The 72089-nt window shown below is 41.3% G+C and overlaps 1 protein-coding gene across 4 annotated transcripts; it reads right to left on the bottom strand.

Moving 5' to 3' along the window:
* Nucleotides 1-32225: 32225 nt before the first annotated feature.
* Nucleotides 32226-61118, bottom strand: EMB1220 (pre-mRNA processing ribonucleoprotein binding region-containing protein). Of its 4 annotated transcripts, none has more exons than XR_015190196.1 (8): nucleotides 60961-61117; nucleotides 60687-60818; nucleotides 33621-34513; nucleotides 33465-33535; nucleotides 33273-33375; nucleotides 33118-33193; nucleotides 32815-32997; nucleotides 32226-32745 (listed from the first exon to the last, which is right to left on the bottom strand). XR_015190196.1 is itself a non-coding variant. In XM_086528635.1 (8 exons), the coding sequence occupies exons 1-7, from the start codon at nucleotides 61045-61047 to the stop codon at nucleotides 32890-32892; spliced, it is 1470 nt and encodes a 489-aa protein (XP_086384761.1). In that variant the 5' UTR covers nucleotides 61048-61118; the 3' UTR covers nucleotides 32226-32745; nucleotides 32871-32889. The 4 variants fall into 4 exon arrangements, 2 of the variants coding, with proteins under 2 accessions (XP_086384761.1, XP_086384762.1); XR_015190195.1 differs by having other exon boundaries at nucleotides 32226-32728; XM_086528635.1 differs by having other exon boundaries at nucleotides 32871-32997; nucleotides 60961-61118.
* Nucleotides 61119-72089: the final 10971 nt, after the last annotated feature.

Genomic DNA, 72089 nt, shown 5'->3' with positions numbered 1-72089 from the left:
TTCCCTTTTGTTCGTGTGTATAGACCTGTATTAGATGAGCACTTTGAGCGGTCTATCACGTTGAGGTTGAAGGGCCTTTGTCTAAGAACTGGCCACCTTTCAAAATTTTGAGTCTACAATCCTCAATAGTAGAAGCTGGAAGGTTAGCCATATATGCCCAAGTTTTCCTAAAAATAGGTTCCAAAAAAGCTTTGTTAGGAAGAATCCAAAGCTGATGATCCACACCAAAGGATACAATTTCAATCTGTCTAACAGGGAGGAAAGGAAAAACCTTGGATACCTTGAGAACCATTCCTAAAAGGTTAGTCACTTAGGGAGCAAAGATTGTTTTGGAATTCCTTGATAGCCTCAAGTGCTGCGCTATCTCTGCAAAATACTCCACCGGTTTGAGGAATAGAAGGGGCAGTAGGGGTACTAATAAAAGATGGATTGAGCCGCCACACAATTTTTTCAAAAAGTTAGATAGATCTGCTCTAGAAGAAGCAAAAAGGAAAGTTCTTGCTGATACTGTAAAAACAGAATAGGCAATTGGGCTATGTACTAAGAAATCATATTCACCCCATCTTTGGGGTCCTTGTCCAAGGTAGCTAGAATATTTACCCAATCATTAAAGGACAGTATGTGTAAGATAGACAACTTTTTGTCAGAAGATAGAGCCGAATCATATATTAATTGAGAAGCATCCAGACTGCCAATACATATGAGGACAAGAGAGGTAGTCACAGAAAGGGGTTCAGAAGATAGTTCCAAGCCTTACAAGAGAGCAAGGGTCCATAATAGACAAAATTAGTTAGTAATTCATGGATTACTTGTGGTAGTATGCAATACAATGTTTGGCTCGTCTAGCCAAAAAAGGTCTATTTCTAACAGCTAGGGAATTTTTAGGAGTCTGGTCCATTAGGTAAAATCTAATTTGTTTTAAAATCCTTGTATGTTTCTCCGAGTCGTGGTTTACCCTCATGGGAGCTATCAACTTAAAATGTTTGTGATCTTGAAAGAAAGTATATATAAGATTAGTCCATTAGATTGGGCCTACAAACCGGCAAGATCAGAGACCATGAAAGTTGTGAGCAAGAAACCACAATCTTAGCCTATGTAGGACCACCTAACACCAACCAATCAATCAAGGAATTAAAGGCAGTGGGTCAAGCATAGAACAAAGATTCAAGATAGTCTCCAAAGCCAGCAACCCAATTTTTCAAAAAAAGAAAAAACCTTATGTATAGCACATGTGTAGCTGTTTTCACTTATATAAAAAGACATAAATGAACTTTTACATTCAAAAGAAAGCTAGCTTCTGAGAAAAGGTAAAAATTACTACAAAAACATCTCAGTCTTAAAATTATCTTTGTACATGGCATATGAGAATGCAGCCTCATTCTAGTATACAATGATAGTGATCCAATAAAGAATTACTTCCCAAGTTGTAACATTTAATGGCCTAAAAACTTGTATGTAGCGAAAATTAGCATGAACATAGCGGGCATTTCATTAGAATAGATTCCTAATGAGAATTACAAGAGTGCTTGGGTGGAGAGAGCAACAAAAATCATAAAATTAATTATCCCTGGTCTCTATTAGCCCCTATTTGGAAATTGATTCAAGAAGCCACCATAGTATGGTGTATAACCGCAGATATGGTGCGTGGCCTTTGGGAGTTGACATACTCTGCCATTTCTTCAGTTAAGCCCGCACAAAATTGTTGCTTTTGCTCTCCAAAATCCGTCTTTTTGAAGATAGTGGCTTTGAGATGTAGGTCCCAAAACTTGTCTACATATTTGTGAATGGATTCGTAGGGAGAGAGCTTCAAGCTTCACCATTCGGTGAGTACTTTCTTTGGCATCGGTGGCCAAAAACTGCTTCATAATGGAAGCTCTTAAAGCTTTCCATGTTCGTGGAGCTTCACCGTTGGCTCGTAGGCTAGACCACCATTGTCTGGCGGACTTTTGAAAGTGCATAGCTACATGGCGTAGCTTAGAGGACTCCGTGAAGCCCTCATCTCCAAACGCCGCATCGAATTGCTGGATAAAGGACAAGACTTTGTCCATAGCACCAAAGGTGCCATCATAGGTAAGGAAAGAGATGCTCTTCCCTCCCTCTTTGAACTTCTTCAGCTTGGATGACCTCTTCCATGCGGCATAGGATTTCCTATGGCCTCTTCTTTTTTATGGTTCAAAGGTTGCACCATCACTTTCTTCAGAAGGTGAAGAATTTGAAGAAGGTGGAGAAGAGGGTGACCTCTTTCTCGCCTTTTTCTTGTCTTGATCTTCGTTGTCTTCACCATCACTTTCATAAGAGGAAGAGGATGAAGAAGATGGAGAAGAGGGTGACCTCTTTCTTGCCTTTTTCTTCTCTTGCTTTTTATCATCCCTCTTTGAATTATGGCGTGGAGAAGAGTGTGATGGTCTTCTCCGCTTTGGTGGTGATGGAGAGCGTTTAGCCCACCGTCTTCATGGAGCCATCTCCGCCGAGGTGGTGGGAGACTCACTTCTTTCTCGTTCCTTCGGTGGAGGCTCTTGAGTTCTCCCTATTCTACTTACTCACAGGCAATTAATACTACCAACCATTTATAGCTAGCTTGAGGACCTCCCTTCTTGAGCAAGAAAAGAGAAACCTTGTGCTCTGATACCAATGTAACATTTAATGGCCTAAAAACTTGTGTGTAGCGAAAATTAGCATGAACATAGCGGGCATTTCATTAGAATAGATTCCTAATGAGAATTACAAGAGTGCTTGGGTGGAGAGAGCAACAAAAAGCATAAAATTAATTATCCCTGGTCTCAGACCCAAGACCTCGCACACCTTCGAAGATGGTGAGAGCTAGCAGGGTATGAGAGTAGATTGAGAGGAAGAAGGAGTATCTTACTAGAAAGATGTACATCTCCTCACATAATCACTCATATTAGCATAGCTTAGCTTAGTAATTAGCTCAACAAGAGGAGGTGAGCATGCATTGAAGCTTGGCTCTTGGTTGGATTTGCATCCACATGCCAAGAGTATGTCGATGTAGGCTTCTATCTCACAAGCTTGGAGTAGGTGATGAGCTCTCCATTAAAGCTTGGGAGGAGATAGTCTTCTTTACTTCACACATGAGATTGTGTGAGTGTGTGTGTGTGTGTGTGATAATGCCTTGCAAAAATCAGCCCCTTCTCTCTCTTGGGCGAGCCCTCTTGCTATTTGCTCTTGCTTTTCCCCCATTGGACCTCCCCAAGTCAAGCCAATGGCTATTAAGCAGCATAAGTGATAGCCTTCTGACATGTGTCCCCCTTTCCCCTTTTGTGAGAGCTTAATCAATTAAACTTAATTGATTTAAATGAATTAAATCCCCATTGGACCTTTCCCCATTCTGACCAATAGGAATTAAGTAGCCCATTGGGCTGCTCAATTCCTATTGGACCCCTTCACGGGCTGTCCAATAATCATCCAGGAGACTTAATTTTCATTGGTTCTTTTTATTAAGTGTTTTAAAATTAATTAAACTAGATTTAATCTAGCCTAATTCTCATTGGTCCACCTCCAAGGCCATCCAATAGGAATTGGGTACACCTTGTGGGCATCTGGCCTAGGGAGCTGACATGTGTCCCTCATTCCCTTTGTGTAAAGGGAGCTTGTGTGTGTGTGTGTGTGTGTGTGTGTGTGTGTGTGTGTGTGTGTGTGTGTGTGGCTTTCTCTCTCATCCCCTACATGCTAGGCTCGCCCCCTCCTATGTAGGGATGTACAAAGACTTTTTTGGTCACACACAAAGCATCCAATTCCCTTAAGGTTGACCTTTGGACACAACCTTTGAATTTTGGAACCTTAGCATTTTGGAAGTCTTAATGGGCTGAACCTTAGGGTCTTTTTAGCCCATTGTTGCACATGTCTCTTTTGTAGATGGACCCCCCTTTGGATCCCTATTTTCCCTCCTTTGGATCCCTACTGTGGCCGGTCTGCTAGCTTAACCAATATTCTAGCTTTTTCTCCTCTGGCACTTCCCCATATTAAATGATCAGTTTAACATGAGAAAATCATTTAGGAGAATTAGATATTGATTATTATGACATTACCTCTCTCTTGAAATCATAGTCATCCTCGACTATGGTGTAGAGAAGATAAAGCATATTCATGAGTCCTTTTCTTAGCGGGTAGAGGATCCCTATGTTACCCTACGACATCATTCCACAATGGATGACTAGTCCATTTGGTGCTTGAGAGCCTGAGGCTGCCGCAAGCATGTCTGCACATTAGTCCTATCAGTCTTCCATAGTAGAGTGACAAGCTCTAGTTGGTGTTTGGGAGACGTCGTCTCTGCAAACTTGATCTAAGCATGCATACTACTTCATTTTTGTGCACAATAAAGAAAAAGAGAGTCTTATAAGACAAAAAAAACTTTGTTCATTTTTAACATTTTGTACATTTGCTTACTCTTGGGAAGCATTGTAAGCATTGACAAGGTTTAGGTTATCTTTTAATTGTATGCCTTGCATCCATCTATCATCTTCAAAAGGATAATTCTTAAACTTAATAAGATATCGTCGGATAGTCTTACCCCGCCTCTTAATACCTTGTCTTCATGTCGGAGAATGGACTCGGGTTGCAGCACCTCCTCTTGGTCCTCGATCTCTGGTGGGTCTTCAATAGTTGGTTCTTGAGGTGGCTCTCCTTTGTAAGGCTTTAGTAGGCTCACATGGAAAGAATTGTGTATGAGCTAATGATTGGGCAACTTGAGTTGATAGGCCATCTCATTGATTGGCCTAAAAATCTGGAAGGGACCATAGTACCTTTTTTGCTAGTTTAGCATAGTACTTTTGGTGGCCCGTAGGATTCTTGCCCGTCGTGTGCCTTAATCGAGCCTTGGGAAACTTTAATAAGACCCAATCATTTTCTTTAAAGGCTTGGGCTCTTTTGTGCTTGTCAGCAGTAGCCTTTTGCCTTTGCTGTGAGATAGAGATAGCATCCTTAATCTTTTGAAAAGATTCTTGTAGGTCTCGGCTATACTCATCTGCAGCGAAGATCTTCCCATGTACCTTAAGTAGCAAGGGACTTTTCGATCTCCCCTCAATTACCTCGAAAGGTGCTTTTCCCGTGGAAGTATGTACAGTGTTATTGTAAGCATACTCCACTAAGGGTAAGTACTTCTCCCATTGGGATCTTTGATCTACTTCCGTTACATAGGCTTTTAGTAGATCGAGAATGGTTAGGTTAGCTATTTCACTTTGGCCATCCGTTTGTGGATGATAGGCCGAAGAGAAGTTTAGCCTTGTCCCTAAATTCTCAAAGAGACCCTTCCAGAAATTACTGGTCATTCTAGGATCTCTATCCGACACTATGGACATTGGCAAGCCATTGTACTTGAAAATTTGGGAAATGAAGAGGGTTGCCATTTGATGGGCTTTGATAGTCTTTTTGACAGGTATAAAATGAGCTTGTTTACTGAACCTGTATACTATCGTCCATATTCCCATATTCCCATGGATAGACTTAGGCAATCCAAAGATAAAATCCATGGATATGCTCTCCCATGGTGAATTAGGGATTGGCAAGGGCTGAAGCAATCCAAGTTGCTTCCCTCTATCAAATTTTGTCTTTTGGCATACCACACATTTAGAAACATACTCTTGTATGTTCATTTTCATGGTAGGCCAATAGAAATATGTTTCAATTCCCTTTAAGGTAGACTGAATCCCTCTATGCCCCGCATAAGGTGGAGCATGAGATTCATACATTACTTTCTCATGTAGTGAGTTAGTAACGCATAGTCTATTGCCATAGAGAAGATAACCATCTTGTAAAGTAAATGGTTCTTCTTTCTTCCCTAATGCAAGGGCTGAAATCACATCTCTAAAATCTGGATCAATAGCATACTCATCTATCATTGAAGATAGATCATTGTGAGTTGCTATGAAAACCACATTCACTCTCGGTCGTCTTGAGAGTGCATCAGCTACTTGATTATGCTTGCCAGCAATGTGAGCAATATGAAAATGAAATTGCGAAAAAAAATTTGCCCACCTCATTTGTTTGTCGGAGAGCTTGGTCTGCGTCATGAAGTACTTAAGACTTTGGTGATCCGTTCGTCGCAGAATGAAAGGAGTCCCCAATAAATAGTGCTTCCATGAGTCTAAGGCATGTAGAACTGCAAGGATTTCCTTTTCATATATGCCTAGATCTTGCTCAACAGGGTCGAGCCTTCGACTCTCATAGCCTATGGCGTGCCCTTCTTGGAGCAAAACAGCTCCAAGGCAATCACCACAAGCATCACATTGGACCTCAAATGGTGTTGAGAGATCCGGTAGTGTAAGCACAGGTTGAGAGATAAGCTTTTCGAAAGCATTGTTCTCCTTAGTAGACCATGTATACCTAACGCTTTTCTTTGTTAGGTCATGTAATGGTCTCGCAATTTGTGAGAACTTTTCTATGAAGTGTCTATAGTATGCACACATACCCATAAAGCTTCTTAGTTCATGAAGATTCCTTGGTTTAGGCCATCCTTTTATTACCTCTAACTTTGATGGATCCATTTGGATACCATCTTGAGAGATAATGTGACCTAAATACTGAATCTCTTGCAAGAAAAATTCACTTTTCTTTCGATTAACATAAAGTTTATTCTCTCTTAAAACTTGAAATATTACCTGGAGGTGTTGCTTGTGTTCGTCTAATGAATTAGAGTAGATGATAATATCATCAAAGAACACTCCAATGAAGGTTCGATGAGGCCTGAACAGCTTCTCCATCAAGCGGTTGAATGTGGCTGGTGCATTGGTCAAGCCAAAAGGCATGACAATGTATTCATAAAGACCAAATGTGGTGCGAAATGCAGTCTTTACAATGTCTTGATCAACTATCCTTATTTGATGATAGCCACTTTTTAGGTCAATCCTACTGAAGTAGGTCGATCCTTGTAGCTTATTAAATAGGTCTTCTACCCGTGGAACGGGAAACCTATTCTTGATAGTGATCCTATTTAGTGCTCTATAGTCGACACACATACGATATGTGCCGTCTTTCTTTTGCACTAATAGCACAGGTGAGCAAAATGGAGATGAGCTAGGCGTAACCATGCCCTTCTCAATTAACTCATGCACTTACCGCATAATCTCCTCTTGTTGAGCTTGAGAAACTCTATAAGGACGTTTGTTAGGCGGTGAACTTCCTGAAAGAAGTTCAATTGCATGGTCATCATTACCTCGTTTAGGAGGTAGCTCACAAGGGATGTCATCAATAAAAACATCTTGAAACCCCTTGAGAAAATTGGATAACTCTAATTCCTTTTGGTTGCTTTTATTTTCTTTTGCTAAAGCATTAGGTTCATTTTGAGAATCTTTAACAAAAATCATGTACACGAAAATAGAGCTCTTTATTGACTTGTTGAAAGCTGGTGTATGTACAATGGGGATAGTGTTACCCATTTCCTTAGCATCTATATACATGTCTTTTTCCCTGAACTTAAAGGAGATTCTCCTTTCAGGAAATTTAACATTGGCAGCCAGGCGGTCAAACCATGGTGCCCCTAGGATTACATCCTCATGCTTGAGAGGAGAGATAAAGAAGTCCTCTTTGTCCACATAGCCTTGGACATGAAGCCTCAATTTCCCGATTAAGGGAGTGACTGAAGCTTCTTGCCCCTTGAAGGCACTGTCTGCGGGTAGGACATCTCCCATCTCGTAAGCTTGTATGCCTAGCTTGGTGGCCAACTTTATAGATATAAAATTGTGAGTAGAACCAGGGTCAAAGAGAATAAAAGCATCATGTTCTCTTACCTTTCCCCAAGCATGGCACAGAGGAGATCCTTTGTGGTGAGTTGGGTGAGTCTCCTCCTCTTGGATTTCAACCAAGGAAGCTCTAGGAGGATCTTGGCGGTTGTTCTTTTGGGGACAAGCGCAATACGCATGCCCTTGTTTGCCGCACTTGAAACACCGGTTATCCTTGCGATAACGCTCAAGCTCTTCAGGAGAGAGTTTGTTCTTACCTTTGTAAACTCCCTTCTCTTTAGCTTTGTTGGAGTTGCCCTTAGGAGACTTTTGGACATTGTCCTTCCCCTTAGGCTCATTGGAACCCTTGTTTTCAGTGGGCTTATAATTTCTTTTAGCCCCTATTTGGAAATTGATTCAAGAAGCCACCATAGTATGGTGTATAACCGCAGATATGGTGCGTGGCCTTTGGGAGTTGACATACTCTGCCATTTCTTCAGTTAAGCCCGCACAAAATTGTTGCTTTTGCTCTCCAAAATCCGTCTTTTTGAAGATAGTGGCTTTGAGATGTAGGTCCCAAAACTTGTCTACATATTTGTGAATGGATTCGTAGGGAGAGAGCTTCAAGCTTCACCATTCGGTGAGTACTTTCTTTGGCATCGGTGGCCAAAAACTGCTTCATAATGGAAGCTCTTAAAGCTTTCCATGTTCGTGGAGCTTCACCGTTGGCTCGTAGGCTAGACCACCATTGTCTGGCAGAGTTTTGAAAGTGCATAGCTACATGGCGTAGCTTAGAGGACTTCGTGAAGCCCTCATCTCCAAACGCCGCATCGAATTGCTGGATAAAGGACAAGACTTTGTCCATAGCACCAAAGGTGCCATCATAGGTAAGGAAAGAGATGCTCTTCCCTCCCTCTTTGAACTTCTTCAGCTTGGATGACCTCTTCCATGCGGCATAGGATTTCCTATGGCCTCTTCTTTTTTATGGTTCAAAGGTTGCACCATCACTTTCTTCAGAAGGTGAAGAATTTGAAGAAGGTGGAGAAGAGGGTGACCTCTTTCTCGCCTTTTTCTTGTCTTGATCTTCGTTGTCTTCACCATCACTTTCATAAGAGGAAGAGGATGAAGAAGATGGAGAAGAGGGTGACCTCTTTCTCGCCTTTTTCTTCTCTTGCTTTTTATCATCCCTCTTTGAATTATGGCGTGGAGAAGAGTGTGATGGTCTTCTCCGCTTTGGTGGTGATGGAGAGCGTTTAGCCCACCGTCTTCATGGAGCCATCTCCGCCGAGGTGGTGGGAGACTCACTTCTTTCTCGTTCCTTCGGTGGAGGCTCTTGAGTTCTTCCTATTCTACTTACTCACAGGCAATTAATACTACCAACCATGTATAGCTAGCTTGAGGACCTCACTTCTTGAGCAAGAAAAGAGAAACCTTGTGCTCTGATACCAATGTAACATTTAATGGCCTAAAAACTTGTGTGTAGCGGAAATTAGCATGAACATAGCGGGCATTTCATTAGAATAGATTCCTAATGAGAATTACAAGAGTGCTTGGGTGGAGAGAGCAACAAAAAGCATAAAATTAATTATCCCTGGTCTCAGACCCAAGACCTCGCACACCTTCGAAGATGGTGAGAGCTAGCAGGGTATGAGAGTAGATTGAGAGGAAGAAGGAGTATCTTACGAGAAAGATGTACATCTCCTCACATAATCACTCATATTAGCATAGCTTAGCTTAGTAATTAGCTCAACAAGAGGAGGTGAGCATGCATTGAAGCTTGGCTCTTGGTTGGATTTGCATCCACATGCCAAGAGTATGTCGATGTAGGCTTCTATCTCACAAGCTTGGAGTAGGTGATGAGCTCTCCATTAAAGCTTGGGAGGAGATAGTCTTCTTTACTTCACACATGAGATTGTGTGAGTGTGTGTGTGTGTGTGTGATAATGCCTTGCAAAAATCAGCCCCTTCTCTCTCTTGGGCAAGCCCTCTTGCTATTTGCTCTTGCTTTTCCCCCATTGGACCTCCCCAAGTCAAGCCAATGGCTATTAAGCAGCATAAGTGATAGCCTTCTGACATGTGTCCCCCTTTCCCCTTTTGTGAGAGCTTAATCAATTAAACTTAATTGATTTAAATGAATTAAATCCCCATTGGACCTTTCCCCATTCTGACCAATAGGAATTAAGTAGCCCATTGGGCTGCTCAATTCCTATTGGACCCCTTCACGGGCTATCCAATAATCATCCAGGAGACTTAAATTTAATTGGTTCTTTTTATTAAGTGTTTTAAAATTAATTAAACTAGATTTAATCTAGCCTAATTCTCATTGGTCCACCTCCAAGGCCATCCAATAGGAATTGGGTACACCTTGTGGGCATCTGGCCTAGGGAGCTGACATGTGTCCCTCATTCCCTTTGTGTAAAGGGAGCTTGTGTGTGTGTGTGTGTGTGTGTGTGTGTGTGTGTGTGTGTGTGTGTGGCTTTCTCTCTCATCCCCTACATGCTAGGCTCGCCCCCTCCTATGTAGGGATGTACAAAGACTTTTTTGGTCACACACAAAGTATCCAATTCCCTTAAGGTTGACCTTTGGACACAACCTTTGAATTTTGGAACCTTAGCATTTTGGAAGTCTTAATGGGCTGAACCTTAGGGTCTTTTTAGCCCATTGTTGCACATGGATCTTTTGCAGATGGACCCCCCTTTGGATCCCTATTTTCCCTCCTTTGGATCCCTACTGTGGCCGGTCTGCTAGCTTAACCAATATTCTAGCTTTTTCTCCCCTGGCACTTCCCCATATTAAATGATCAGTTTAACATGAGAAAATCATTTAGGAGAATTAGATATTGATTATTATGACACAAGTGGTAAGAGCAGGTATACTATCTGATAGACAATATCTTTAAGCCAAAAACAATTCCAAGAAAGGATAGACTCCTCACCTACATTCATCCAAACAAGACAATAGATTTGTTAGACTTGGATGTGTTTTACAAGTGTCAATGGACTTTATGAGTTATTATCCATGTCCAACTTACAACCCTTGTCCACGATGTTCATGTCTTTTAGTTCTTTTTTTTTAGTAAAAAATAGTTTATTTATCTCATTTACTATCAATAATTTTATGGTTTTGTTATAGCCCAATGTTTTGAAAGACCTTTACATATTTAATATATATATAATTTTGATCAAAAGGTCATTACCCCTTTTGATCCAAGTGTCCTATTTTAACCCAAAGGTTAGGATTTTAGATATTGTTTTGCCAATTTGTTAGGCCCAAATTCCTAAGTATCATAAAGCATAAAGTAACCTAATTATCATCTTGAGATATGTACCGATACCAAAACAAATTTGCCAATTTTGTCAGGCTCCGATTTCACTAGCTTTACTAACTACCATGAAGCCATAAATTGTCCTCAATACCAACTATAGATATCTTCCATTTTTTTGTAAAACTCTCGGCTTTTATCATGCCAAATCAAAAATCTCATAATCATTTACGAATATTAACCCACCAAAGTTTGTAAGTTTAATGAGAAAAACACTAAAAGAGCCTAAGTTAAGAAGATTAGTAAAGAGAAAAAACCCATATATGTTATCAATTATGTCAACTTCATGCGATATAACCTAATACGCAAGACCTTTTGTAAATGTAACAATCCCAAAAGTGGCACGATGGAGGACAACACCCCTTTACACTACGCATTAGTATGCAAAAATTTACATTTGTCTGATATAAAGCGACTCTAGGCCAAAAAACGTTAGTATCAAGTATAAGGTCTCCCATTTTTCATTGTCCGAGTATTTCCACATTAAAGCACCACTATGCTGGTTGTGCATCGGTTACCAAAACATCCAAAATGAGTTACAGATGTTGTACAAGCTAAAAAAACCAACCTTTTGTTCACGAGAAACTAAACCCCTTTACACTACGCAGTAGTATGCAGATACTTCCATGCATCTGATATAGTGAAAAATAGCCCCGACACTAGGCCAGACAAATGATAGTATCACGTATAAGATCCCCCAATTTGTTTGTTCGAATATTGCCACATCAAGCACCACTTGTATGGGTTTAAAAAAATGATTTACAGGAGCTTGTATAAGCTAAAAAGCAAGAAATTAATTGCCCTAAAATAGCCAAACAATCAACAGTAATCAATAAGATCACCAAACAAATATGTACTACAATCCATCTTCAATTTCCGTGATGCAATTGCAAAAATATGTCAAAAGGAAAAAAACCAGGTACCGTCAGTTGGTAACTACACATTTTAGCAAAAAAGAACTATTAATGTATGTCATCAAGGTATCAAGGTGAGTACCAACCTGAGATGGTAGCTCAGCAACTTCCATAGATGCTTAGTAAAAAAATCCTTCACACCTCTCCTTGAAATATGCATGCAGAGGAAAATAAACCCATAGACTAAGTGAGGGGCCAAAGCACCCTCACTTTATATAGCGCCTCCGGGCATGTTCAAGGTGAAGATGCCCACGATCAAGTACTCAGTAGCTATTGCCTCCCAAGCTGCCTCTATGGCCACTCTTGCTAACATACTGGGAGTTGAGAGAGAGAGAGAGAGAGAGAGAGACCCCGTGTAGGGGCTATCATATGCATTGCAGTGTAGTTAAGTGACACAGAGAGAGCCAGCGGGCGTGAGGTTTAAGGTAATGAAAGCAACTACCTTAAAAAATCCCCCAAGGGGTGGGTTCCCATGTGGTGTTTGGGAGGAGGAGGGTTAACACTAGAATGGTAACCTAACAGAACATAAAAGTGTCCTTTCAGGGTTTTGGGAAAAAATTCCAAAACCATAGTAGATCCACTCATTTTGAAAAATCCTTTCATGAGCTTATAGTTCAATAACTACTACATATGGAAAAAATGAGAAGCTTGTAATTTTTCTCATCCCTTGGTCACTACAAGCCTCCAAAGTTGATGGACCAGTGCATTTTGCCCAAAACTGCAACTTCTTACGGTTGATTGCATATAAATAAGAGTGGAGATTTTTGTAGGACATGATATTAAATGCCCCGTTAACTTCAATGGGTTGGTGACCAAAACATATGGTTGCTTTTACCTCACTAATTTTTTTTTGGGCAAAAAAATTAGGTACAAAAAAGTTGCATTTTTGCCATTCTGCGGACCTATCATCAAAGTTTCTATAGTCACGCTCAATACAGATACTATATACATGTTTTCTTAGTTCCCTTTGGGCCTCTGGATTCAAAAGGAGCCATGGAGCATGTCAAAAGGATAATGGATCTCTTACAATTGGAACCTTGGGGGCAATGATAAAGTGCTAAATACAGCAAACATGAAAAAACTAGGTTTAGCATTATGACCTCTAGAAACCCATAGAAACTACTCAATATCTAGCCAAGTTTGTAGTCAATGATTAGATATGGTCACTACCTACAAAATACACACAATTGGCCTAAGAAACTAGCAATATTGAGAAAGTTATACTTGCTACTCTAACATGTATCGTATTCTTCAGCAATCAAAAAACTCAACCATCATCATATACTATGCTATATAGAATATTAGGTCCCCCAAAACTCAAGGAAGATTAGCTTTATGTTATACATTACACTTACACAATCAAAATTGAATTTGGATATCAAGAAAGCCACCAAAAAAATCATAAAAGTGCTAATTTTGGCCAAAAAACAGGATCATGCAATTCTTGTAAATTGGTTATAACTTTCAATTTTAACACTTAGCTCTCCCTACAAGCATCAAAACATGTTGAGAACTATGAAGGCCTAACCTCTAGCGATCTAAACCTCACAAACATGAAGTTTAGAGTGGTATAGTTGCCAAAAATTGAAAAAAGGCCAAAAACAGGACCCATTTTTTCACACAGTTTAGGTTCAAAAATGTTGTGCAAGAGTAAGGTTAATGATGAGATTGATACTAAAAAAAAAATGCTAAGTTTTTTTCAGCTCATAAGGCAACTTTGTGGATATACAGCACCTAGAAATTCATTTTCATACTCTTCAAATAATTCAAGCAAAATGGTCACTTAACAGGACACAAAAGTGTCCAAGGACATAAAAGTGTCCTGTTACCATTCTAGTATTAACCCCCATTTTTTTATATAAAAAAAACCACATCAACTAATTCCTTTTTCAAAAAAATATTTCCACAAGGGATCTGTGTAAAAACTATATAATCAAAATATTGCATAGGTAAACGTGTGTGTGTGTGTACAAAGAGAGAGAGAGAGAGAGAGGGACTCAATGAGAACTCAAAATGATGACTAGATTACGTGTGTGTGTGTGTGTGTGTGTGTGTGTGTGTGTGTGTGTGTGTGTGTGTGTGTGTGTGTGTGTGTGTGTGTGTGTGTGTGTGTGTGTGTGTGTGTGTGTGTGTGTACAAAGAGAGAGAGAGAGAGAGAGAGAGAGAGAGTGTGTGTGTGTGTACAAAGAGAGAGAGAGAGAGAGAGAGAGAGAGGGACTCAATGAGAACTCAAAATGATGACTAGATTATGCTTGATCTTGAACCTTACAATGAGTGTGTACAATGCCTCTTATATAGGCATACAATAGATGACCTCATGGGTGACTTCATCAGATAATACATCATCCACTCTATCAGCAATCCTAGGTGGAAAGTGGCCACATGCTACTATATGGGTTACACATGCTCAATGCCATGTAGGCATCCTGGTAGACTAGAGAGATTCTCATGAAGAAGAAAAAGCATAGGTCAAACCCCACAAATCCCAACACGTGTTACAATCAACACTGGATAACTAATGACACGTTCTTCTAGCTCCACAATTGTGACAGCATCCATTCCTGCTAGCGGATTGTTGTTGTTATTTCCAAGTGGTTATTGGATTCAGATGGTGGTTGCAACCTATCAAGATGGCAAATTGTTGTTGTTACTTCCAAGTGGTTATTGGAATCAGACGGTAATTGCAACCTATCAAGCTACTTCATGCTCATACATCAAAGGACAGTCATGGATCACATGGTTTGGGTCATCACAGAAGAAGCAACAGTAGCTATATTGAACATCTCCTCGGTCCCTCGGTTGTCTTCTCCTCTCTAGTTTTTGGTGCCTCTTCTAGTACTCTAGCCATTTTTCCCTTGGTTCTTGGTTGTTTGAGTCAGTGTGAAAAGTTCTACAGTAACTATTTTTAGTTTAGATTTTAGGGTTTAGGGTTTAAGTTGAAGCATTTTTGGCTAGATGTGGGATAAAACACCAATGTATAGTGCCTTATACACCATACAAAAATGGGGCTTCTGAAAGGAAAAGCATGTCACTTATAGAGATGGCATGATTTATGGTCAAATTCCAAGATTTTCCACATGCTTTTTGGCTTGAAGCTATCAAGTGTCCTACCTACATACTTAAAAGGTGTCCCACCAAAGCTTTGTAGTATATGACTTCATATGAAGCATGGCATGCCAAAGAAGCCATGTGTGTTGGTCACTCGTAAGTTTTTGGTTACTTGGCTTATGCTCTAGTGTTGTAACAACAATGCAAGAAATTAGATGATAAGGCTATTAAACTCATCTTTGTTGGTTATTAGGATGTAATTCAGCCCTTGTTGTCATGTACTAAGAGATTGGTATAAGCTCAAATGACAATTTGTATACCTTATTTCCTCTTTTCAATAGTCGGAATACAAATGTAAGTCCAAATGAGGAAAATATTTGGATTGCGTAGGCTTCAAGTGATGTCACACATATTGGGCTACTTTTTATGCAAAGCTGCACTTGATGAGGATAGGACTAAAAATGAGGAAGCTAGAGTTATGTCAAAATGAATGGTACATACTTTGCACGATAGTAAATTGGATACACCTTTGTTTAGTCATACTTGTTTGGGTTCTCATCATGCTTCTTGTGCATCAGATTGTTATTCTTTGGCTGTGTATGTGATGAGATTGAACCCCTTGCATCTGATGAAGCACAAAATTTAGAGAATTGGATGGCTATTATGCAAGACAAATATGATGCACTTGTGAAGAACAATGCTTGATCTTTATGTGATTTGCCTCCTGGTAAGAAGTAAATTGGTACAAAGTGGGTTTATAAGCTAAAACAAAATCCACATGATGGTAGTATTTGTTGTTACAAGGCAAGGCTTGTTGTTGCAAAAGGTTATGCTCAGCAATAGGGAATTAGCAATGAAGAAAAAAAAACTACTTTTTGTATAACTACTATTCATTTCATTAGTGCATTGGCACCTTATTTTGGATGGGATGTACATTAGTCAAATGTGTGGATGATGTATATCGTATCATTGCTATGTATGCTTTACTCACTCGTTTGAATGCGACACATATTGCTGAATTTAAGGTTGATTTGAATGCCTTATTTGAGACATGAGATTTGGAACTTTTGCATCATTATTTGGGCATTCAATTTAAGCAGTGTGATGAGGGTATTGCATTACGTCAGGTAAAATATGTGCAAACTCTTATAAAAATATTTGGGCTTGAAGATTGTAATTTAATTTCCGCTCCTATGGAGACAAGCTTGATGTTAAGTATACATGATGCTAGAGATCCTATATATTTTACCTTCTACCAGAAAGATATTGGTTGCCTCATTTATGTATGCATTACAAGGCCAGATAGTCAAATTGCAATCTCACAAGTCAGCTAATCCATGCATAGCCCAAGGTCTAAGCATTGGCAGGCAGTTAAGGGAATCTTTCACTACTTGCATGTGGCACTATACATCTTGGGTTGTTTTATCTCAAAGGGGATCATTGCCGCCAAATGTACATGCTTATTTTTACTCCTATTGGGTTGGTTGCTATGGCACACAAGTGCCTACAAAGTGGTTTTTGTTTCATGCTTGGTAGTTCATGTATATCTTGGTTGAGCAAGTGCCCACAAATGGTTTTTGTTTTATGCTTAGTAGCTCTTCATATCTTGGTTGAACCTACCATGACCACCGCTAGATGTGAGGCCAAGTACAAGGCATTTTTCACAGCTAGGGTTAAGTGTGTGGGGCTCGGATGCCTTATGGCTGATTTGAGGGTCTGACACAAATATAACACTCTCATCTACACTGATAGTCAGAGCGCATTGGCATTTGCAAGAGGAACCCATTCTTTCATGCTTTCAAATAGCACATTGAGATGCATTATCATTATGTCAAGGATATTCTCTCCGCTGGAGAGATCAACTTAGCTTATGTGCCAACAAAGGACAACCTTGCAAATATGTTCACAAAGGCATTGCCTTGTGAGAAGTTTGAAGCTTTTCACAAAGCTTTGGGCTTGCTTCCCTTTGTGAATTGATCATGTCCATAGAGCATGGCACTTCCCTATATGTGCCACCTCTCCTTCACTACATCACTCCCAAGGGGGATTTGTTGCATGTATATAGTAGTGATGTGTGTGAACACACTTAGGACTATCAGGGTAATTTCTCCCTCACTAGAAGTTTTTCTCCCCCCATGCTTTGTATATAAGACTATCACTCTAAGGTTATCTTATCTTGTATTCACACACTTAGTAATATACTATACGTTGTGTGCCTTGAGCTTCTTCTCCATCTCCAAGATGTATATGCATTCCTACATCCCTAATTCCAACAAACATGGCTGCCAACAAAGGAGGGCCGCCCAAATAAGACTTGAACCTTTTGTCCACCCATGGTAGGAATTAACAATGTGAATGGGGAGGGGAAATCAAAAAGAAAAAGCAAGGCAATGGTGAAAACAGCAAGCAGAAAGCACGCATGGTATTTTTGGGCTCATGGTAGCCAAAAGAGGACTTGGATGGTTTTGAGAGAGAGAGGGGGAGAGAGAGAGATAATCACCTAAATGCCATGGCAAAGATTTTTTGCACTTGTTGCGGTAATTTTTCAGCTACTAGAGATTCCACTTGCCAAGTCATTGATAAAATTTCACACGAGATTGAAAGAAAAATCTAATGTGATCCTATAAAAAGCAATGGGGAGAGCTTAAAAGGGGAGCAAATCCATTCCAATAGGGAATACCTCACTAGGAGAAGTCCAAGGGTTTGAGTTTGAGGAGTTTAACTTCAACGGATTCTAAGGGTCAAGAAGCAAATTCAAGTGCAAAGAGCTTAAAGGGCAAGAGCAAGGTGAGTCCAAGGGTTTGAGTTTGAGGAGTTTAAGTTCAACGGATTCCAAGGGTCAAGAAGCAAATTCAAGTGCAAAGAGCTTAAAGGACAAGAGCAAGGATGAGTGCAAGAGGAAGGTGAGTGCAAGTCTAAAGAGAATCAAGTACAAATGAAACCAAGGACTTCCAACTTAGTCATGAATAAAGGAAATTCAAGAGTACTTCCAAGGTAGAGTATATCATGAATGTAGGGGTTTCAACTAGAGGTGAAACTCAAAGTTAGTCATGAATAAAGGAAATTCAAGAGTACTTCCAAGGTAGAGTATATCATGAATGTAGGGGTTTCAACTAGAGGTGAAACTCAAAGTCGCCATTCAATGGAAACCTCAGAGGGAAGATATCTAGTAGGAGAGATACAGAGGCCATTTAGAAAGGCATTCAAGAGATAGAGTAAGGATCAAACAAAGGGTAACATTCAGTGTTCGAACTTTCAAGGAAGATAGTCAAGGTGTAGTGTTTGTGTGAGCACAAGGTTTTGTAATCAAAAAGTCAAGATGAAATTTTTGGCTTTGTAATCAAAGGACCGAGACAAAGAGTTTTGTACTAGCTTTGATTTAAGCACAATGTTGAAGGATCAAACACTAAAAAATTCTTTTTCCAAGTGTATTTAATTTGGCCATTTTCTCTTTGTCTTTGCTCAACAATGTGCTAATGACTTGTATTAAATGTGGACTAGATCACGTGATCAAATCATGCTTGGTGATGGCCAAGTTGGCTCCCAATATAGTGTATTGAGGATTGTTATGAATTTGTAACTTCTAGTTAGTTATTGAATGGTTACAAGAGGAGTGCATACTCATGGATTTGTAAACATTGCCTTCGTAAGTCAAGAGGTTTAAGTCGTTGCACATGAGTTATCAGATGTGTATCTCATTTATGAATTTTGAAGAAGATATGTGGTACTTCAAATATATTTTTTGAGGGTCTAATGGTAGTCTGGGAAACATGACAAAGTATGTTATCCTTGATGAGGAATCTTTGTGCCTCTAGATGTTTTTTTGAAGTTCACAGTTGCTGAAATACAAATTTCTTTCATCGTGTTATGTCAACTTATCTTTGTCTGTGACCAATATCTACGTACTCTAAACATGCACCCTAGATAAAAAATTTACAACACCACTGTATGTGCCTTTGAGATGATGGATTTATTGGTCGTAATCTTGTAGGGAAAAGGTCCATAAAATTTGTCTCCCTTGAGGGTTATCTTCCTTGAGAAGAAGTGTTAAATGTTGATGATCAATCTCAGCAATTAACTCTAAACCATACACATATATATGGGTCTTAAAATTACCCATACTATTGACACTAGCTTATTTTCGTTTGTTGAAAAATTGACCTTGGATCTTGTGAGGCTACAGCTAATGACCTATAGGAACATGCTTTCATTCTTCATCTTTTTGCAACAACAATATTGGTCATATTCCTAAGTTGAGGTGTTGATTCTTAACACAAATGGTTTATAGAAATCTACAAAAAATTCAATTCTTTTTGGGCGTATTTGCATTTTCTCAACTGCACTTTTAGGCTAAACTTTTGTAGTCGTAGGAGAAATTTTTGAAGAGTTACGCTATGATTTTCCCATGTCTTTATGTGAATATGTCATCCACAAAGACTGCCAATGCTCATTCTTCAATGATTTGTAAAAATAAAAAATTTACCATTCTTTGAGAACTGCTAGTTGCATTTGTTAACCCGGATGAAAAAACCACATACTCATATAGGTGGTTTTGAGTTTTGAAAGCTCTCTTTGGCCGATCTTGTTTAGCGATTAAGAATACCAGTATCCTAATGCCCATTACCAAGGTTGGAAGATCTTATTCACCAACTTAGGGGTCTATGTATTTTTCATTTCCTGACATGATATACATCATAATTTGTAATTTTATTAAGTATTCTAAAGTCCACACAAATGTATACTCCATTATCCTTCTTTACCAAATGAGGCTCAAAAGTCCAAGGACTTTGAGAAGGTTGTATTATTCCACTTTGAGTATGTCCAAGCAAGCTTTGCTGATGACTTCATTCTCTTTTACAGTTTGTTGTCAACGAGAGAGCCACCACGAATTTCACTGATGTGATCACAATTAGGTGATTATGTTAATAATGTGAGTAATTACACATGAAAAAAAGGTGATTGTGTTAATTATTAACGTGATTCTCATGGTAACCTCCAAAAACCACTAGAGCAAATAATCCCACTGGGTATTCTTTTGTCATGTCGGGCTTTTCTATTTTCTCGATGGGCCCATCGAGAAAATAAAAAAGCTCGACACGCTCATCTATATACAGTAAAACCTCTACTATCTTTGGCATTTTGACTAGGCAAATCCCTAAGGAGTGTATCCTAGCGTCGAGTACAATTATCTCCTTGTGAATTGACCTAAGATTACAGAGTCACAGGTCCTTTTTTTGGACCGAGAGTGATTTTTAATACGGTAAGCACTTCTAAAAAAATTTAAATTCTTCACCGAAGACAAAGATACGGTGCCAAACAAATTGAATCTTTGAAGAGTCATGCTCATTGCGACAAAGCCAATGGTCCATAAAAGGATTGAAGTTGGTTTTAGAAGATGAGCATATTTATAAAATGAGTTGGTAGTCAAGGATTGGATACCCTGTACTAGTGTACTGGGTATATAAAGATCCTTGAAGTCTTGCATTTCACACCATCATAGGTTTGAATTAATGTACATTGTTTGTCACTGCACAATATGAGAGCTATAATCCTCAATTGGGTGAAAATAGCTTTTATATATTGAATTGAATGCATAAGGGGGCTATAAGCCTTGATTGGGTAAAAATAACCCTCAATTGTGTAATTGTATTGAAGATTTCATAGTCTTGTTTTATGCACTGGTTTAGATAGAGAGTGCTAGAGAGTGCATTGTGTATTGTGAAAGATTGTTAGTATACGAGATGGCAATCATAGATATTATTTCTTTTCTTTGTGTTGTGAAAATAATTATCACCATTCCAATGTAAAAGTTGATTATCCTTTGTTGCATGCAAAAATAGTTGAGTCAATTAAAAAACCCTAAACCTCTATATTTATGAACAATGTGAAGTTTTTAGATGTGTGTTATTGTTTGCAAATCACAGAGGGTGTACAACTAATCCTCATGTTTGTAATTGCATTGATATTCATAGCTTTGTTGTATGCATACTATTGAATAGAGAGTGCATTGCAATGTGTATATTTGCTCACAACATATGTGGTCGGTATGTGAATTGACAAAAATGCATTGACAATCGCAAAATGTGTAAATTTTATTGCTATTTGAAAGAAGATTTTCAATTTTAATATATTGTAGTGTGCTCACTACAAGACACTTGAGAGAGAGACTGGACCAAACTCAGCTTGCCCTCAACGAGTGAGGCAGCTCCTTATATTGAGCACTGGAAAGACTACATGCCAAGAACAGCAGAAGTGTCCTCCCACACTAGGTGGTCGGACACACGACCACACACCACACCTCCCCCCTTAGGGAGAAAAAGATGGACATCTTTTTACAATGTTGGGCTGAGAATGGACTTCACAAGAGAGATCAACTCCGACGCCTCATCTGGGGGGAGTGATCATACAACGACTCAAGGATTAGGGACTAAACTTGGGGACTAGACTCATCGTCATGCCAAAATCGTCAAGGCATGGAACTCATACATCTCGCTTGTGCAAACATTAGGTCGCTATCCCAATGAAATGGACAAGACGAGGAAGGACTGAGGCTTGGGGGCGATATTTTTGCGACATACATCCCTTCCCGAAGGAGCTTGGTGTGATGATAATGGTCATTTAACAAAAACTAAATTGCGACATGAACTAAAGATGAAAAGACTATCACTAAACACGTAATGAAAGCTTGAGCTTCACGATTGTAGCATTGTTTCATGACCAGCAAGACTAGAAGGTTGGGCACCTCTACAACAAAGTTGCAGCCACTCCCATCTCCTTGAGCATACTGGAAAAGGAACCTTTGAAAACCACTATTAAGCCAAAAGAACAAAATATCCTGAGAGAATGGGCTGCATAGAGCTGATTGTAGGTTGTTGCAAGAAACACTCATGACAATCCAAATGCATTAACCAGTCGGCCCCTACTTTGTTGGCATTGTATGTAGATAGAATTGCATGGGAAGCTTCAGTAGCACTTTCCAGAAATTTGTATAGCTAGACAAAATTCGACCTTTGATTGTGTCTTCTTAGCACCCAATGTGAGACCCGATTGCGTAGGGCGCTTTCTGAGTTTCTGTTCAGTCTTTTTCGGCTTCTAGCAACCCTGTATAGAAGGCTCGTCACAACCATCTGAGTGCGGCTCGGTAGTCCTCACAACCCCGTCCACCACAGGATTAGTTGTAGTGTTTTTTGCCTTCTTCTTCTTGTCGCCTTTCTTGGTTGCAGCAGGTTTAGCGGCATTGGGTGCTGCCTTCTTGGGCGACTTCGCAGACTTGGGCCTCTTCGGTGCCGCCTTCTTCAAACCCAACTTCTTGGGGGTTGCCTTCTTCACTTCTGGTGAGAGCTTATAGGACTCCTTGACTTTCAGGTAGCCTCGATGTACTTGCTAATGGTGATCAGGCATGAGCCTGTTCTCTCCTTCAATGCCAGAATAGCTTCGTTGATAGGATGAAGCGACTCCGTCTTGGGCTTCTTGGCAGCAGGAGGCTTGGCCTTCTTAGGACTAGAGCTAAGGAGTACTGGAATCGCAGGTTTATGCGCGGCAACCTTCAAGGGCCTATGAGAGTCTTCTTTGCAAGGTAGCGGATGCAACTGGCGAAATTACATGAGGAAAGTTGTAGGCAGCGATAGCCTCTCTCTCTCTCTCTCTCTCTCTCTCTCTCTCTCTCTCTCTCTCTCTCTCTCTCTCTCTCTCTCTCTCTCTCTCTCTCTCTCTCTCTCTCTCTACCCAGTGTCAAGCAGGATTTCCATCGCTGTCATAGGTATTCCCCAAGAAAATCAAGAAAAGGGTTTCTAACTAACCCTTGCCCGTCTCCTCCACCAATGTAGTGTGCTCACTACAAGACACTTGAGAGAGAGACTGGACCAAACTCAGCTTGCCCTCAACGAGTGAGGCAGCTCCTTATATTGAGCACTAGAAAGGCTACATGCCAAGAACAGCAGAAGTGTCCTCCCACACTAGGTGGTCGGACACACGACCACACACCACAATATATTGAAAAGTAAAAAATTACTTAACTGAATATCTAGTTCTTATACCTTCAGCATTAAATTCAAGCAATGGAGCAAAACGTTCACACAAGTGGTATAAATTCAAGAAAGGAAAAAAATCCCCCGACAAAGAGTGAGAATTTCTCACAACATATGCGATCGATATATGGAGTAGCAATGTAAATTTTGCCTCACCAAAAAATCAAGCGGGGCACCACGTATTACGGACCATGTTTTGGGTAGCCTTAGAAAGAATTGTTACACATAAAAATATCATTAGGCGCCTGTTGCTGCAAAGCGTTTGAGAGAAGAGCTTCTCAAAAAGGGTGGCAAGAGACAGCGGATATATGAACCTATTATGGATGCATATCAAGAGCAACCACAGTAAAATACCAATCATGATAATCTTGTGGTGACACCAGCCAGTCCTACAAAACAACATGCACAAATAGAGGAAATGCCAGACGATAGTTCTTTTAAGCGCCACAATGAGATTGGACTTGGACAACTGCATTAAATATTGAATGCAGATGCTAGAAGAAGCACAAAATTCACTTGAAAAAGCAACTTTTCTCGCTGGGAGTGCACTATTCATGGTTGACAGAAATCATTAGAAACATGCATGAAAGAAAATTGTTGAGTTTGGTCCTAGATTTTCAACCCCTTCATATCACATGATACAAAATGATCTCTTGGACAAATGTTACATCAAAGCCAAAGAGCATGTTTGAAAAATAATTATTGAGAATATATCGCTTTCAAGATGTACAATTGTCAGTGATGGTTAGTCTAATGTTCAAAGAAGACCATTAATCAATGTGATGCTATTTTGTCCAATGGGAGAGGCATTCATAAAATTGGTGACAGTTTCGGTGCTACTAAAAGTGGCAAATACATTGTTGAGTCTTGATTAATGTAATTAAAGAAATCGGTGTTGAATATGTCGTTCAAGTAGTTATGGACAATGCAAAGAATTGTAAAAATGTTGCAAACATAATAAAAAAGTACTTTCAACACATTTATGACAATCATTGCAATACGCACATTTTAAACTTGGTGCAGATTGGTATACTATATAAATTTTCTAGTTGTGTCTATATAAGCTATTTGTAAACAAATAGGTAAACATTAAAGTACAAATTTCAGTAAAACGTCAACTATTGTTTTGAGAAGGTACTATTCATTGGGGTAGTCACTATTGAGATTGTACAAAAGTGATATGTTATAATTTTTATGAGTACTTTGGATAATATTTTATAAGTATCAAAGCATTTCTTGATAAGTTTATTGGATTTCATGTATCATTTTATAAAGCAACAATACTCGATAAAGAATTCAATAGATAGATATTACATGATTAAAATTTTCTTTTGAATTTTGTTGTATAAAATGGGTTATGATTAGATATGATATATTTTGACAAGAATACTCAAGAGGAACAATGACACACATTACAAAAATTTGTATATGAAATACTCTTCACAATCGCGTTATCAATGATCAAGTATTTCATATACTTACTACTTAAACAAACATTATATATACATGCACATTATGGTATTCATTAAGTTGGGATGAATCCCTGAATGCCACATTTATACAAAAACAAATGCTTCTATCAAAGGACGCTCTATAGCCACGTTACCGACCAAGTGATGCTCGAATCTAAAGAGTAATAATAGTTTGCATACAAACATCATATGGCCGCGTTATCGATCAATGCCCATATGTTTCTTTTATAAGGGAAAAGAAAGTTCTCACCATAAGGATACCAATATCGTTGTGTTATCGATGTAGTACCCCAACTGTGAGCCAATACTTACCACAACAAGGACATCACATTCTCTGCATAACCAAGCTGATGCCCCCTGGTAAGCATTGTTCCGTAGAACAGCTTATGTGCACATCCATGTTGTGTAGTAAGGTATCTTATTATTGTCGTACAATACGACATAAGGCATGCTACCACACAACACAAACACTTGACTTGTGTGGTTGATTACGCTGTTACTGCCACGCAGTACGATGGAAAGCATGCTCCCATATAAGCCTCTCACTCTCTTTCTCTCTCTCTCCTCTCAACGTACCTGCAAAGGAGATCGTCTCTCTCTCTCTCTCTCTCTCTCTCTCTCTCTCTCTCTCTCTCTCTCTCTCTCTCTCTCTCTCTCTCTCTCTCTCTCTCTCTCTCTCAAGGACTAACAAATTAACACCCCGCGAGCCTGAGCAAGCCCGCCTCTATATTAAGTTATGGGCCTGTCGGGCTTTTTTGTTTTCCTAGCGGGCCCGTCGATACTTTTATTTTTTTTCGACAGGCCCATCGAGAAAATAAAAATTCCCAACGGGGTTTTTGTGGGTTACCACGTCGTCCTAAACCGGTTTGTTTGTGGTTATGTTAAATATGATTATGTGAATATGGTAATAACTCTTTGTGATCACAAGAAATTTAACATGATAACGTAAATATTAAATCCATGCGAGCCACCTTTGTAGGAGCGTGATGCTCAGTGTGTATTGACGATGTACCTCTCTCATTGTGATAGAAACTTGATTAAAAAAATTCAATCATTCAGAATCAAAGATTGAAGTTGCTTGAGTATGTATTGAATCTAAACTTGATGTGAGTCCTCTTCAACCGCTTGAGAAGTTGTACTCTATAAATTTTTTAAAGATATGATAGGATGAAGTTTGGAAAACTCGAACCAACAATTGGCTAGAGAGATCTAATTGCACATCGTTGAAATTCAAATATGCTACTTGTACCAATCATATCCAAGAGTCATTTGGAAAACTGGATGAGGATGACATAATAAGGATGTTCAATAGAACCCCTCTTTACCGGAGAAACTTACAGATAAAACTCTAGAAATGGAATAAACATGCTTGTGGTCATCAAAAAAGAAAAGACTTTTATTGACTGATAGTCTTTTGTTCACTTCGTTTTATAATTGAGAACTTACAAAAGAAAAAGAGTGTACTTAATCCGTTGGCTTAAGCATTCTCTAGCAAAGAGAAGTGGTCTTCAATTGACACGTTTTGTATGCAATAAAAGTTCTTACATCTTTTGGGTCATCTAACAATTTGTGAAAATATGACCATACTAATTGCAATTGATAAACCTAGATCTACATCATGCATTTCAAGCCAAAGAAAATTTTTGAGCATTTTGTAAGTCATTGTCCATTGGACTAGGATCATTTGAGATAGGTGGTAGTCATAAGGGTTTCTTTGCACCTACTACACAGCCTTCAATTCTTTGAGAAGATAGAGGAAGAGAAGATCAGAAAGTTGATGCAGAGAGATTGCAATCTCGAAGTGTGTAGAATGCTCATTGGAGAGCTATATAGAGAGCAACTTTATGTGTAGCTCAACAGTCTCCCTCAAACAAAAGTCCCTAACTGTGGATGAAAAAACCTTCAAGGGCTCAAGGATACTTTAAATTCAATGATATTTAATATATTTTTGTGTTTCATATACACACACAATTATATTAAAATATCATTGACTTTTACAAAAAATGTCTTTAAGAAGCCACGTCACTCCTATCAATACAATAACGGCTTCAAAAGGCTCTCAAGAGAAACAGCTAACAATAAATAATAAACTTCATTGTCCACCAAATTTACTTTGTCATATTGCAGTTGTGTGTAATCTGCCAATATCTCAAAATCACAGAGCACAATATAGAAATCATTATAATATTTGAAAAATTCACATGCACAATGTCTTTGGAGACGGTTTGTGATACCGCTCTTTTAAAAACATTGAAATCAACAAAACATAACATTGCATAGACAAGCACAGTATGAATTTTCAATGCATGTAATATATACACATACATAATGCCGATACAAAAACAAACATAGCAAACCTCTAATATGTATATAATGTCTTCAATAAAGGACAAAATGTAATCACCATACAATCGTATCATGGCATCATGGAACAACTCTATGAAATCATAAATATCTCAATGGCAAAAGATCAGAATGAACGATCACAAGAAATACTCATACCTTTGAGTTTGTATTCAAAAGACGAAACAAATTTTCATAACATAACTCTTTGATAAATCATCAAAATTATACGTCTTTGACATCTGCAAATAAAAATTATCAACATATAACGACTCAGCTTCGATTATCAAGGATGAATAAACTACTAAAATTGTACTTCTTTAATGTCTATAGCCAAAAGTAAAACAAATCATCAAAATGTAATATTTGACGAATCATTGAAATCATAATCCTTTGACATTTGTAGATTTGACATATAATATGAATCATTAAAGCATAACGCTCCAATACGACAGTCAAAAATAAAATAAATGACTAAAATCGTAACTCTTTGACATCTACAGCCAAATAAATCATCAACACATAAGAATTGGATAAATCATCAAAACCCTAACTCTTCGATACTTATATACAAAGAATGATCCAAACATAACTCTTTGACATCTATTGTCGAATATAAAACAAATTATCAAAATTACAATTCTCTAATATGTGCAATCACATGTGCACCTCAGGATTGTGCAATGCATTATGATGGCTTATGTGCAATTCTACGTACCTCGTTTATCTTGCAGCATTGGTTGTAGTCTTATGTCTTGCATTTTGAAACATTTTTGGCACACATCCACTCACAAAAAGGGACTACGACTTATATCAATGGACAAGTTGTGTACTCCCAAACACCTAATAGGATTGAATATTTTGGATCTAGGAAGGCATGTTCAAGCCTAGAAAGTTATGTTATTGCCAGTCTTGGTGGCACAGCAACAACCTTAGACTCTCATGGTCTCACTTTTACGTGCATGTATTGAGACACATTCCTTTTACATGCACGTATTGAGACACATTCCTTTTTTCATTGGTACCCCACATATTGGGAAGTCATTTTGGGAAAACTCAAGGGGCATATTCTAGGGTGTCCCTTTCCTTCTTCCCTCTCTCATTGTTGACAGGAGGATTGTCTCCTACTTGTTCTGGCATGATCAACCACCCCCTCTAGGTAACTGCATCCGGTTGGAGACTTTGCACTGGATCAAGGCACTCTCTTCAACCTTGGTTCAATGGTTTCCTTGCCAAGCCTACTTTATTTCTCAATAGGGATTATGCCAGATACAACAGGTAGTGGATGACACATGGCAAGTTCTTCCATTTCCTGATGTGGCATCTCGCTTTGGTTTGGGACCACATTACCTATTCAAAAAATCATCAAACCATAACTCTTTAACAACTATAATTGATGAATAAAGTAAATCATAAAAATATAATCCTTACATATTTATAATAGAGCAATAAAAAATATTAACAAAATTGTATCTTATCACAAAACTATAATGCTATGTTATTTACCATCAAGATAATGAATCATTGATTAATCAATACATTGATTAATCAATACATTGATTAATCAATAGAGAATTATAATCCTTGACGTAAAAAATCAAGGAACCGAATCTCTAATATTAAGAAGAACGAATATGATATGATGAATGCAAACCTCTTTCTTAAAATACAGCACCATGTACAAACCTCTCTATATAATATGATACGATGGACAGAAACTTCTTTATAAAAAAAATCATGCATTTCTTAGTAAATCGAGTAAGACAATATCTATTTAAATTTTTATCAAATTATATGTAAAAAGGAAGAGAAAAATGTGAGAAGATCTAACTTTGATCTGATTCTCTCACGTGCATCAAATTGCATGTGATATATATAAAAAGCAAATAACAAAATCAATCAATTCATCTAATTTTTGTATGTCAATCTAATTGAATGTGTCAATCTGAAAAATAAATTAAAAAATCAATCAATTCATCTAATTTTTGTATGTCAATCTAATTGAATGTGTCAATCTGAAAAGTAAATAAAAAAATCAATCAATTCATTTAATTTTTATATGTCAATCTAATTGAATGTGATGTAAATCCAGCATGATTTATTGTTGATTTATTTGTTTTTATTCATATTGAACTACATATGATTTATGAAAGCAAAATTGAAGATTCACAACGAGAAGTCCAACATGTATGAATTTGAAAAAATAAAAGCTCTTAGATATTTTGATTGCTTTGCTTCAAACATATATAAAATACTCACCAATTTGTTGTAGATTACTAATGATCATAACCAAGAGGTTAAGAATGTCCCAAAACCTTCTGAGCGACTCTTCAAATGCAGAAATTGAAGTTATGAACAAAAAATTATGACAATTTTACGTTTCACTGTACTGTAGATTTTTTCGGTACACGAACTGTCCAATTTCTTCTTCTTTTTTTGGAAGCAAAAGGAACTACGCTCAGATACTATGTTGAAAAAATAGAGGAAAAGAATATCAAAGAGATAGTACAGAGAGATTGCAATCCCAAAGTGTATAGAATACTCACACTAGATGCATATGTATGGAGGGGACCTAAGGGCTATATATAGAGGAGCTATATATAGCTCAATACAATTAATTAAGATATTTGGATTGCACCTACAAATGCTTGTGGGCCGTGATCTTTAACTCTCACTCCTCTGCAATTCATGACACATTTGAGGCATTCGCGGACACGCACAAAAAAAAAAAAGGAGCTTCAGGTCTTCGTTTCTTTGCACGTCAATTCTTAACCAAATATGTTTATAATTTATCGCAAATTGAGTTTTTTTTTTTTAACATTATTAATATTGCCAAAGAGAGAATTCTCTACTTTGTCATCCTGTTCAAATTCTTGAACTAACAACGATTTGAAGACTCCTAACTTTGGTCGGTTTGAGGTTTTTATTGAGCATATGAAGTTGTTGCAATTTTTTCTAGTACCATATGTATCTCACTCAACTTGTATGCCTTAGAACAAGAGTGGTAACGGGAAAAGTTTTGAAAATGATCCAATCAAGAAAGCACATCTTTAATTTGGAGGCCTAAGAAAGTGCATTCAATGATTGAGCTTGAGAAGGTAAAATTCCAAGAATGGCTTGGTTATTTGCTAAAACTTGTGCATGTTGTGATTATAGTTATTGGTAACTAGAATTGAAAGCTTGAAATATCATATCTAATGATAAGATCTACACATCAGAAGAGGATATTGGTGTGTCCATATTGTAATAATTGTTGGAATAAGCCATCAAGTCTACGATTTTTGTGTGTAAAATGCATGTAGGGTTATCATGATAAATTACATAGAACTTAGAGAAACAAGACAATTACTTTTAAGAAAAAATACAAAGAATGTGTGTGTGTGTGTGTGTGTGTGTGTGTGTGTGTGTGTGAGAGAGAGAGAGAGAGAGAGAGATATGTAAATGAAGACATTCTAACGATTTGTATTAAACATAAGTAGAGCCAAAGCTCAAGTGATTACATCATGTCTGGTGATGGTTGAGTTGGCTGCTTATATATTGTGTTAAGAATACTATGTAAATTTATAGGATTTCACTTTTCAGCTGGTTGTTGTTACTCCCATATATTGTATATATAATTCCATGGTTGGAAGTGAAGTTTACTCATCAAAAATATTTCCGTGTCTAACATGGATTTTCTTTTAATATAGAATTCACATTTTGTATTGTAGTTTTGAAGTCCATCGTCTCAAGTGTGATACTAGTTTCCATGAGCTGGTACTAAGCTTTATGTAATCTCTCAAGTTGGGAGGGTATAAAGAAATCAAGATGCGACCCTCCCTCACTTTGAAGCCCTGCATAATGGGCCAAATGACTTTCTATAGATAGAGTATGTGCCACCAAGTTTTTTTACATGCGGAGTCACATTCCTTGCACAAACGCATGATAGGTGGGTTGGATAAGGCGTGGGAGTGTGGAGGGGCAAGTCTAGAGAAAGCAGCAAGCGCAACGATGGGGACCCTAATCTTTTTACCCCACGCAAATCTGATCCACAGTGAATTAAATGGGGGCCGTTGATCCCTTTACTCGACCCCGTGGTCTTTATAGATGTATATGCGAGCGAGTCCATCATCATCATAGGCAAATTCAAGGAGAATTTTGCCATTCTTTACAAGGAATTAAACCGAATAGTGACCCCCTTTTTTGCATTGGCTTGATAGAACGCACATTTCCAGAGATATTGGGATTACGCAACTTCCGAACGATTAAGAATGCCGACACTACATTGCATGGAAGAATCTTAAGAGTACCCTATTATGAATATACACTCTTAAGACCAAATGGCTGCTATGATGACCATGAAAAGATGGTGAAATGAAGTTTTATCATGCTTGAGATTATCAAGAAGTAGGTGCCAATGTAACCGATTTTGGAAACCACCTTTTTTCGTAAGTGTAATAAGTTTCATATTTATCATTGCAATCATGAATGGGCTTCATTAAGCTTGAGTAGAGAAAAGGAACTCTGGTGAAATTTGCTGGTAAGTTTGAAAGACTGTAAGTTTGAAAGACTATGCGCGCAAGCGCTCTTTGAACACGTTTGCCACAAACATTTTCTTGCATGCTAACCTTGGAGAATTGCTAAGGCTTAGACCTAAACTACGGAGTGACCTACAAAAGAGCTTGCAGTGACGCAAACAGTGGTAACAAATTTGGAAGTATATGTAACTTAGCACCAATGAAAAAGATATCCAAGAACAAAAATAAGGCATGAAGGGGATAAGCAGCACTCAGCTTCCAAGGACTATAGAACATTGTGCACCTCTCATCGATGAGACTTCTCAAATTTGATACTTAAGGATGTTTCAAGCACCATCATTAACAAAGCTCACAATCGAAACAATTGTCCCCCACTTTGCAAATCCAATTATAATTTAATCAAGGTTCAAGCCACATCTGTGAGGATTACTTCCTTTTTGTAGAATTGCTTCCTTTTTGTATCTGAAAATTACCATCGTGACAATCACAAGAAAATTTGAAAACCCTTGCAATCACCAGTTTTATGCCATACATCTGCCTACTGTTCACTCTATCTGAGAGAGAGAAATGAAATGAAATGAAATGTTATATTAACGTCTTCAAAAGGCCAAAGTGACCTATGAGACCAGAAAGTTACAATGTGGTGGATCTGATACAAGGTCAGAGTGACAAAAAATGACAAAATAAAATACTATGGAATCCTAAACTGCTAGGTGTGAACTAAGCAGCTAGCTGGGATAGCTAAATCACAAGAGATCCAACATCGGTCGCTGGCAGATCTCATGAGAGAGAGAGAGAGAGAGAGAGAGAGAGAGAGAGAGAGAGAGAGAGAGAGAGAGAGAGAGAGAGAGAGCTACAACTTAGTGCTAAAAAGTTCCATTTTGAGAGAGAGAGAGAGAGAGACCGTGTGAGCATAGGCCACTATGAGCAAGTGTCAATGCCCATCTAGAATAGATGGCCAAAAGTTGCTTAGATTGAAAGCAAACTTGTCTTGGTGAAATAGATGTAAAAGAGATTATACTATATGCAAGTACCGTATACTGACAAGTTTGTTTTGACCCTATTACATTGCATATACATGTTTCAACATGTCAAGAAACTAAAGGATTACTCATTCAAACAGAGCATGAGATAATTGCCAAGACTCCATACACATCCTCGATGTAACTCCGTAACACATCCTTATCTACGGAAAAAACATCGCCATCCAAAAACCATCTGATAGTGTCGCCTTTACTATGCAACATGCCCTTCATAAGAAAACAACAGGCGACTGGAAAAAGGCTTCACCTTCCAAAACCGACCTTTTGTAGCTCTGTATCCATAGGATGCTGAAGTATCAAAGGTTTCCGAAAATGCTGAAGAATCTTTACCACAACCATCTTGTTTGCATTGCCCAAGGCTGATCACATCCTGCACAAGGCATCAGCCTGAGCTGTGCATTAGTCCATAAAGGAGACACTCTTAACTTCCTAAAGCAAGTCTGGCTAGTAACTTACATAGCCTCTTTAGCCATAGTGATTTCCAGTAAAGAAACTGTTCACGGGGGGCGTACCCAATGCACACTAGCTCTTTCAAATGCGCTTGATTTTTGAAAAGGTTCCAGTCTCCGAGAAATAAGTACTTTGTGTACCACTACCCAACAAAGCTGCATGGGTTTGAGGGTTCGTCAGCTCGATTCCCTGCCAAAGCCACCAAAATTCAGTTTGGTTATTGAATGGATTGCACCCATGCAAAATACAATCATAAAGCCACAAAGCAATTGAACAATGCTGCTGCATTCTCATGGGTACGATTCAAACCTGCACAGGTGTAAATGCTAAGCTGGATGTCAAGCCCGACGTTGCACCACTGCTTCCATAACTCTTCTCTTTAAACCTGTAGAGAGTAAGTTGTGATAGTTAGCAAGGAAAAAACACATTTACTTGTAATATGAAAATTTTCTTCTGGGTTTTACTTCTTAGCAGCTTTAGCAGCAAGCTTGTTTTGACCCATTGAAACTCGCAGCTTCCCACTTCCAGCCTGCCCAAGCATTCCGTAGCCTTCACCCAAGCCATCCCCTATGCAAACCACAACAGAAGGATTCTTTCAATGTCCTTAAAGATATAAATGGCAATATAGTAAATAAACAAACCCTACATAGACTAACCTAATGAGCTTTCTTCAGCTACTCCAAACCGCATTCGATTCGCCAATTTTCGCATGTCAGTCAATGCATACCTGAGATACACAAGGGTAATTTTATAATAAAGCTTTGCCAGCGATAAAACATTGCAAATACAAAATTAAAAGCCGGGAATACTACCTCTCCTTCATTTTCCTGAGCCTGCGACCACCACGTTTCTTTTTGGGATCAGAATCTGGAACAGGGAGAGGCTTTGGCTGCTTGGGTGGTGGAGGTTCTTGCCACTTCTCGATTTTCTTTCGTATCTCCTCTCTCAGATCTCTTCCCGTCTTTCCTGTGGGATCGCCCTTAGTGGCATCTACTCGTGCGGCTAATGTGGCTTTGCCTGCTACCAGTCTGCAACAACGTGTTTTCAGAGCAGGGGGAGTACTTTGAACCACCTCTGTCTGTAAAACAAAACCGGTATGCACTGACGCTGAGGCTGTTGAGAATCCAGCCAATGTCTTCTTCTTTGCTCCGAGAGTTTGAACGTTACAAGCTGGCATCTTGGATAAAGCTATAAGACCGCCAGCTACACCCATCAATTTGGCTGCTACTGCAGTCCCTACAATTGCAGAAAGATTTGGTGCAATGTAGCCCATTCTACTCTCCACAAAATCCAGCACTTTCTTTTTTGCATCATCAAGGGCTAAAGCCCTGTCACAAGCCTCCAAAGTCTTTTGCAAATTCTCTTCGGACAGGGGTTTCCCAGTAGTTGTTGATGCTGTGACAGAAACAACCATGATCGTAGCCGATGGAAGTAACCCCTCAAGGTCCACAAGAGTAAGGTCCATCTCATTGCCGATTTTCTTAACAACTCTAGCATAATCAATGGGGTGGAGTACGAGAGACTCCAACTCTGGGAATTTCAATCTATACCTGTCCCTGATAAAGTTGTGAATGATAATTATCTCGTTCTCTATATCAGCTGACAACGTGTTGCAGTCCACGATGAGCTCATATTCGGGATCATCCTCCATGACTGAACTTCTTTTGGACGCTTCCAAACCCTTCCCAAGCGCTTCTTCTACTTTCTGAAAACATCATACAACATCAGAAGAGAGACTTACAAGATTACCAAGCGTCATACATGCAAGAACCATCAAACAGTATCAGGACAATCGAGTTAACAAAACAGGATGGAAATGTCAGCAAGCCAAAATGATGAAATTGCATAAAACTAGATGAATCCAGGAATTCAGATGAAAATGAATGTGCTGGTTGAAGACTCATGTGCTAATGAGAATATATAACCACCAGATCCATAATCCATGTTATTTACTACATACCACAATGTTCCACTAAAATCGGCAAACTGGAATGACAAAAACACATATAAACTAAAAACCTAAAGCCTGAGATTTGTCCCTAATGTCAGGGCCGATCTTTGAACCAAAGAAGAAGAACCAAATTGAACGTACTTTTGGAGTCACGAGTGAGATCAAGTGGGGAGGGGAGGGCTCTACATCTGCGGATGATGGAGATGAGTAGACCAGCGACCAGTCATGACTCATTCAGGCTACAGTCTAGAGTCTTGAGTCTAGACTCTACTGCCATGTTTCATTAAATGTTTGTTTACATGTTTTAGTTCCTAGTACCTACTACCTAGGACCCTGTGTGTCCACTGTCGACTATTTACTATCTGCTATTATCTACATAGCCTATGTAATGTCTTCTCCCAGTTTGATATTAGTAGCGTTGAAGCTTGTGTCCCTTGATATATCAAGTTATGTGCATTCATACATTCTGTAATGCACAATTTTTTTGGTAATGAGACAAGAGTCATGACGTGATATTCAGAATACTAACTTGTGTGTACTTTCCATTTGTTTCTAAACTTGTAAATTGTAATGTATATAATTGAAGGTTTTAACAAAACATCAGGGGCACATATTATTCAGCTGAAAAAACTATGGTGAACACATTTTTAATGGTTAAAGATGGAAAAATGGGAGGCCAAATAGACATATTTTCAAGAGGGGCCCTCTTTGAAGCTAAATAAGGGATAACTTGGGCCTTGGCACCTGCAAGTCAAACTTGAAGCTCTACCCTCTCCCACCTCTTCCAAGTTACAAGCACTCTTGCAAGTGAAAATGTGAATCTCCCTCCCCACTTGCTCCTGTGCTCATAGCTCACAGTAATGGGCCATGTGGTTTTTGCACCTTCTTGGTTGTTCACATCTATTCCATAAGTATTTGTAGGTTGCCTCGAGGATAAAGCTTCATAGCCTTTTGCAAGGCTTCATGCAATCCGGCTTCAAATCTTCAATCTTCTTGAATGGGTTATTGTGGAACAGTTTCGTTCCCTAACTGAGAAAGTAGATCCCATTCTTTCTTTACTCCTTCCTCATAATCCGGAGGGAGGAATTGAGCATAGAACTTCTTCTTGAAGGCAGTCCAATCCTGAGGCTTGCGTTTTTCAAGGATAAGAGTCAGCCACCAACTGTTGGCCGTGCCTTTCACGTACATACTGACATGGCGAAGCTTGGACCTTTCCTTAAAGTTCCCTTCAGCAAATGCAACTTCAAACTGGCGGATGAAAGCTAAAGCTTTGTCGTCGTCCCGCCGTCCATTGTAGGTCTCAAATTTTACATCTTTGTCACTTGACTTGAATGACTTTTGCTTGTGGTGCTTCTTCTTATGATGCTCCTTCTTTCTGCCTTTCGACTCCTTGTAGTCAGGAGCTCTATCCTTCGAATGCACTTCCTGCTGCAACGGATCGTCAAGGAACGTGTCCTCTTGAGAGACTATGTCATCCAGATCCTTCATGAAAGAAAACTGAGGAGAATCACGACGATCTTGCTCTTGAACATTTGGATTAAACCGCACATGACGTTCTAGAGGCTTCTTTTGTCTCTCGTGCATGCAGGAGGTTCCAACTAAAATTCTTTCTTTGGTTCTTGCGTCTTTGGGTTCTGTGGGATTTCTCCCGACCCCATCGGCACTCTCTCCTTCCCTTTCTCAAGGGTATGGAGAATCTTTTGAACTTCTGGATGGGAGAGAGCTTTTTGCAACTCTGCCACCTACTGTTGAAGGAGAGTGAACTCTATCTCACGTCCTTCCATTTCTGCAGTCTACTAAGAGTCATCAATCCATTAAGCAAGAGAGAGATGACCTTGCTCTCATACCACTGGCACAAAAATACGGAAGCCTTAACTAACTTTTAAATTGCAATTTATATACTCAAGAGAATTTTTTGGTGAGAGAGAAGGAAAGCTTGACACATCATTGGGGACCAGAAAATGGGATGGTCCCCCCCCATAAAGAGAATATCTTTATTACTATGGGAGATTCTTTACAAGCACACGAACACAACATCGCGCATCCTCTATTCTTCTTTGTTTTGTTCTGACTACTAACTGAGAGAGTGTTTCCACTCTCCTTCTGCTAAGAGGACTTCCCCTCTTCTGCAAGTCTTGTTGGAAGCTCTCATCAGCAGTCTTATCTTCCAAACAGCTTATCGAAGCTCTCACAACGGAGAGTCTATCTTCCATCATTCATGCATCGAACTCGAGAGAAGCAAGCAAAAATGGACGCACATATGCTTGCTGTAATTTTCTGCACACAACCTGAAATTCTTACCTGTGCGTGATCCTACGCCGAAACGGAAACCTTCTTCACGATGGAATCGCACCAAACCTTGCGTAAGCGCAGGATAAGTAGAAAGGAGTGAAATTCTATGAGTGCTCCGCTGAAAACAACCCTAATCAAGGTGATTAGGGACTGAAAACAGAGAATTTACAGCCACCGCACTCTACAAAGAGAGTGCTCGCGACGAATCTTCACCAAAAGGTGGCTATGATTGTGAGAGCCCTTGTTCTAAACAGTGGGAGCACAAGGCTACCACATATGTCGCAAGGGCTGCTCTCAAACTTCAATGGAGAGCTCCATCGCGTAGAGCATGCTCACATTGGGTGTGTGTGTGTGTGTGTGTGTGGGGGGGGGGGGGGGGGGGGGGGGGCACTGCGAACCCCAAAAGAGGGTGAGAATCATATAGCCAGCCAGAGAGGGGGCGCTAGAGGATGAGGGAGGGTGAGAGAGTCACGTGCATGGGTAAGTGTGCCAAGTGGCACACACACTTAATAACTTAAAAACCATTCACCTTTGCATTTTAAAAGTTCCTAGGCTAATGATGAAATGTGCAAATTAACACACAACTGCACACATGAATGCTACTTATGAAAACGTTAGCTGCTCCCCGGCACAATGCCGTACTAGCACTACTCCTGCACCACCTATTCACACTTGTCCGAACATTTGGCTCGGACGCAAATGATTAAAATTAGTTTAACTGACTTATCCCAAGGCCTTATAAAAAATAATCCAAGCCTTCCAAGCCTTAGAATCGTTATTCTAAGGACCCCATCTCATTCCTATGCTCGCAATGGTGCACGTAATTTTTTGAGCCTGAAATTTTGAGGCTACAATTTACCCGTTATTGAAGACCCGATTTCTCAATCGCTAGGGCTTCAAGGTATTTTCTGCTAGGGTCCCTCTAAGGTGCTCTGGCCCGCATCAAGGCGCACCTTAGGCCCTAGAACTGCTAGTTCTATTCAGATGTGCACACAACTAATTAAATAATTATTATCTCGTAAATAAATTAATTATCTACAAAGACTGAGATTGTTATGCTGCACAGGGCCACCCCAGGCAAGGAGAGGTATTGTGCTGAATTTAATTGTAAATCAAAAAATTAATAAGTAGTCCTCCGATTTTCATCGAAAATCAGAAAATTAATTTAAAAAAATTCTGATCTTCAATATCTCCCGCTGCTAATTTGCTGATTTTTATCAAAAATCAGCAACCAAGCATTAATTTTCACCTGCATACGTGCTTTCGAGAAGAAAATTAAGTAATTTCAGCAATTAGTAAATGAAAATTAGACTAAATCAAGGTTATCCGACTCAAACCGATCCATCCGTGTGCATGTGGTCCTTCCTGCAGCCAAGCCGGCTCTGATACCATGAAATGAACACGCGAAGTGGATCTCCCGACTACACAGACCACCTACAAACACACGCAAACACACGCGGACGAACAACCCGACCATAGCCACCATCCGCCAGCTCCCCCATGCTGGGGCCAACGTCCGAGGACGGAGGCGTGCACCTGTAAGAAGGAGCGCCCCATACCACCCGGCCTCACCTCCTCAAGGTGACCTCGTGCCTCACGAGCTAACCACTGGCACTCTGCCAATGGGTTCGATAACTACAAATGAGGCCTTGGCCTCCCTTTTATAATAATGGCTTCCTTTTATTACTTTTCTTCTCTTTTGCTATATTCTGCAATTGAGGATGATTGCTTTGATTTTAGAGGGCGGTATGTGACGAGTTTTAGGGTAAGGTTTTTTGCATCGAGGCCATAGGCGCACTGATCATTGCGTTCGTTTCACCAATCGGGGACTCTCTCTCTCTAGAAATGTGGTCCATGGGAGTCTCTTTGTCAGAGCCAGAATCCTCTACGTGCATTGGTTCTCTCTAGAATATACTGATTTTCTCTCACTAACTGAATTTTTGATTCTCTCTCTAGGATCCACGATTTTCTCTCTAGGATCTGCTGATTTTTCCTCTCTCCAAAAATGGGGTTTCTCTTCTAAAACTGAATTTAAAATAGCATTAAAAAGCGTATTCCTTCTCTCTTTTTAGGGAAAAAGCGAGAAGGGGGGGGAAGAGGGGGCTGTTTTTGGAGAGCTCCTTATAAAAGCAACCCTTTGGGGCATCACTTATATACACACCACTTGCATATTGATGCCGCTTGATTGTTTGAGTACCAACTCTTGGATTTCTTAGCCCTCTGATTCTTGTACGAGAAATACCCAAACGGGGGTGTTGACTATTAGTTCAGGGCCAACAACTGTGTATAGGGGCATCCCAATTCGACATTCCCTCTCTCTCTCTCTCTCTCTCTCTCTCTCTCTCTCAAACCCTAGCTGCAAGCACTTCTCCCTCTTTGTCTCGTCCGCCTCCCTAGGGCGAGGGTTGCCCTATGGGACAGCCCCCTACAGCTCAGCCCCTACCCCCTTCTCCCAGGCCATGCCCAGCCCTCTCAGGTCCCCCGACTACTCCACGACACTCCACTCCTCTGCAACGGCACTCAGTGTCACAAACTGGTGACACGGTTGCCCTGTACACACACACCCTCCCCGCATGGACAGCCCCTGGAAATGACCCCCCGAATTGCTGACGTGGTACGCACCGTACGGACAGCCCGCGTTTTGCGGCGCATTTCACGGGATTCCGTACTGCTAACGTGGCAATTTTTACGGCCCTGCTTTTGGGTAGTTTTGCATGGCCTATTTTTTCTACGCGAGAGAGAGAGAGAGAGAGAGAGAGAGAGAGAGAGAGAGAGAGAGAGAGCTTTTGCTTTATTTTTGGCAAGGCTTTTGATTTTGAAGCTTTTGGGCTTTGCTTTTAGCATCCCTTGTAAACCTTTAATAAGTGGGTAGGCTTCCCACTTCTCAGAGCATCTGGACATAGAGTCTGAGAGTGAGAGCCTCCCACTCGCTTGTACTTTTGCAACAGATTAATACAAAAAGAACTACCGAAAGGGGCACCAGTCTTTGGGGCCAATCTCTAGGCACGGAGCTCCGCCGGGCCAGTGTTGAATCAATTGTGAACTGTCAACTATTTTGAAGTGAATCTTGTCGTGTTGCAGTAGATTCTCGACTTGGAGTGTCCAAGTCTGTTACGGTGGTATCAGAGCACAGCCGATTTCTCTTCTACGGGAAATCCGATCCTTTTTACACAACACTTATGGCTTCAGACAGAGATTAGTCGACTTCCTCTGCATCCAGAGATGCGGGAAGAGATCACAACGAAGATTCACGCGAGGAGTACGGCCAGCCTCGGCCTACTCAGGCGGAGATCGAAGAGATGGAGCGTCGACGATTGACCAACGATGCAACAAAGATGATGCTAAATTTTGCGAAGGACCCGAAATTTGCAAAATTTATGAGTCATACCTTTTTTGACGAGGTGCACTCACAGTGGCAGTAGACCACAGAACCACCCCTCAAACTGGCCCTGAAGAAACCTCCTACTCCAAGGATGTATACAGAGCAAGAATTAGAAGAGGTGGTTGATGCACGGATTGCTCAGCTTTTTGACGCGCAGAACAAAGCAGAAAAGCACGACAAAAAGCAGAAGAAAGGAACTGACTTCCCGGGTTATTTGGGTCGTTTTGCATTGGCAAGAAAGCAGAAGAAGCGTGTTCGATTTGAAGGAGTACCCAGTTCTTCTCTTCTTCTTCTGAGAGTTCTTCTAGCTCCTCTGAGTCCAACGAAGAAGACAAAAAAGGCAAAAAGCGAAGCAAAAAGCAAAGCTTCGGAAAGGGCAAGAAAAAGGCAAAGAAGTCTAAATCTCACCCAGTTGTTGATAGTTCTACCGAGGACTCGTCTTCAAATAGTTCGGACTCTAACGACAGCAGCTTTTATGCAAAGAAGAAGAATTTTTATAAAGCCAACCAGTATGATTTTCTCGAAGATAAAAGCAAGAAAGTCCGAGAGTTTAAGGAAGGTGGACAATCAATTAAATTTAACACATTTTCTGGTTATAGAGATGCTTCTCGAAGGCTTTGTCTTTTACACAGCAGTTTGACATAGCTTTCTCAAGAGGGCATTACTCAGAGCACTCCAAGATTCGGAGAGATGCCTCTTACTTCAAGGGAAATGCTCGAACTTGGTGGTCCACGCTTCTATTAAACAAGACAGCGCCAGTTAAATGTCTGAAATTTAAAAGGCTTTTTATTTCTTCTTGGCTGACTCGAGAGTACGAACTCATACGAACTGCTTGGAACCATCTTCGGATGATCAAGAAGGATACATTAGATGCTTATTGCGAGAGATTCTGGAGCTCTTTTCTACCAGCCTCTTCATTTAAGAAGATCTCATTCAAAGAACAGATTGAGCGATTTACCTTGGGACTTCCTACAGAGATCCGAGATCACTGGAACTGATGAGTCATGCAAAACGGGGTTTTGATACAGCTATCGGAAAAGCAGATGCGGTGGGCGAACATCTTGTCACAGTTTCACTTCCAGATTGTCCATGTGCAAGGACAGAAGAATTTGGTGCCAGATGCTTTGTCTCGGAAGCCGTTGGTTCTAGCTATTTCCGCGATACATCATAGAAGCTTTGAGGATATGGTCGATCAATATGCCACAGATACAGATTTTGTAGACATTTTCACACGGATACGGGATGGGGAGACAGTAGCGGGATATTCCATTCGGGATGGCTACTGTCACCAGCGTGTGACTACTATCTATCCTTTTTGTTGATTTCTTTCTTATTATCTATTTACTTTCACTTTTTGGAAACACCCCTCGGGAAATCTAACTGCCCTGCATTGCATAGCTAGTGTGGAACTGTCCAGAGGGAGTCCAAGCCTGAGGGCAAGAGAGCACTAAGGTTGGACAAGGACTATGGTTAGCCAAGTGGGGTCATTGACTAGCCAAAGTGGAATCCTTTGCTACAGAGGCTACATTTCGGTTCTCGATGTGGCCGCAGTGTACAAAGAGGGTCGGATGACCTAGAAAGATACAATGGCAGCATCTCCTAAAATTTAGGGAACTGCTATTTTGGGACCTGAAAATGTCTTCGCGTCATTACGTGCAGTTTGACATGGGGATCATTTTGTTACTCTGTGGCCAAGTCAACAGAGGCTGCGGGTGAGATATTTTTAGACCCGAGGGTCTAAAGCGGGAAAATGCACAAATGAGTGACACTTGGCACTCTTAGGCCAGTTTACTACTTATAGAGAAGGCAAAAACGTGATTTATAGCTGGGAGGCTCATTTTTGCAAGTCTCTGTCACAGGTTAAGAGCTATGGAGTGCTTGCTTTCCCTCTTATGCACAGTGCGGTGCCAGGAGTGATGCCCTGCACGCTACGCACTGCCCTCTCTCTCCCCTTTGGCAGTATGTTATGCCCCTCTAGTGGGCTCTTCATTTGACCAATGTACAGTTGTGTGGGTTCATGCGCGATTGCCGAGGCAAGAGCCTCTTGCACAGGTACTGGATTAGCTAGCGGCTAATCCCCCGCAGGTACAGGTGAATTCGGAGAGGTTTCACGCCAGAAATCTCGTCCGATTCAAAGGGCAAGTAGCCCTACAGGTGCGGGAGCTCGAGGACTTGCTAAGGATGCGACCGGCACGCGAAACGGAGCCCGAAACAGTAAATTACAGCCTGCTGTGTATTTTTGCAGGTTTAGGATTTTGGCCCTAAACGGACCCTAATACCCCCAGGAGGTTCGGGGACGTAAGGGGACCGCTGTACAGGTGATCTGGCGCAATTTCAGGGCTGAAAACAGAGAATTCAGCGTGCTGCAGATTCTCGCCAGGTTTTGCAAAGTGCCCGTATGCGTCAGGAAAGTCAGTCAATGCGTGGGAATACTGACTGTGAAGGGTTCTAGTACAGTTATGCTGCCGAAATCAGGCTGGAACAGTGGAAATTCAGCCGAGTTTGTGCGGGGCAGCTTGTAGGGAACCACAGCGTTTATTCCCTCTTTTGAACAATAAAGAAATACCGAAAGGGGCGCCTAAGTTAGGGGCCAATCTGGTGTCCGTCTACTCATACAGGTGCAATCTAGCAGCCTGTATCCCTCTCCCCTTTGTTGTGTCTTGAAAGTACAGGTAAAATAGACGACTAATAATGGGTGAAAGCTAAATCAAGGTTTAAAGTAAAGTCTACCGCCCTTTTTGGATTGAACAGGCCGGTTACAGCTACTTGATAAGGAAAACCATGTTGTGCGTTACACAGCCGTTGAGGAAAAAGGTTATGACCGAATGCCACAGTCCACCTTTTACGGGTCACCGCGGCATTACTACCACCTTGAAAGGGATAGAGAGATACTTCTTTTAGCCGAGACTCAAGAAGAATGTGGACGAGTTTGTGCGCAGTTGCTTGGTATGCCAGAAACTCAAGTTTGACAGGCATAAAGCACAGGGATTGTTACAGCCTTTGCCCATACCCACTCGCCCCTGAGAAAGTATTACAATGGATTTCATTTTTGATCTCCCGAGAACATCTGGACTGTTATTGACTGACACAAAGTGATGACGTGGTGGCGGAGAGCAGAAACCCTAAAATTCCTGCAAACCCTAATTTCTGCCAAAAACCCTAACTTCCGAAAATCGCGGAGGCTTGAAAAAAAAAATGATGAGCGGCGCGAATTTTGCTTTTTTAATAAAAAAAGAGAAAAGACTCTCTAAGAGAGAGAGAGAACTGATGCTTTTTATTTTAAAAGCTTTTGGGGCTCTGCTTTTGGGCATCCCTTGTAACCTTTACATAAGTGGTGAGGGTCTCACTTCTCAGAGCATCTGGACACAGAGTCTGAGAGTGAAACCCTAGCCACTCTCTTGTACTTTGATCTGATTAATATAAAAAGAAATACCGAAAGGGGCGCCAGTCTTTGCGACCAATATCTCTAGGCACGGAACTCCGCCGGGACAGTGCAAATCTATTGTGATCTGTGAATTGTTTTGAAGTGGTTATTTGGTGCTGTCGCGGTTGATTCTTGACTTGGAGTGTCCAAGTCTGTTACAGTGGTATCAAAGCGCGGCCGATTTCTCTTCTACGGGAAATCTGATCCCCGAAATTTTTTTCCGCGGCACCTATGGCTTCAAGCAACGATCAGTCGACTCCCTCTGCATCTGGAGATGCAGGCAGGGATCACAACGAAGATTCCGGCACGGAGTATGGCCCGCCTAGGCCTACTCCAACGGAGCAGCAAGAGATGGAGCGTCGAAAATTGATTGATGATGCAACAAAGATGATGCTCAATTTTGCCAAGGACCCGAAGATGGCAAAATATATGAACCAGACCTCTTTGGAAGAGGTACAGATGGAGTGGCAAAGAACCACAACACCACTCCCGAAACCTGCTCTCAAGAAACCTTCTGCCTCCAAGAAATATACGGAGAAGGAACTGGAGAACGTGGTTGATGCACGGATTGCTCAGCTTTTCGACGTGCAAAAGAAAGACAAAAAGCACGGCAAAAAGCAGAAAAAAGGCATTGACTTCCCGGGATATTTGAATCGTCAGTCGACATTCGACAAGGCAAAGAAACAGAAGAAGCGTGTCAAGTTTGAAGGCTTACCAAGTTCTTCTTCTTCTTCCGACAGTTCTTCTAGCTCTTCAGACTCGAGCGAAGAAGACAGAAAAAGCAAAAAGCGAAGCAAGAAACAAAGCTTCGGAAAGGGCAAGAAAAAGGCAAAGAAGGCTACATCTCGCCCAGAGACTGACAGTTCTACTGAGAACTCGTCTACAGACAGCTCAGATTCCGATGACGGAAACTTTTATGCGAACAAGAACAACTTTTTTTTACAAAGCTAACCACTTTCTCGAAGATAAAAGCAAGAAAGTCCGAGAGTTTAAGGAAGGTGGCCACTCGATCAAGTTTGATACTTTTTCAAGATACTCAGATGCTTCGAAGGCTTTGTCTTTTATACAACAGTTTGACATCGCTTTCGCGGGAGGATGCTATTCAGAGCACTTCAAGATTCGGAGAGCTGCCTCTTACTTTAAGAGGAATGCTCGTACTTGGTGGTCCACGCTTCTTTTAAACAAGACTGTGCCAATTAAATGGCTGAAATTTAAGAATCTTTTTATTTCTTCTTGGTTGACGCAAGAATATGAAGGAGATATACGAGCTGCTTGGAACCATCTTTGGAAGACCAAGAAAGATACAATCAAATGCTTACTGTGAAAGATTCTGGAGCTCTTTTCTACCCGCCTCTTCATTCAAGAAGATCTCGTTCAGAGAACAGATTGAGCGTTTAACTTGGGTCTACCTACAGAGATCCGAGATCACTGCTTGGAATAAAAGTCAGCTTCTATTTAGGAGTTGATGAGTCATGCGAAGCGGGGCTTTGCCATTCACTCAGGCAGTCTGACCTACCCCACAGATGAGGCCATGACACAACGAGCCGAACAGACTTCTGGGAATGAAAGTAGAAAGAAAAAGAGCAACCCAGAGAAAAAGGATGCACGACCCAAGCTTACTCCTGAGGAGAGAGCTCGCTCCATCAGAGAGGGGAAGTGCTTTGGATGCGGGGAACATGGACATATCTCAGCGAAGTGCCCTAAAAAGGCACAGAAAGAACAGAATGATAAAGACGACGACAGGCCTGAGAGTTCGAGAGCAACTGAGGAATGAGGCAGAAAAGGCAGATAGAAAAACAGAACTGGTACCACATGGCGTGGAACCTGCACCGAATCTAATGAATGAAAGTACAAACTTTGCCGCTTTTGGGGCAAAGTGAAGGATCAGGAAGCTCTTTTGAAGGAGCCAAGGCCAACTTCTTTTCACTTGGAATTGGCGGCTTGATTTGGAATTACGCCCGACAGACTGACGCCACAGGCGGAGGTAGTTCGACTGGCACCCGGATGGGGTGTTGCCATTACACCGAGCATTGGCAAACTTCGTTTACAATGACAGGGGTGTTCAGGGCACGCGAGTGACGTTCTACTCAGGATCCCTTGGTATCACAAGAACTACGCCATGGTTGACTAGTGGGCCGAGAAAGCGACTTTGATAAATAAAGGGCTTAGAGATTGTACTTGATAAACTTCAGTTTCTTACTCATTCTTTTGGGAGAGAACTGAACGATGGATAAAGGTTGAATATGTTTTGACCTGATCAAAAGAACGCCAAGATTTTTCTCCACACTCATGCCGATTGCTTTTCAGAGGGCCTGAAGATCAAACCATTGATCTGATACCTGGAAGCACACCACCGAATCGGCCACCTTACCGTGTGAGCCGAGTACAGAATGAAAAGATTATGAACCCAGTGAAAGACCTCTTGGAAAAAGGTCTTGTCAAGCCTAGTACTTCACCGTATTGCTCTCTAGTGTTGTTGGTTTTGAAGAAAGACGGATCTTGGAGAATGTGCATCGATTATAGCGCTCTCAACGAAATCACCATCAAGAACAGATTTCCGATTACTAGGATCAATGATATACTCGACAGATTACAGGAATCCTCGTGCTTTAGCAGGATTGACTTGAAGAGTGGATATCATCAGATCGGGATAGCGCCAGGAGATGTCTACAAGACATCTTTTCGGACGACTTTTGGGTTATTTGAGTTTTTGGTGATGCCTTTTGGCTTAACCATTGCTCTTGCGACATTTAACCGGATGATGGACAAGATTTTTCGAGAGTACAGGCTATTTGTTGGCATTTTCTTTAACGACATCATTGTTTTCTCCAAGAACGAGGCAGAACACAGAGATCATCTGCTTCAAGTCTTTCAGGCATTACGAGATCACACGTTAGTGATTAATGCAAAGAAAAGTGAATTTTTTCCTACCAGAGATACACTTTTTGGGACACATTGTGTCAGCAGGAGTGCAAATGGACCCGACCAAGATAGAGACTATCCGTGATTGGCCCGATTTGAGGATGTCCATGAAGTTAGAAGCTTCTTGGGACTGTGTTCGTACTACAGGCGGTTCATACGAAAGTTTGCAGAGGTTGCTTCCCCTTTGCATATCTTGACACAGAAAGGAGTCCCTTTCTCGTGGGGATCCACAGAAGTGACTGCCTTTCACACATTGAAAGAGAAATTGACTGCGGGACCAGTTTTAACTTTGCCGGACTTGCAAAAGTCATTTGAAGTATATTGTGATGCTTGTGGTCGTAGTCTGGGTGCGGTCTTGATGCAAGAAGGCCATGTCATTGCTTATGAGAGCCGATTGTTCTCTAGGCCGGAGATGACAGCACAGATATATGAGAAAGAGCTTTTGGCAGTGATCCATGCTCTTACTCAGTGGCGGCACTACCTACTCAGAGCGGATTTTACTGTCTTTACAGACCATCACAGTTTGCGCTACTTCTTGTCACAGAAGCAGCTTTCGGAAAAGCAGATGCGGTGGGCGGCACTACCTACTCGGAGCGGATTTTACTGTCTTTACAGACCATCACAGTTTGCGCTACTTCTTGTCACAGAAGCAGCTTTCGGAAAAGCAGATGCGGTGGGCGAACATCTTGTCACAGTTCCACTTCTAGATTGTCCATGTGCAGGGACAGAAGAATGTGGTGGCAGATGCTTTGTCTCGGAAATCGTTGGTTCTGGCTATTTCCGCGATACATCATAGGAGCTTCGAGGATATGGTCGATCAGTATGCCACAAATACAGATTTTGCAGATATTTTCACACGGGTACGGGATGGGGAGACGATAGCTGGATACTCCCTTCGGGAAGGCTACTTGATGAAAAAGACTATGTTGTGCGTTACACAGCCGTTGAGGGAAAAGGTTATGACTGAATGCCACTGTCCACCTTTTACGGGTCACCACGGCATTGCTACCACCATGAAAGGGGTAGAGAGATACTTCTTTTGGCCGTGACTCAAAAAGGACGTGGAAGAGTTGTCCGCAGTATGCCAGAAGGTCAAGTTTGACAAGATAAGGCACAGGGATTGTTACACTTTACCCATACCCACCCGTCCCTGGGAAAGTATTGAAATGGATTTCATTTTTGATCTCCTGATTACACAGAATGATCACGATGATTTTCCAATTACATGGCACGTCTGAGACGATTGTCTCCGACAGAGACCCCAGATTTATGAGTTTGTTTTGGAAGGCAATTTGGGAGAACATTGGCACGCGGTTGCAGTTCTCGTCATCGTTCCACTTGCAGACTGACGGGCAATCTGAGATTGCCAATTCAGCCGTTTTAGATTTATTGAAGTCTTGTATCTCGGATCAGAAGACTCAATGGGAAAAGAACTTACCTTTGGTGGAATTTGCCTACAATAACAAGATACACTCTTCGACGGGGAAGACGCCATGTGAGATTGTTGAAAGTGCTGCAAAGGTTCCATCCTTCCTGAGCACGAAAGATTAGATATTGGAAGCGGATGAATATTCGCAAGATTTGGATACGGCTTTTGCCAAGGTTCGCGATACTTTGCAGGAGTCTCAAGAACGACAGAAAAAGGCAGCGGATCGCCATCGTCGCGACTTGAAATTGAAGGAGGATGATTGGGTGCTCTTACGTTTTAAGAAGGCACGCCTACGAAAGAAAAAGGGAAAGGAGAGGCTTTTTCCAAAGCTTAGTATGCGATACTACGGACCTTTCCAGATAACTGAAAAGATAAATGATGTCTCCTTCCGATTGAAACTGCTAGATACTTGGAGGATTCACAATGCATTGCATGTGAGTCTCTTGAAACCTGTTAAGGGTGATGTGCTTGATGATGGGGAGCCTGATGAGCAACCCGCAGTGGAAGAAAATGAGGAGACCCTTGTTCTTGAACAGATTTTGGCACATACGGATACGAAGAAAGGTAAAGTCCGAAGGCAGTTCTTGGTTAAGTTCAAGAACTTTCCTGCATTTGATGCGAAGTGGATGGAGGAGGAGGACCTAGCAGATACTCCTCGGATTGTGAAACTTTACCTCGATGTTTTGGTTTAGCATAGTCTACTCCAAACGGAACCCAAAAATTCAGCTTGGCCGAAGATCTGGTGCAGTGGGATGCACAAGAGGGGAGTTACTCCGCTCCTTTGTCAACAGATGCCTTGATTTTGATACTAAAGTCACTGATGTCTCTTTGAGCTTCAGGGATACTGAGAGCTGACAGTATTCTGCTGGATGACTTTATGAAATGGAATTCTTGATAATGATACTGATTTGTTCTTGACTTCTTTTGAGTGCAGGAACTGATAGCCGAAATGACTGCAACATTTTGGTCTGATTGATCTCGAATAGACATGGTTGCAATAGGGGCTAGTCAATTGGACATCGATAAGGTCCCGATTGGACCTAGATGTGATTGCTAGCTACATTGCCGATAAATCATGGTCTAAGATCCGAATGAATGTTGAATGTCATGTGATGTCCTGTGATGTCTGGTGATGTCCTGTGATGTCGTGGGATGTGACTGTTGATTTTGTACATGTGCTAGATGTGTGTTCCTAGTACGTAGGTACTAACAGTCAGTGTCTGCTAAGACAGTTTATGGCTTTTGTCGGTTTTGCAGGCGTAATCGCGGTCGATTACAATGCTTTCAAGAGGGGGGTATGTCACAAAGTGATGACGTGGCGGACAGCAAAAACCCTAATTTCTGCCAGAAACCCTAAAATTCCTGCAAACCCTAATTTCTGCTAGAAACCCTAATTTCCGAAAATCGCGGAGGCTTGAAAAAAAAATTAAAAATAATAACAAATGATGAGCGACGCGAATTTTGCTTTTTTAATAAAAAAAGAGAAAAAACTCTCTAAGAGAGAGAGAGAACTGATGCTTTTTATTTTAAAAGCTTTTGGGGCTCTGCTTTTGGGCATCCCTTGTAACCCTTAAATAAGTGGTGAGGGTCTCACTTCTCAGAGCATCTGGACGCAGAGTCTGAGAGTGAAACCCTAGCCACTCTCTTGTACTTTGATCTGATTAATATAAAAAGAAATACCGAAAGAGGCGCCAGTCTTTCCGGCCAATATCTCTACGCACGGAACTCCGCCGAGCCAATGCAAATCTATTGTGATCTGTGAATTGTTTTGAAGTGGTTATTTGGTGTTGTCGCGGTTGATTCTTGACTTGGAGTGTCCAAGTCTGTCACATTGACAGATTTAGCAAGCACGCTCATTTCATTCCAGTGAAGAAAACAGTCAAGCCGGATCACTTAGCGAGACTGTTCATTGTGGCCCAGATCTTCAGATTACATGGCATGCCCGAGACGATTGTCTTCGACAGCGACCCCAGATTCACGAGTTTGTTTTGAAAGGCAATTTGGGAGAACATTGGCACGCGGTCGCAATTCTCGTCATCTTTCCACTCCGCAGACTGACGGGCAATTTGAGATTGCCAATTCAGTGATACTAGATTTATTGAAATCTTACATCTCGGATCAGAAGACTCAATGGGAAAAGTACTTACCTTTGGTGGATTTGCCTACAACAACACGGTACACTCTTCGACGAGGAAGGCGTCATTTGAGATTATTGAAGGTGCTGCGAAGGTTCCATCCTTCCTAAACACGAAAGATAAGATGTTTGAAGCCGATGAGTATACGCGCGACTTGGACACACCTTTTGCCAAGGTCCGCGAGGCTTTGCAGAAATCTCGGGAAAGACAGAAAAAGGCAGCAGATCGCCATCATCGCGATTTGAAATTGAAGGAGAATGATTGGGTGCTCTTACGTTTTGAGAAGGCACGCCTGAGAAAGAAAAAGGGAAAGGAGAAGCTTTTTCCAAAGCTTAGTACTAACCTTTCCAGATCTCCGCAAAGACAAATGATGTCTCCTTCCGACTGAAGCTGCCCGAAACTTGGAGGATTCACAATGCATTTCATGTGAGTCTCTTGAAGCCTTTTAACGGCAATGTGCCCGAAGATGGGGAGCCTGATGAGCAATCCGAAGTGAAAGAAAACAAGGAGATCCTTGTTCCAAAACAGATATTGACACATAAGGACAGAAAGATTAATGGGTAAAGTGACAAGGCCATTCTTGGTTAAATTCAAGAACTATCTTGCATTGGGTGCGAAGTGGATGGAGGAGAAGGACCTAGCAAATACTCGTCAGCTTGTGAAACTTTACCTTGAAGCTTTTGGTTTAGCATAGTCTATTCCAAATGGAACCCCAAATTCAGCTTGACCGGATATCTGGTGTAGTGGGTACGCACAAGAGGGGAGTTTCTCCGCTCCTTTGTCAACAGATGCCTTGATTTTTTGATACTAGAGTCACTGATGTCTCTTTGAGCTTCAGGGATACTGAGAGCTAACAATATTCTGCTCTATGACTTTATGAAATGGAATTCCGGATGCTATGAAACTGACTTGTTCTTGACTTGTTTAAGTGCAGGAACTGATAGACGAAATGACTGCAGCATTTTGGTCTGAATGATCTCGATAGACGAGGTCTTGAGTGGATCTAGATGCGATTGCTAATTGCATTGCCGATAAATCATGGTTTGAGATCTGAATGAATGTTGAATGTGATTTGTCTTGTGATGTCATGTGATAAGACTGTCGATTGGTACATGTGTTAGATGTGTGTTCATAGTGAGTCAGTACTTGTCACAAGACGGGAACCACGTGCCAATAGAAAAGAGCAGACTAAACAGACTTTTAGCACTTCATTAACAATTGGCGCGCCTTTTGGTATTTCTTTATATTGCATCAACTCAGTACAAGCCGGTACTCTAGACTCTGCACCTTCTCCACAGGAAGCATGCCAGAGAATGAGCCCTAACCTCATACTTAAAGGCCCTCATACTTAAAGGCCCTAAGCCCCAAAAGCAATTTAAAGTAAAAAGCCTTCAAACTCAAAAGCATCTGTCTAAAAGCAAAGCCAAAAAGCTGCCATCGCAATTTCCGTACAACCTGCCACGTCATCAGCCAATGCAAAACGCGGAATTCCATACAACCTGCCACGTCATTTATGTCAGCACAATTTTTGAAAATCTGCCAACGTCATCAGTTGCGCAAGTCTTGAGAGTCCAGCTTTATTTAAATCCTTTGTCACTCGGGGTCCCCATAAGTTGGTAGGACTTCTTCTTTTGTTACTTGTTCTCTTAGGGTTAGGCCCCTCGGCCGGCATCTACAAGTTGATTCCATTCTTCAGGGCTTTGACACGTCCGCAGTTTGTTACATCTCCCCTTCTTGAAAGAGAGTAATTGTCCGTGATTGCAGCATATCTGCAAAACAACTCAAGTTAGCTCAAAAATTTCCGAGGGACAATCAGTTTGCTCTTTTTGTTAAGGAGTTAGCTTCTCCTTTCGGCTCTTTTGATCAAGGAGTTAGCTTCTCCTTTCGTCCATATCAAAACTCTTGATATTCCAGCGTAGTAAAATTAGCCATCACACCGTGACCGTACTGATCTTCCACGGGTGTCTTGATGCACTAAAATTACATACCCAAGCAATCTCATCCAATTAGGAATATTCAGTAGTTGACACATCACAATGCAACACAAATGCTCACATATGCATGTTACAAGACATAGAAACATGAAGCCGTCGATGAACACTCCTCCCGCATAACCTAACAACGTCCGGGCCCAGAGATATTCAACGACTCCCTCATCACTCCTCCCGCTTAACCTAAAAAGGTCCGGGTCGGGAGATATAGAGGCCTTTTACAACCAAACGCCCCCCAAACCGCAGCCTGCGTCGTTTGGAGGTGCTGAGAGTAACCACTGCTCAAACTTATTAATACTCCCCCCGTAAATAACCATGCAGGTCCAGGCCATGAGTAAACAACAACAATACTCCCCCCGTAAATAACCACAAGGGTCCGGGCCATGAGTATGAACAAGCATTCTCAAACATTATTTCCCAGTACTCCACCCGAGAGTAAAATAACCAATCAATAAAATCAGTATTAAAACCAAAGTCAAACATTTCAAATCAACACCAAAACAGGTTCAAAACATAAACCATCCATTTCAAACAAATTTCAAACATGATCACCAAACAAGTTCGCAAACAGATTTCAAACTTAAAAAGCAATCTCGACATCAGTCGAGCTCGAAAAGTCGACTAACTTTCCATCCTGGGACCTGCACCAAAAATAGGGTTAGGTTCATTTCATAAGGTCGTAGCCGAGCACAGCATGGTCCATCAGCTCTTGGACAAACAATGTTTCTTAGGCAGCGATGGTAGTCCCAAGATAGCAATTGCACTGGATCTCCAAGGTCGTCTGCTCGTGAAGAGACATCTACTGGGAGATGTCGAGAAATTTCAAGTTATAATATGCTAGGGTTTCCATGGCAAGCATTTCAGGATACCCTACTCTACCAAGAGGAAGATGTCAGAAACCATATAGCTTCGGGCAAAAAAAAAATTGAAAGCTTGCCAAGTACTTGGAGTATGTTGCTTGGTAGCTGTAGACATCAACATCTACATGGCACTGCTTCTGAGAAAAAAACAGTGACTTGAAACAAATCTGGATCCTTCTCTTGCAAGTGATCTTAATTGGCTTATGCCCTGTAAGACATGAGCGGTGAAGACGGGAGCACGCCCGATGCGCGAGGAAGTAAGGGTGGGTGTGGCTAATAAGTCCGGGTTGGAGGGCGAAGATACCTCAAATAAAATTCCAAAAGCTTTGTCTGCTCTTTTGTAGGACCAGTATACTTTCAGAAAAGCACACGCATGCCGATACAACTGTCACAAGACGGGCACCACGTGCCAGTAGAAAAGAACAGACTGAACAGACCTTTAGCACTTCATTAACAATTGAACTGAGAGAGAGAAAGAGAGACGACACGCGACACGGAGTGGTGGAATTCCACCCCAGAGAGTATTGGCCCCAAACCTTGGCGCCCCCTTTCGGTATTTCTTTATATTGCATCAACTCAATACAAGCCGGTACTCCAGACTTTGCACCTTCTCCATAGGAAGCATGCTAGAGAATGAGCCCTAACCTCAGATTTAAAGGCCCTAGGCCCCAAAAGCAGTTTAAAGTAAAAAGCCTTCAAACTCAAAAGCATCTGGTCCAAAAGCAAAGCCAAAAAGCTACCATCGCAATTTACGAAAATCCGTACAGCCTACCACGTCATCAGCCAACGCAAAACGCGAAATTTCGTACAATCTGCCACGTCATCATGTAAGCGCAATTTTCGAAAATCTGCCACGTCACCAGTTGCGCAAGTCTTGAGAGTCCAGGTTTATTTAAATCCTTTATGTCACTCGAGAACCCATCGGACGGGGTCCCCATGAGTTGGTAGGACTTCTTCTTCTGTTACTTATTCTCTTAGGGTTTAGGCCCCTCGGCCGGCATCTACAAGTTGACTCCATTCTTCAGGGCTTTGACACGTCAGCAGTTTGTTACATTACTAGCAGTCAGGGTCTGTTAAGACAGCTTATGGCTTCTGTCTGTTTTGCAAGCGTGATCGAGGGCGATTACAATGCTTTCAAGAGGGGGGTATGTCACAAACTAGTGACGCGGCTGCCCAGTTGGTGACGTGGCTACCCTGTACACACACCCTGCCCGCATGGACAGCCCCTGGAAATGACCCCCCGAATTGCTGACAGGCACCGTATGGACAACCTGCGTTTTGGGGCGCATTTCACAGAATTCCGTACTGCTGACGTGGCAATTTTTACGACGTTGCTTTTGGGCAATTTTGCGTGGCCTGTTTTTTCTACGCAAAAGAGGAGAGAGAGAGAGAGAGAGAGAGAGAGAGAGAGAGAGAGAGAGAGAGAGAGAGAGAGAGAGGTTTTACTCAAGAGAGAGCTTGTGAGAGACAAAGAGCTTTTGCTTTATTTTTGGCAAGGCTTTTGATTTTGAAGCTTTTGGGCTCCGCTTTTAGCATCCCTTGTAAACCTTTAAATAAGTGGACAGGCTTCTCGCTTCTCAAAGCATCTAGACGCAGAGTCTGAGAGTGAGAGCCTCCCACTCGCTTGTACTTTTGCAACAGATTAATACAAAAAGAAATACCGAAAGGAGTCTTTAGGGCCAATATCTCTAGGCACGAAACTCCGTCGGGCCAGTGTTGAATCAATTGTGAACTGTAAACTGTTTTGAAGTGAATCTTGTCATGTCGCGATAGATTCTCGACTTGGAGTGTCCAAGTCTGTTACACTCGACGCCTACTCTTCTCCACTCGGCGGTGCGCAGTCCCTGCTCTTCTAACCGACGGGCTCTTCTCTCCCACCTAGTGGTGCTCAGTTCGCTCCTGCCCACCGAGTCAACTCGGTCTAAGTAAAAGAATTCACAGTCAACCCTAAATACAGGTGACCTTTCCCACGAGTAAGGCGTAATCTCTATTGCGAGGAAAGTTGCAGAGCCTCAAGCACAAGGAAACTGCAAATCTGCGATGCAACGCGGAGGCTCTCTCTCCCCAATCAAGCGGACACGTCTTTTAGTGCCCACCCCGCCGGTGGATCCGATGGCCCTTCTCCACTCTCAAATTCGAGAGCTCAAGGACGAGCATGCAGAGCTCAAGGCGCATCTTGCAGCCCTTGAGACACCTCTCTCCTCCTTGGAATCCCAAAAGCAAGACGACAGTAAGCACCTTTTCGCCAAAGCAAAAGAGATCGAGCACACCCTTACCACAAGCATGGCCAACCTTGCTACCCAAGTTCAAGAAACAACCGTCACGGTCTCCTCCAAAGTAGAAGAGTGCATGCAAGAACGTCACCGACAGGAAGGACTAGCACTGTCTGTTCGAATCGGCGCCTTGCCATCTACTTGGTGGGGAGAGAGTGACGACTACACATCAACCCTAGTAAAGCTTAACCAAGCCATCCACCCAACACAATCGAGAAGGTTCACCACGACAAGCGCACCAACCAAGGCATCTTGGTCTTCAAGACTAAAGAGGCGTGCATAGAACTTCTACAACAAGCACGACTTCTCAAGGGCACCAAAATATGGATGAGCGAAGCCTTAACCCTTGCCCAACTTAAAGTCAAGAAACAAGAACTCCAAAAGGTTCGAGAAGCATGAGCAGCCGGCAAATGTGCCGTCTACCGAGGAGACAAGGCCATCATCGAGGAATTCCTGGCTCCAAAAACTCCCAAGCCACCTTCCCCTTCTCCCCCCCAAAGTGACATGTCACAATTTTGTTGTACCCACATTAGTAATGATTCTCCATGTACTCCTCTAGTAAGAGGCCCAGCTATGTATGTTTTCATGGTCCCATAGGTCATATTTGACCTCTGAGGACGATAATGAAATCTATCTCTCTCTCTCTCTCTCTCTCTCTCTCTCTCTCTCTCTCTCTCTCTCTCTCTCTCTCTCTCTCTCTCTCTCTCTCTCTCTGTGTGTGTGTGTGTGTGTGTGTGTGAGTGTGTGTGTGTGTGTTATGTCCCACCTACAAGAGAGGGGATCTAGCCTAGACACCGTCGGGATGGGCGTCCAATGTCCAGGCGGACATAGTGTGAACTCGGTCACTGTGGCCTATCCACACTTCTTAGCATTTACACAATGTTTCCCCAAAGTAAATCCCGCTAGTGATCATTCAGTCATGTATCCTTGTACAATGATGGCAGTGTGCATAATAGGGATAAGCTGAGATTTAGGTCTTTTGTCTTGCGGCCTCTTCTCCCATTCCATTTGTTGGAACTTGGTGGTGCTACGTCACTAACTTGTCACACAAGATCCTAGAAAACATGGCGCAATTTGCGACAAAAATCGTGGGCCATACAGACGGGTGTTTACATGGCAAGTACGATTGATAACATGACAGCGTACGGCTGATGACATAACGTGGCAGTTTTAGGCAGGGTTGCTTTCCGAGGTATAGTTGTAAAAGCAATTTGTAAAAGCAGTTGATTTTCAGTACTTCTGAGCACTTGTAAAGTAACTTTGTAAAGCTATTTGCTTGTCAAAGGTGCAACAAAAAAGGGTGAATCACGGGTAATTCTTCAGATGGTTCACATATTTCCGATCTCTGGAGTATTTAATCAATCTTTTTACACACTTGTCAACCTACCATTGACGTTTATACTCCGCTTTGGTAAAATTCCCCGTAGGAAATTTGCCTAAATCTCCGTTGGTTTCTTCAATTCCACACTGGGTTACAACTTTTCTTCCCCTCCCCTCAAAGGGGTGGTCTCTTTCAATTCTCCGCAAGCACCCATATGTGCTGCAGAAGGGGTCAGATCCTCCGTAGAAGAATCTTTTTGAGCTCTGTGTCACAAACTGCTGGCATGTCAAGTCACTAAAGAACAGAGCCAACATGCAGATCACAGCGGAGCCTAAACCCTAAGAAGCAGCAGCAGAAGAAGAAGTAGAAGCGGCACAAGAAGTTTTATCAACTTACAAAGTCTTGCTGAGTGGCCTATTTTGAAAGAGGAGTTCCCACCAACTAATGGGACCCTGTCCGATGGGGCCCAAGGGACCTAAAGACGATAAAATAAAGCAGGACTACACACACACAACCCTGAGTAAAACGTGATGATGTGGCAATTGTATAGACGCCCATGATTTGCGGTGTGACGTGGCAACCTATACGGACTTCCGCGTTTTGTGCCGATGACGTGGCATGCTGTATGGATTTTCCATGCATTGCACTGGTTGCTTTTGGGACCAAATGCTTTTAAAACTAAAAGCTTTTCATGTACCTGCTTTTGAGAGGCCAAGGACCTTTAAAGTTTACATATGAGCCAAGGGCTCATTCTTTGGCACACGCTCGCATAGAGGTGCAGAGGATGGAGTATTTGCGTTGTGTTGAGTTCAAGCAATATAAAGCAATACCGAAAGGTGCGCCAAGGTTTGGGGCCAGTGCTCTCTCAAGGTGGAACTCCACCACTCCTCATCTCGCGTATCGTGCACTCTCTATCTCTTTTAGTTCACTTGTTATTTGAAGTGCTTCAAGTTGTTCAGTCTGTTCTTTTCTGTTGGCATGTGGTGCCTGTCCTCGTGACACTCTGATACCACTATTACAGGCTTGGATTCTCCAAGCGAGAAATCGATAGCAACACACGAAAATTGCTGAGATTAAGAGAGACAGAGAAGAGGAGAGTCAACACGGCACGGTGGAGTTCCAAGCCAAGACTCAATGGCCCATAAGACTGGCGTCCCTTCCAATATTTCTTTATTATTACGTTCGCAAAGTACAGCTCCCGAGCCTCCAACTCTCTCCGAGACTCTGCGTCCAGATGCTCACAAGAAGTGACCCTATGGGCACTTATAATGTTACATGGGGTGCTCAAAAGCAGAGTCGCAAAGTACAGCTCCCCGAGCCTCCAACTCTCTCCGAGACTCTGCGTCCAGATGCTCACGAGAAGTGACCCTATGGGCACTTATAATGTTACATGGGGTGCCCAAAAGCAGAGCCAAAAGCATCACGTGGTGTCAGTCCTCGTGACACTCTGATACCACTGTTACAGGCTTGGATTCTCCAAGCGAGAAATCAACACACGAAAATCGCTGAGATGAAGAGAGACAGAGAAGAGGAGAGTCAACACGGCACGGTGGAGTTCCAAGCCAAGACGCACTGGCCCATAAGACTGGCGTCCCTTCCAATATTTCTTTATTATTACGTTCGCAAAGTACAGCTCCCCGAGCCTCCAACTCTCTCCGAGACTCTGCGTCCAAATGCTCACGAGAAGTGACCCTATGGGCACTTATAATGTTACATGGGGTGCCCAAAAGCAGAGCCAAAAGCATCACGTCCAAAAGCACTTAAGCCCAAAAGCTTCTGCTCTCAAAAACTGGAGTAAAAAGCAGTCCAAAACAGCAAGCGCAAATCGCGGAAATCTGTATAGCCTACCTTGTGGCACAGCCAACGCAAAACGCAGAACCTCCGTACTGTCTGCCACGTCAGCGTCCAGACGATCCTACCACGTCATCAACTAGCGCATTTTACAAAATTCCCTCTCAAAGATCAAGCTCTGTATTTTTAGGGTTTTAGGCCCCTCGATCGATGCTCCATAAGTTAGGTGGGGCTAGGATTGTAAAAACCCCTTATTCTTTTCATTTTATGCCCCTCCGTCATTCTTTTTGAGTTCAAAACCTTCTCTATTCTTCAGGTTCAGTTTCTTTCCAATTGGTCACGCCACGTCATCACTTTGTGGCAGGTTTGGTGAAGACATCCGCAAGGGAAAAAACTTTCGGATTCTCAAAGCTTGTTGTTTTCAACCAGGTAATCTCTCTGCCTTCTCATCACTTTTTCATTTTGAGATTGCTCTACCATAGGCCTCGGCTTGTCCTACCAACCCCCACCTGTTGTATTAACATTGGATGGATACTCTTGCTCCCTTAGCAATTTCCTCGACCCTATGAGTTGATTTCATCACTTCACTTACAACGGCTTTACTTTCTTCATCAGGCACAGTTTTCAGATATCCTATGACCCTGAGTTTCTACACCTTCCAAAAACGAGACTCCCTCGAGGTTTTATTTCATAAGCCCTTGGCCTTGCTTTTTTTACTCAAAAGAAAAGATAACAACTTTTAAATATTCATAAAAGCCCCAAATAGTCAACTACTTTTTCTCTACGTCAAAACTGCTACGTCATCCACTATACGGATTTCTGTGATTTCTTGCACAAAACGCAGCGCACTTTCCAACACAAATGCAGGACTATTCTACCAGCTTTTGATCTATTTTTTTAATGCTAGTCCACGTTCGTCGTTGACTCCTCGCTCCACCATGGTTAGTCATGCCACGTCGTCCAATTGTCACAGACTGAAAATTTTAAAGGAGGTCAGAATGTACACTTTTCCAAGGCCTTGTGATGAGAAGAAAGGATTGGCCTTCATCCAAAAGTTTGACTGTCACAAGTTGGTGATGTGGTGTGCCCAACTGAAATAATGATCGAGAGGACAAGGGGTTAGAGAACCCTAAGAGTACTTCAGAAGTTGTGGCCGAGGGGCCTAAAAAGATGGTTAGGATTTTAAAAACCTAACCACCAACTAGATCGACTTGAAGAGCACCAGCCAAGGTGTCCTCAGGGTCACTCTTCAAAGAGCATTTGGACCTAGAGTCTCAAAGAGAGTTGGACCCTCAAGGAGTTGTAACTTTGCTAAGCAATAATAAAGAAATAACGAAAGGGCCCGTGCATTTGCGGATAGAACTCTGCCATTCCATTCATTCATTCTCTCTCTCTCTCTCTCTCTCTCTCTCTCTCTCTCTCTCTCTCTCTCTCTCTCTCTCTCTCTCCAAGTTCAATTATCTGCAGATTTTGTTTGTGTTGCTATTGGTTTCTCACGTGGAGTGTCCAAACCTGTAACATCGATATACCTGTCTCGGGTGCAACTTCACAAAAGCCTAGGAAAGTCGCCGCTTTTCTTGAGGAGAATGCGCAGCAATGGTGGTCAACCTTAATGCTCCATGGAAAGGTTGCAGGCACTACGTACTTGGGTGGGATTCAAACAATTGTTTGCTTCCCTATGGTTGACGCTTGCATACAAGGCACATATTCTCCCAAACTTATAAAAGAAGAAGTTCGACACTCCATGGTCTTACAACCAATGGATACCTTTCATCCAATGGCTTTTTTCACGATGGCCTCTCTTGACGAGCACAAGGAGAGATGTTATGGGTTACCTCCTGAGTTACAAAAGCATTGCCGTGCCAATAGCAGAAGGCCGCCAACATATAGGGGGTAATGACCAATGCACAGGACACTTATGTTTTGCTCACGACATAATTGACATTTGCGAACAAGGCCCCAAAACACTCTCTCCAAGTACCTTACTCATCAAATAGAACCATCTTGTTTCACATTAAGAACTGCAAAAAGAAGGGCTGGAGCATCTTTTTTAATTGTAAGAACCATGAACACCCAAAAAAAAACGGTTAAGACATGAGACCCTGACCTCCATTATGTCGCGATAACGCTGACTCTTTTGCAATTTGGCTACAGTGTCAAGGTCATCATAATTCAGAGCTTCGATATCAGCCATCTCATCATCCTCGTCTTCGTCTTTGTCTCCTTCCTCTGCTTCATCCTGCAAAAATAAAATAAAATCAACTTCTTGAGTTCACCACATATCTTAGTTCCATAGATTCTGCAAAGACATATCCTACGCAGACACATGCATGCAAAGAGTAGCTAGGCCACAATACAAATACAAAACACAGAAAACGTACGAGCAGAGTTGCTTCGTTGTCCGACAAGTCTTCGAGGTCTGCCAGAAATGAATCCGCAAGCGTTGCCTGCGAAGAAACACGAGACATTGCGAACTTGCGAAGGTCCGAACGTGACGATAACTTAACAGCTTCTTCGAGTGTAGGCCTAAGGGTCACAGCAGTGTGGGGAGAAAGTCTTCATTTTATATGGTAAGAATAGCAGCTTTCCACGTGGCTAGATGCGACTGGTGGAACGCTTCTAAATTCTCGTGAGAGTTCAAGAGGTATTTTTTTATTTGGTAAGCCTAAGGAATCTATAGGGTCAATTGTTGATCAATAGCGACTGTTGTAGCCTTTTTTTCATGCAATTGTATCTCACGTAAAAGCTATCAATGGTTGCGCTTGTTAGAAAATAAGACGTAGCTAAATAGATATTTGAGTAGATTACTTAATGGAGAGAGATAGATTTAAATACAAGAGATTATAGAGTAGAAAGAGAGAGAGTACACACGATATACGTGGTTCACCCAATGTGAACTACGTCCACGGCAAAACAGCCACTCAATGGCTTTAGCACTTCAAAAGAAGAAGTAGTTTACAAAGGGATTAAACCCTTAATAGAGCTCCCGTCTTGCTTCACTCTCACCACCTCACACTCACCTTATTGCATCAACTTCACACTATGAAATGTGTGTAGAACTTGTCTCCTTTTATAGGCCAAAAGGGCTGTCCTCTCTTATGAGAAGCAGCCATGTGTAGCCGTCCTTGTGCGAATAAGTCCAAATCAGACCCTTCAATCCGCCCATGTGTGGCCGCCCTTGAGAAGACAAGTCCGCTTTTGAATTCGGCCACCGGCCATTGACTACCGGCCAACCGACAGTTGTTTTTCGACCACTTTCCGGTCGCCGTCCGGCCATAATATTCCGACGAAAAGGAATATTCCGACGAGGGGAAAAAAAAGTCTCGGGGACTTGCGCCCCCGAGGCCCCTAAAGTTGCCCCTGATTCTTGGCCGTGAAAATTTTGGTTTCCGATGAGTGATTTTCCTTCACGCATGATGGCTTCTCCTCATAATGGGGGCCTTACAAATGTGCGCTTTTACCACAGAAAATTACAAGGGTAAATCAAGCTCCATACTTAACAATCTCCCACTTGGAGACTGATCTCCAACCCAAACCTGTGACTGCTTTCCATTCTGGCTTCTTATCCTTGAATGCCGATTGAAGATGAGCAAAAGCTCAACTTCCCCTTGTTGACCACCTTTGTAAACATGTGTGCAGGATTTTCACTTGTATGCACTTTTCCTAGCTTTAGTTGTCCCTCTTCCAAAAGAGTGCGTATAAAGTGATATCTCACCTCAATGTGCTTTGTCTTTGAATGAAAGGCTGAGTTCTTTGCAAGATGGATAGCGCTTTGGCTATCATTGTACAAGACACGATTGTCTTGTTTGAATCCAAGCTCTTCTAAGAATCTGTGAAGCCAAAGAATTTCTTTGCTTGCCTCCGTCATTGCTACATACTCTGCTTTCGTGGTAGAAAGTGAAACCACTTTCTGCAGCTTTGAAGCCCAGCTTATTATTGTGCCTCCAACCGTGAACACATAGCCAGTAGTGCTCCTTCGAGTATCTTTGTCACCTGCCATATCTGCATCAGCATACCCTTCTAGAAAAATATCAGTTCCTCCAAAATACAAAGCATTTGTTGTTGTCCCTTTTAGATACCTAAGTATCCACTTCACAGCTTGCCAATGCTCTTTACCAAGGTTGTCCATGAACCTACTCACAACTCCCACTGCATGTGCAATGTTCGGCCTTGTCCAGACCATAGCATACATTAGAGAACCTACCGCTGCAGCATATGGAACTTTAGACATATAGGCTATCTCCTCTTGTGTCTTTGGACACATATCCTTCGTTAGTTTAAAATGACCAGCCAAAGGTGTAGAAACTGGTTTTGCATTTTGCATTGCAAACCTTTCTAGTATCTCCTTGATGTAATCTTCTTGAGATAGTTTTATTGTCTTCTTCGTCCTGTCCCTTGATATTTTCATACCAAGTATCCTCTTTGCAGCACCTAAATCTTTCATTGAAAAAGATTTAGACAGCTCCTCTTTTAGGTCTTTGATGTGCTGCATGTTAGCACTTGCAATCAGCATGTCATCAACATACAACATTAGGATGATGAACTTCCCATCTCCCAAATTCTTCGTGAAGACGCAGTGATCCGAGTTGCATCTTGTGAATCCATGATCCAACATCCATCGATCAAACTTCAAGTACCATTGTCTTTATGCTTGCTTTAAACCATACAAGCTCTTCTTTAATCTGCAAACCATTTTCTCCTTACCTTTTACTTCATAACCCTTTGGTTGAAGCATGTAGATTTCCTCCTCTAAGTCACCGTGAGGGAATGCCGTATTTACATCCATTTGCTCGAGATTTAAATCATAAGCAGCCACAAGGCTTAAGACAAACCTAATTGAGTTCATTTTTACAACAGGAGAAAATATTTCATTAAAGTCAATACCTTTCCTTTGAGAAAACCCTTTTACCACAAGCCTAGACTTGTACCTTTTCTTTCCACCTTCTTCTTCCTTCCGCTTGTACACCCATTTGTTTTGAAGTGCCCGCTTACCTTTAGGCAACTCAACCAACTCCTATGTTTGGTTGCGATGTAGTGAGTCCATCTCCACTTGCATGCTCTTCGTCCATTCTTCTTTGGATTCATGTTGCATAGCTTCTTCGTATGATTCCGGCTCTCCAGAATCTGAGATCAAGAGATGGTTGAAGGAAGGAACAAACCTTTCTAGAGGTCTACTTGCTCTTGTAGATCTTCGGGGAATAGGTTGAGACTCCTCATTTGGTTGACATTGTTGCACATTGTCACCATTTGCAGTCCTTGAGTCTTCACCGTCCTCAAGCTCCATGTACTCATCACCTGTTTCTTTTGTTTGTTTTCTTTCCAAGTAATCTTTGTACATATTTTGTTCGTTAAAAATTACATCCCTACTCCTTAAGATTTTACCCTCTTCAGGATTCCATAGGCGATACCCAAAGTCACCTTCTCCATAGCCAATGAAGAAACACTTTTTGGACTTTGCATCTAGCTTTGATCTTAGGCTTCTATCTATGTGCATGAAAGCCTCACACCCAAACACTTTGAGAAATGCATAATTCATCGGTTTACCTGTCCATGCCTCTTCTGGAACTCCCCCATCCAATGCCGTTGAGGGTGACCGGTTGATTAAGTACACAGACGTACTTACAGCTTCCGCCCAAAACTCAAGCGGTAGGCCTGCATGTAGCCGCATGCTTCGTGCTCACTCCATGATTGTCCTGTTCATCCTTTCCGAAATCCCATTTTGTTGAGGTGTCCTTGGGGTTGTCCTTTGCCTCCGAATGCCATTGCTAGCACAAAATCTTTCAAAAGCTTGGCTGCAATATTCGCCTCCATTGTCGAATCTGAGGCATTTAACCTTGGTACCTGTTTCATTCTCCACAAAGGCTTTCCACCTTTGAAATATGGAAAATACATCGGATTTATTCTTCATGACATTAACCCATGTTTTTCTAGTCGCATCGTCTATAAATGTTACATAGTACAATGAGCCACCAAGTGATGGTGTACTTGCAGGACCCCAAACATCAGAATGAACCAACTCAAGTTTTTTATTTTTTCTTTCATTTCCTGATTTTTGAAATTTTACCCTCTTTTGTTTACCATAAACACAATCTTCACAGAACTCTAAGTCCACTTCTTTCAAACCTGGTAGAAGCTTCTTTGTTTGAAGGATTTGCATTCCTTTGGCACTCATATGCCCAAGTCGGTAGTGCCACACCGCACTGGCAACTTCTGTAGTTGCTGCACAAGCTGAAGGTTGCGTGCTAACAGTACACAAGTAAAGTGTACCAACTTTTTCTCCCTTGGCAACCACCAAAGATCCCTTTGAGATCTTCCACCTTTTGTTTCCGAATGCAATGTTGTGACCTTCATCATCCAATTGTCCTGTAGAGATCAAATTTTTGCGAAGAGAAGAAACATGCCTAACATCTTTAAGCTTCCATTCATTTCCGTTAGCAGTTTTGACAGAAACTGTACCTTTGCCGACAATCTCACAAGCTTCAGCTTCATCATCTCCCAAGTATACATACCCAAAATTACCTTTGGTGTAGTCTTGGAAATGTTGCTTGTGTGGTGTCGCATGGAATGAAGCCCCGGAATCTACTATCCAGGAATTAGAGCATCTTGCTCTACTTTACCTGCCACATTGGCCTCCGATGTTGGCTTGTTGTCTTGAGACTCTGCCTCTTCCTTCTTCTTGGACCAGCAATCCTTCTTGACGTGGCCCTTCTTGCCCGCAGTTCCAACATTCAAGAACTGACTTTGTGCGTGACTTGCTCCGCCTTGAGCGATCACGACCCTTTTGTTTTTTGAACCTTTCCTTAGGCCTTCCTCTTGTTTCCACTGACAGTGCAGCACTTGATGATTCTCCTGTGCTTCTCCTTCGTATTTCCTCGCTTAGGAGAACACCCACAACATCATCAAACTTAAGAGTATTTGTGCCAGAAATAGAATTACTTACAGCCATCACAAGGCTGTCCCAACTATCTGGTAGAGATGATAGTATAAGGAGAGCTCGCACTTCGTCATCGAAATTAATTTTCACCGATCGAAGTTGACTTATGTTTGTGTTAAAGTCATTTAGGTGTTATGCAACTGAACCATTCTCTGCTATCTTTAGATTGAACAAGCGCTTCATAAGAAATACTGTTACGAGACTGGGCACCCTCCTGTTGTAGTGGTTAACTGCAATTGGGATAGCTGGACGTAATGGTTAATTATGTGCTGTCTATTTATTTTACTAATTGAGTTGATGATGATTTTGTAGAGTGGAATGCGGGGAGTTGATGAAGAGGCGACGGCAATTATTCTTGGCCATTTTATAGTTGCACAGTATCTTAGAATCTCATTTCAATAAGCCACTATGGCTCTGTAAATATTTGTAGTGGGAACTCCCCTTATGGGTCATGCAAGAACTAATGAGCTTCACTCATTTACAAAAGTGAAGTGGTTGTAAAAGAGGGGCCTCAATTTTTGGCACCTCAAACTCAAAAACAATATATTAAATACCAACTCCACAAGAGAGGGGCCGTGGAGTTTGGGGCTAGATTTAGGCCTTTCTCTTGCAGATTCTCTTCTCTACTCTCTTAAGCTATGGTTATTTTGCTGTGTACTCTCTAATCTAGTCTCCATCTCTTACACATCTCTTACACCTCCTTACAAGCATGTCTATGTCAATTCTATGTTTACTGTGTGTGTGTGTCATAGTCTAGGTGAGTGTGTGTGCTTGAAAATTGGAAGAAGAGGTGGACAGTTTGATGGTGATGGCTTGAAAGCTTGTGTTGAATATTCTAAGCGGTCGATCCCCCCCTCTTCTCCCAACAGTGGTATCAGAGAGAAGGTTCATGGCAACCGACAACTTGATTGTCGAATTTTAAAGAGGGATTTTCAAGCTTGCAGCATCGGGTTTGCAAATCGAGACGTAAGTGATGATTAATTGGCAAATCGACCAATTAAATCACGCTTATCGATCATCAAAATTTGGTATGTCAAACTCTAAATTTAAATTAACGGCTAAATCTTGTGGATTGTGAAGGCAGAACAGCGAGAATCGAAGAAGCAAGAGATTTTAAAGATATTGATGAAGCGTGCATAAGAAATTCGGCATCAGAGTTCTTCGAAGGAGAATTTTGAACAGTTGAGTTCGGCATAGATAGAAAAAAAAAAACCAAGAGGAAACTGAATTTGAAGAAGCTCGGGAAGGCCGACCTTGGTTTAGGAAGAGAGAAAAGTTCTCATTTGGAATTGAAACGAAGCAAGTCCAAGTCCACTTCATTTGCATGTATGGACAAGCTTAAAACTCGAGTTTGAAGGGCCTCAAGGATTTACCCCAACAATTCTCAAAACCCTCATCCATTAGAAGGAATTGGTCGTTGGCGATATTTGCTTCTCCCGGCTTGTCGATAAGCTTTCACAGAAACTGACCCTTGTATCCGATTTGTTCTGGTGGACGCGCTACATCAAATTCAGTATGGCAGTCATGTCGCCCAAGCTTTACAACCTTCTTTTTCGTCTTCTACAAGCGGGTACTCCTTTCTCTGCTCGTTATCAACTTTCATGCAAGTTATTTTCGTGCATTGAAAAGGAAAGGTGTCAATGAAAAGTGCTTCCAAACAAAAGCAATGGTCATAAAGTGATTGAAGTTTGAACATTGGCCGCAGCTTTTTAATTTAAAGCTATGGTATAACTTACAATCTCAAAGCTCTATCAAACCCTTTCAATTTAAAGCCTTGTGGAATAACTAATAAGTTCACAAAGACCTTTGCTTTTTCCCTTAAGGCTATAAGCCATGGAATTTAAACCCTTTTCCCACATACAAGGGAAACTTCTCTTGGTCGGTGATTTTGAGAAGTCCCACCAAAAACTTCTCAAGCTTGACAAAACTTCAAATTCCACGTTTTTTTTATTAAAAAGAAAAAAAGGAAAAAAAAAGAAACTATTTAGGCAAACATACCATGCCACAACAAAGCCTCTCCCATCACTTGACAACACAACTTACTCTTGATGTTCTGAGGAAGAGTATCTCTATGCATTGAAGACCTTCCAACTGAAGGAAGAATAACTAATAAGTTCACAAAGACCTTTGCTTTTTCCCTTAAGGCTATAAGCCATGGAATTTAAACCCTTTTCCCACATACAAGGGAAACTTCTCTTGGTCGGTGATTTTGAGAAGTCCCACCAAAAACTTCTCAAGCTCGACAAAACTTCAAATTCCACGTTTTTTTTATTAAAAAGAAAAAAAAGAAAAAAAAGAAACTATTTAGGCAAACATACCATGCCACAACAAAGCCTCTCCCATCACTTGACAACACAACTTACTCTTGATGTTTTGAGGAAGAGTATCTCTATGCATTGAAGACCTTCCAACTGAAGGAAGAAGTAAGCATCCGCTCTTTTACAAAGGAACATGGCGAGCCGGCCGCGACCACAACTCAATGAGACGGTATCTCTCTTTCCACGTAATGGCGAGACAACCCACACCAATAAGTTATCTCTGATAAGCATTTCTTCCTTTACTTTTGAATTTATATCATTATTATAATGTCCATTACTTTTTTTTCATATTTATTGCGAAGACTTTTCAATAGCGACTTACTAAGTTTTAATCAGAGCAAAAAGTGCTTGTTTTGATATATTTTTTGTATCTTGAGTCTTATTTGAACATGGCCACCAAGTTGACAAGTTATTGACGTGTGACAAATTTACATCACTGAATTATTTACTACTTATGTGCTAACATCATTTGAAGATAGAAACATGTCTGTATAACAAATACTTCAATTTCTTCATAATAGCATTTACTTATTTGATAGAAAAGTGAAGTTTACAAGTTGCTATGGTATTGCATATCTTGTAGCTTTGGGCTTATTGGCCCTAGAAGGTACTAAATTCTTGGTAAAGTTTTCTTTTCAGATAATCACACTTGTGGCCACCTTCTGTGCCACCTTCTATGGTTGTAATGCAGGATATGCTAGGCATGAGGACTCTTAAGATCTTGTGCATTCTCCATGTCCTTAGCTCATGCTTGAATACTCACTATATTTTCGGTCATGGTCTTTATTTAAACAAGAAGCCTAACCTTGTAATGTATTTTACTAGTTAATTACCTTCACACAGGCACATTCACAATGCATTTCACATTAGTCTTTTACGCCCATTCCCGCGACCCCTACCTACACACCACATTTACGAAGACCCACCTTCACGTGTAGACCAAGAAGAGCAACTCATCCCTGACAAAATAGTTGACCATGAGACCACCACTACACGCACTGGAATGGTTTATAACCTATACCTTTTGACATTCAAGGGCCACCCTAGAGAGGATGCCAAATGGATGCCTGAAAAGTTTTTTCGCAACTTTCCCAACCTTCTTCACACTTTCCATCACTCACGGTCCAGTTGATTTCTCTATTGAGCAACTGAGGACAGTAGCTATCCCTGGTGGGAGGGATGTTACGAGACTGGGCACCCTCCTGTTGTAGTGGTTAACTGCAATTGGGATAGCTGGGCGTAACGGTTAATTATGTGCTGTCTATTTATTTTACTAATTGAGTTGATGATGATTTTGTAGAGTGGAATGCGGGGAGTTGATGAAGAGGTGACGGCAATTATTCTTGGCCATTTTATAGTTGCACAGTATCTTAGAATCTCATTTCAATAAGCCACTATGGCTCTGTAAATATTTGTAGTGGGAACTCCCCTTATGGGTCATGCAAGAACTAATGAGCTTCACTCATTTACAAAAGTGAAGTGGTTGTAAAAGAGGGGCCTCAATTTTTGGCACCTCAAACTCAAAAATAATATATTAAATACCAACTCCACAAGAGAGGGGCCGTGGAGTTTGGGGCTAGATTTAAGCCTTTCTCTTGCAGATTCTCTTCTCTACTCTCTTAAGCTATGGTTATTTTGTTGTGTACTCTCTAATCTAGTCTCCATATCTTACACATCTCTTACACCTCCTTACAAGCATGTCTATGTCAATTCTATGTTTACTGTGTGTGTGTGTCATAGTTTAGGTGAGTGTGTGTGCTTGAAAATTGGAAGAAGAGGTGGACAGTTTGATGGTGATGGCTTGAAAGCTTGTGTTGAATATTCTAAGCGGTCGATCCCCCCCTCTTCTCCCACCAGTGGTTTCAGAGAGAAGGTTCATGGCAACCGACAACTTGATTGTCGAATTTTAAAGAGGGATTTTCAAGCTTGCAGCATCGGGTTTGCAAATCGAGACGTAAGTGATGATTAATTGGCAAATCGACCAATTAAATCACGCTTATCGATCATCAAAATTTGGTATGTCAAACTCTAAATTTAAATTAACGACTAAATCTTGTGGATTGTGAAGGCAGAAGAGCGAGAATCGAAGAAGCAAGAGATTTTGAAGATATTGATGAAGCGTGCATAAGAAATTCGGCATCAGAGTTCTTCGAAGGAGAATTTTGAACAGTTGAGTTCGGCATAGATAGAAAAAAAAAAAACCAAGAGGAAACTGAATTTGAAGAAGCTCGGGAAGGCCGACCTTGGTTTAGGAAGAGAGAAAAGTTCTCATTTGGAATTGAAACGAAGCAAGTCCAAGTCCACTTCATTTGCATGTATGGACAAGCTTAAAACTCGAGTTTGAAGGGCCTCAAGGATTTACCCCAACAATTCTCAAAACCCTCATCCATTAGAAGGAATTGGTCGTTGGCGATATTTGCTTCTCCCGGCTTGTCGATAAGCTTTCACAGAAACTGACCCTTGTATCCGATTTGTTCTGGTGGACGAGCTACATAAAATTCAGTATGGTAGTCATGTCGCCCAAGCTTTACAACCTTCTTTTTCGTCTTCTACAAGCGGGTAATCCTTTCTCTGCTCGTTATCAACTTTCATGCAAGTTATTTTCGTGCATTGAAAAGGAAAGGTGTCAATGAAAAGTGCTTCCAAACAAAAGCAATGGTCATAAAGTGATTGAAGTTTGAACATTGGCCGCAGCTTTTTAATTTAAAGCTATGGTATAACTTACAATCTCAAAGCTCTTTCAAACCCTTTCAATTTAAAGCCTTGTGGAATAACTAATAAGTTCACAAAGACCTTTGCTTTTTCCCTTAAGGCTATAAGCCATGGAATTTAAACCCTTTTCCCACATACAAGGGAAACTTCTCTTGGTCGGTGATTTTGAGAAGTCCCACCAAAAACTTCTCAAGCGCGACAAAACTTCAAATTCCACGTTTTTTTATTAAAAAGAAAAAAAAGAAAAAAAAAGAAACTATTTAGGCAAACATACCATGCCACAACAAAGCCTCTCCCATCACTTGACAACACAACTTACTCTTGATGTTTCGAGGAAGAGTATCTCTATGCATTGAAGACCTTCCAACTGAAGGAAGAAGTAAGCATCCGCTCTTTTACAAAGGAACATGGCGAGCCGGCCGCGACCACAACTCAATGAGATGGTATCTCTCTTTCCACGTAATGGCGAGACAACCCACACCAATAAGTTCTCTCTGATAAGCATTTCTTCCTTTACTTTTGAATTTATATCATTATTATAATGTCCATTACTTTTTTTTCATATTTATTGCGAAGACTTTTCAATAGCGACTTACTAAGTTTTAATCAGAGCAAAAAGTGCTTGTTTTGATATATTTTTTGTATCTTGAGTCTTATTTGAACATGGCCACCAAGTTGACAAGTTATTGACGTGTGACAAATTTACATCACTGAATTATTTACTACTTATGTGCTAACATCATTTGAAGATAGAAACATGTCTGTATAACAAATACGCCAATTTCTTCATAATAGCATTTACTTATTTGATAGAAAAGTGAAGTTTACAAGTTGCTATGGTATTGCATATCTTGTAGCTTTGGGCTTATTGGCCCTAGAAGGTACTAAATTCTTGGTAAAGTTTTCTTTTCAGATAATCACACTTGTGGCCACCTTCTGTGCCACCTTCTATGGTTGTAATGCAGGATATGCTAGGCATGAGGACTCTTAAGATCTTGTGCATTCTCCATGTCCTTAGCTCATGCTTGAATACTCACTATATTTTCGGTCATGGTCTTTATTTAAACAAGAAGCCTAACCTTGTAATGTATTTTACTAGTTAATTACCTTCACACAGGCACATTCACAATGCATTTCACATTAGTCTTTTACGCCCATTCCCGGGACCCCTACCTACACACCACATTTACGAAGACCCACCTTCACTTGTAGACCAAGAAGAGCAACTCATCCCTGACAAAATAGTTGACCATGAGACCACCACTACACGCACTGGAATGGTTTATAACCGTTACCTTTTGACTTTCAAGGGCCACCCTAGAGAGGATGCCAAATGGATGCCTGAAAAGTTTTTTCGCAACTTTCCCAACCTTCTCCACACTTTCCATCACTCACGGTCCAGTTGATTTCTCTATTGAGCAACTGAGGACAGTTGCTATCCCTGGTGGGAGGGATGTTACGAGACTAGGCACCTCCCTATTGTAGTGGTTAACTGCAATTGGGATAGCTGGGCGTAACGGTTAATTATGTGCTGTCTATTTATTTT

Source organism: Adiantum capillus-veneris, chromosome 14, assembly GCF_014529385.1.
Source record: "Adiantum capillus-veneris isolate H3 chromosome 14, ASM1452938v2, whole genome shotgun sequence".
In the NCBI taxonomy this organism is placed as follows: Eukaryota; Viridiplantae; Streptophyta; class Polypodiopsida; order Polypodiales; family Pteridaceae; genus Adiantum; species Adiantum capillus-veneris.
Note: the sequence above shows the minus strand (reverse complement) of the source record. Positions and strands in the feature narration are given on the sequence as shown.

Coding starts and splice junctions, on each gene's coding strand:
- EMB1220 (XM_086528635.1), bottom strand. CDS start 61,047: ATGTCTCGTGTTTCTTCGCAGGCAACGCTTGCGGATTCATTTCTGGCA. Junction 33,376..33,464: donor AGCTGAAGAAAGCTCATTAG/GTTAGTCTATGT, acceptor TGGTTTGCATAG/GGGATGGCTTGGGTGAAGGC. Junction 33,194..33,272: donor GCTGCTAAAGCTGCTAAGAA/GTAAAACCCAGA, acceptor TACTCTCTACAG/GTTTAAAGAGAAGAGTTATG.